Here is a 72,089-nt window from a genome sequence, read left to right on the forward strand (position 1 = left end):
ATTTTCCAATCCTCTCTGGCGACAGGCCTGGTGCCAGTGGACTAGCGGACTACTAAAATTATGGCGTTGTTTAAAAAAGGAGAAATGATACACCCAGTAATTACAGACCAGACAGAATAACATTGGCTGTGAGCTACGTACTGGGAAGAAAAAAGCTGAGGACTAGTATAAGTGTTCAGTAAAAAAATGCACTACTAATCAATGGCAACCCCGTTGACATACTCAGGGAAGTTTGTGCCTGGCTAATCTCATTGATTTACTTGGGGAGGTAGCAAGTTGAGCCAATGTGTGTGGCACATTTAATCTAGTCTACGTGGACTTTAGCATGACGTTTGGCAAGTTTCAACATGGCAGACTGGTCAGAAAAATAAGAGCCCCTGAAGATCCAAAGGGAAGTGGAAAGTTGGACCCAAAACTGGTTCAGTAGTAGGAAGCAAAGGGTAATTGTCAACCGATGTCTTTTGCAACTCGAAGGCTGTTTCCAGGCGTATTCCACGGGGCTCAGTTCTAGGTTCCTTGCTTTTCCTGGTATATATCAATAATTGAAAGCTAAATTTATTGCACATGGTTAAGGAGTTTGCAGATGATACAAACTTGCTTTTGTTGATAATGAAGGAGGAGGCTGTAGAGGTCTGGATGGATTGTCAGGTGCGAAGGAAGGTGGCAGATGGAATTCAGCCCTGAAAAATGTGAGGTTATGCATTTTGGGAGGGCAAACAAGGCATAGGAATACAAAATAAATGGTAGAAGTGTTGAAGAACGTAGGGACATCCGAGTGCACGTCCGAAAAAGGTAGCAGGACATTCTGTCACGAACTCTCTCCTCCATCCCCACCCCATTTCCGATCCCCCTTTTTCCAATAATTTATAAAGATTTTTCTTTTCCCACCTATTTTCATTATTTTTAAATGTATTTCCACCCATTGTTTTATCTCTACGTTCTAGCCTATTTCGATCCCTTCCCCCCACCCCACCCCCACTAGGGCTATCTGTACCTTGTTCGTCCTGCTTTCTACCCTTAATGTCACCTATTATCACATTCCTTAGATAATATCACCACCTTCAACACCTCTTTGTCCTTTTGTTTATGCTATCTTTTGGTTATCTCCACCTATCACTGGCCCTCTAGCAGCTCTACCCGTCCCAAGCCCCTTAAACCAGATTATATTTCACCTCTTTTCTATTTTTCCTTAGTTCTGTTGAATATCATACGGACTCAAAACTTTAACTGTGTTTCTCTCCGCAGATGCTGTCCGACCTGCTGAGTTTTTCCAGGTATTTTTGTTTTTGTTTTTGTTTTGGATTTCCAGCATCCGCAGTTTTTTTGCTTTTATGAACTGAGATATTGTTGGTTTCAGTTCTAACTATAAACAAAGCTGCAAAATTGCATAAAATTATTAAAATAAATGATCAGTAAATCGGTAAACCTGAGACGTTAACTTTGTTTCTTTCACCACAGATAGCCTGCGACTAGCTTATTATTTCCAGTATCGTCGGTTTTATTTTTAAACATTCAGCATCTAAAATATCTTGCTTTCATTATGCAAGTTTCAGCCTCTATCATGTAGATTTACATTTTTCTGGCAGAGGATTCACTTTTTAACTAAACGAGTCGATGCATCTGATGAAATAGTGGCATAAGTTTTTGACAGCAAGGTCTGACGTTTTTGAAATCACGTATCCAGCTTTCAAACATCGCAGATTTTCTAGCTTTCTCATATGAGGTGTGACCTCAAATGAATCCTTTATACCTCTGAGCGTTCCATTAAATGAAAACAATACGTCTATCAGATCACCCTTCAGTCAACACCCTTCAGTCAACAAAGTCATAGCCCACTCAAACAAAACTACTAAAAGTATACTAATGGTAATATGCTTTTAAATCTCTCCTGACTAAGCCCATACCTTGCGGGGATAAATTGTTTTTTTTTTATTTTAGCAGGCAAGGAGAACTCGTAGCGCCGTCCTCAAATCCCCCGCATCCGGAACAGGTTAGAATTGCCACGGGCTATCCTGTAACTGTCTTACTAGGATGCAGTGCCATCTGGTGGAGAAGATGGAAGTTACCAGGTGTTACCATTACTTCTGAAATATTACTTATTTCATAGTCCTGGGAATGTTACATCCTTGGCAACGGTGTACACTTTTACAAGAACTAGTATTTGAGCCGTGGCGTTGCACATGGTCAATCGGAATCTATGATCCCTGTTGTATACCTCTGTATCGTAAATGTTACTATTTTACTCAATCCATGTTTTGCTGATTTGCTTTCTATTTGTCTTTGCTTCTTTCCTCTTTCCATAAATCATCTTTTAGGTCCTTTCATTCTCAGGCACTTCCATGTCACCTCGTTGCGCCTGCTACTTTTTTTTTATTTCTTTCGTTATTTCCTTTCTGGTGTTAGGTGGGCTAAGAACTGCTGCTGACTGCTGCTTCGGTTGGTAATTAGATTGTAGACTAAAGAAGGGAGTTCTTGGCTGTGCGACTATCGCTTCCTGTGCTTCTGAAAAATTTCTGACATTTTATTTTTGACGTGTTAAAATAATACAGATGAGACGTCTGGAGGCTGCATGTTTGCTTTAAAATTCAACGGTTTTGAAGATTTTGCAAAAAGTAAGATGAGTAAAGAGCTTCTAGATCGGTCCAATGCGAATACAGCAGCTTGTATAACAGACTACTAAAATTTCATCTGGTATCTAATCAGCTCATTCTCGTGTTTTACTTCCCTCGCGCACACACTTACCAGTGCACATGCAGTCTGACTTACCTTTGACATTGTTCCCTAGGAACCAAGAAAAAAAACTCCTGTGATGTAGGATTACGATCGCTGGGGGAAGGCCGTTCATCGAATTCAACAGTTTGGACTGACCAGTGGATCTGGTTGGCTGCTTAGTTCATGTCGGTATCTGCCCAGAATATATTTAAATTGCAACTAAATACTAATCTCAACCTTATGCACCCACAACACCCCCACCCCACCCCCCCCCCCCCCCCCCCCCCAACCCCACCGCTGAGAATTTGAACTTTCCGTCAGACGGGATTCGTGAGTTTAAATGTGAGCTACTGAAACTTGATCGGGGGCACCATTGACCCTGAACTCAACAAATTGTATTAGTGAGCCTCGGTCAGATACTATTGGAGGCGTTGCGTGGTCTAATGTAGATTTCATTTTCCAACAAGGCAAGATGAGTTCATGCAACTTAATTTCATGCAAACGTAATGCAGATAAGTTTTGTCTGGTTTATGCGATTGCGCACTGTACATACTCAAAATATATGAATACATTACAGAGACGTTAGCCGGAAGCAAATGGACCTTAGGCCAGAGCTTGCGTTCCCTGGTTGTGCAGTTTACAAACAGGCTCCCCACTAGCGGTCGGCGCCTTAGCTAGGGTTCTGCCTTATGGCATGGTTTGCATCCTTCTCCAACTCTGTTCCACAAAGCAATATTAGTGATTTTATACACCAAATATTATCAACATGTTCTCGATGTTCTCAATACTGAAATTTCAGAAGTCGTCCTTGTGTTTGTTTCAGTAATTTGCAATTATTTGCAACTGTTATGTTTCCAGCAGTTCTTATTGCTGGACAAGTCATTTCCCAGAATTGAACCAGACTTAATAGATCACTATTTTATTTTAATTTTTGCAAAGTCGTGAAGTGTAGATCATTTACTGAACCAGTTCATTGGGCTGCTGTTGATTTTTTTAATAAAAGGATGAAACCGTTACTAAACAAGAATTATTAACTCTATCACACTATATACCAAATAGGTTGGAAAGATTTTCAATACAGACATCAAGGGAACAAATGATTCAAACTCACTCTTGCTGTCACCCCAGCAGTAACCTTTACAGACCCAATACTCCAGGGAACTGCAGTCATAATTATGCACCAAGGGTAGAGCTGATTCAGTTGTAAATACTTTTTATCGCGGCAGACTACTGAACGATTTGGTATCTGCCTTGAGATCCAAAACTCACTTGACATTCACCGCTACTTTACCTCAGAACAACTCACATAAGATTCTTAAACATATTTACCCACTATTCTGATGGAATTACCCAGCTAGAAAGAGAGATTTAAACTGTTGTCTTCACTTGTGGCATGACCAGAGCAGCTGAACTCAAAACTACTTTCTGTTTCTCCCTAAACCGCTGTGTGCCCGCTTCCCGTCGCTAAGCAACTGCATAGTTTTTTTCTATAATTTGTTTTAAAACCCCGGCACCAATCACCCCTTGATAACCCACCTCTTTGTAACAAGAGCCATAAAACCTCATTACAATGCAAGTATACAAACAAACCCATAGACTTGCAGGCAACATTCTTAAGTGAAACCAACCCAGGTTTCTCCTTTCTTAACACACGCATAGAAAATATAAATGCAACTTAAACTTAAAACCAAAACTTAAACTTATAGCTAAAGCATAGTCCGAACACGTATAAATACACATACAACTTGCGTAACCTATCTATAGTACCGAACACCACAATATTTCCTCTAAATTCAAATTAAAGCAATCAACTGCAAACACGTATATTTCGCCTTCTCTATCCGCTATAATGACAGACAAAGTCTGATCGAGTCCTCATGATGCAAGCCAGGAGCCCAAAACTAGGTGCTGCAATGCACATACACAGCAGTGCCCTTCAATTTGTGGGTGCACTTCAGCCCCAACGCTGCTGACCTTTGGTCACCCGGTGCTTGTGGGCCTGGCCAATGTGGCCATCAACAGGCTCAGGCAGCGGGCGGTCGAGGGGATCATACGAGCCGACTGTCTGCCGCTGTACCGCGGCAATGTTCGAGGCCTGGTGGCCCTGGGGAGGGAGGACGCACTAGAGGCCTTCGCGATCGGTGTGCACCGGGAGCTGGGGTGCATCGTCACCTCCGTAAATGGCATTTTGATTTAATTTTGTAAGCTTCCTTTCACATTTTTTTTCTTTTAGCTACAGTATCCCACCAAAGGTTGTCACCCCCTACTCATTTATCAATTTTTAATTTAATTTTGTTTCTCAAAAGAGTACACCTTCAGCAGTTCAGCAGCGCCACCAGGAGAGGTGCTGATGGCTGGAGCTGCACACGATGAATGAGGGCCCATTGATAGCCATGCGTCCTCGAAGACAGGTAAGTGGAGCCTGGGAATCGCTTCGGGATATCTCTTAGGCCAGGCAGAGCTGAAGCTTCGGAGCCCGCTGCAAAGCCGTCAGTGTTAACCTGCTGGTCTCCTCACGCGGCCGGAGAGACTACGGTTAGGGGAGGAAAGTAGTGGAGGCGTGGAGTAGACCTTAATTAGCCACCTTTGGGGCTCAGTTGGGCTCTCCGCAGTCAGTCCATCTGCCGCCTTTCCCGGCGCTGGCAAAATGACACGCCATCGCGAAAAGAGCGACCCTTCACCGATATCATCCCGTGCCATTTTACCAGCCTTCACGCACCCTGCACCTTCCCAAAAGCTCACTTCCGAGATATTCATAAGGGAGAAAAGTGCTTGAGAAGGCATTTCCCGTTCTTTGATGACAGTTGCGCATTCACAGGCTTTTCCACTTGATAAAACTATCAATTGTGAGCAAGTGGAAGTCAAGAACGTTACTGACTGTGCATACGCATGTAAAATAACCATAGAGAGAAAGCGAATTAAAATAATGAATGCAGATGCAAAAATAAAGATCATAATTGATTGGTTCAGGCAAAAATGTTAACAGCTACTTACAATAGCTTACGTGGTTAGTAGTTCTGAAAGAAAGTAGAGTAACATCAACGCTGCATTGGCAACTAATTCACCAGTAAAGTAGAAAACTCGCACACATTTTAAAAAATTAAAGTCAAATTGATCGCTTACCGTAAATAAATTTCTCGGCGACCTCAGTAAAGGACACAGGTTTGCAGTTCGGTTGACGAATTGAAGTGACGTGTGACACACAGGACTTGATTTTTAGTCCTCCCCGAGTCCAGGGGCGGAGGCAGTTGAGCAATAATACCAGTGCTGTCAGTGGGCGCGCTAGTTCCGAAGCTCTATTCCCGTCAGCATGAATTACATGGAGACATTATTTGCAGGAGGTTTGGGTGGGCGGCGTGGGGGAAGGGGAGGGGAGGGGTGCGGCGAGGCTATGATATTGTTATCTTCAGGTCGGTAACACGATATTGCTAACAGATTGTGGCTGCAAGGAACACGCCTTTGCATCTAAATGGAATGGAGGGTCCACCAAAATCAGGTAATCAGTTGACCTCGCTCAGGGTGCTGGGCAGAAGTATAAAGCAAAATAACAGGTGTCAATCAGCTGAAGGTAGCAGCCTAACAATTATGTTCAAAATATCGATATTTACAAGTGCTATGCTTGAAGTTGTATACGGAAGTAGAACCGAAAATGCAATGTGGACAGCACCCATTGCTCGCACTGAAATTCGAAATAGGGAGAGTTGTTCGTGGGACGGTGGTGGGTGGTGGTGGGGGGTGGGGGCGCCTGACTGCGAATCAATCAATAACAAATCAAGCAGCCAATGCAAATCTTGACCAGCCACGACTCGACTAGGACTACACATTGGGGACAGGAAGTATATGGGCTGTGCGCTGTATAAAACCATACCAACGACTTACTCGCTCCCAGGAGGATTCCTATTGTAGCCAATGTGTATGCGTTTATGGGAGCCGGCCTTTGCGGAGCCGCCAGGAGTGCATTTTTTAGGATGATCTCGAAATAACTATGGGCCTGAATTAAATCTCACAAAGTGATGAAGCAAAGCGAACTAGAATTTCGCATTCCCAGAAAGAATACTAACAAAAAGAATGCTGAAGAATCTCTGCTTTGGGAATAGAACCTCGCCTATATCATATGTTTGTTAACGTCAGAAGGCTTCAAATAGTGAAATGTCTCCCATCACAATGGCCCCTGTCACAAATTTTATTCAGTCAAGGAATGTGGACGTCAGTGGACAGGCCAGCATTTTTCCCGCCTCCTATTGCCCATGAGAAGATGGTGGTGAGCTGCCTTCTTGAACCGCAGCATTCCCTGTTGTGTACACACACTGACATTGTTGTTAGGGAGGGAGTTACGGGATTTTGACCCAGCGACAGTGATGGAACGGCGATATATTTCCAAGTCAGGGTGGCGAGTGTCTTGGAGGGGAACATTCATGTGTCTAATGCCCTTGCCGTTCTGGGAAGTAGCGGCCGCAGGTTTGGAAGGTGCTCCTTAGGGAGCGTTGGCGAGTTCCTTCAGTGGGTCTTGCAGCTGGCTCTCCACTGGTTGCTGCCACTGTGCGCTGGTGGTGGACGGAACAAATGTTTGTGGATGGGATGCCAATCAGTGGCTGCTTTGTCCTAAATGGTGTCAAGATTATTTAATGTTGTTGGAGCTGCATTCATCCAGGTAAGTGGGGAGTATTCCATCACACTCCTGACTTGTGCCTTGTAGATGGTGGACAGGATTTGGGGAGTCAGGGGATGAATTGCTCGTTGCAACTCACATACATGCTCACATCTCCATCTGGCCTCATCTCTTCTGGCAACAGCGTCCTCATCCTGTCCATTGTTGCACTCAGCACACAAGCACGTCTGCCATCCTTCTCATTTGGCTTGGTATGCGTCCTGCTCATACTCCCCTCATCTGTCTTTATGCAGGACAAGATCACGCACAATCACCAGGATAGGTCCTAGACCAGCGATGGAGTAATCAACATCATGGTCCTCACTCCCTTTGAGATGTAAGCATAGAAGCTGGCCACAGAGGGCGCCGACCATTCCTGTGATGATGGTCAGTTCAGTGGCAAGCACCCACATATGGATCCTGTACCATATGCTCCCTCAATCAACGCTGCTCTGAGTCTACTTCTTTGTGTTCTACGTGGCTGCCAAACACTAATAATATCCACCTTCTGTCCAATGCACATCTGACATGGTGCCTTCAGGCAACCTTGAGCCTGACACCAACGCAGAGGCCACCTTGTATTAGGGACCTGAGGGATGCACCACTGAAGACCCATCATGGCGCTCACCCACACACTTTGATAGCAGCAGCGACACACACCACACACCTCAGTTGGGCCTAGAAATAGAGTAGCCTCAGGTTCGTAATCTGGAGAGCATACCACACATTCTGTTCCACAGCAGGCAGAGGCAGGGACATCCTTGGTCGCCGGCACCTGGAGGACTGCTGGAGGCAAGGAACCTGCTGGGTCCAAGTCAGGTGATGAGTCTCCGGACTCAGACCTCAATCAATTTGCAGAACTGCAAAGCCGGAACATCAGGAAGGAAAGTCTGGTGCACTGTATTGATTGCCAAGGGACGATGAAGGAGTCTGTCTGCCTTCAATCCAAGATGATGGCATTGGCATCGAGGACAACACGGCAGGATATCATCTGCCATGAAGACTTAGGTCCAGGACATCCGTCCTGCACAGCTGCGGGAGCTGCACTCCAACGCTGATCCCATAATTGTCCTCCAACAATCTCAATGTGAGAGGGATGGGGGGCAGCTTGATCTCACTCCAGCTTCTCCTGCAGTCATCACAGACAGGTCATAGAATTGATCAGGATGCCCCTACCTCCACTGCGATGGCTGGGGATGTAGCAGCAGAGTTAGGAAGGTTAAGAAGATGCAGTTTCACTGCCTGGCACGGATGTACATAATGTGTACACTTGTACATAATGTTCACAATTGTAAATGAGCTCCCAAGAATGTTTCCTTGCCTATCTTCCCCTGTTATGATGAGCACTGTTCGTGTCAATCAGATGGTTCCTGCACAAGATAAAGACAGGTGCCTCAGGCAAGGGTCTCTTCGCTATGCAGTGTTTAACCTTCAGACCACAGTGATGCTCCAGTTTAGCACTTACAGGACACATTAGTGATGCCTGCACCACGATGGTGCTTGTCATTGCTGCCAGAATGTCATAAGCAGGCGACACAGAGTTCTGTCATTTCCTCTGTGTGCTGTCAGCAGCTTTGAGGTGGGGCTGGCCCCCCATCACTTCAGCATCTGTGACCAGTGATGGTGTGCTCCTGTGTGTTCAAGGCTCACAAATGAACAGGGTCATTTAAAGTTTCACAGCAGTGTCTCCATGATATGAATCGGCTCACAGAGCACAGGCAAGCTTCCCTCACCCAGACAGGAGTCAGACATTTACAGGGGCAATGTGAAGAACTATGGAATGTCCTTATTGCACATCCTCATCATCCTCCTGGAAACTAGTGACTGTTAGGACTAGTCGTATCGCCATGACAAGAGCCTGAGCACTGAGGGTATGTATGCTGCCATCAGCTACATAGGAGTCAAATGTTCATAGATGAAAGGTATCAGGATTTTCCTCACTGCATCTCGTCATCATTCTCCATGGATTTTGTGGCTCTGAAGGCCTCCCGAGCGTGTCTGCCTCGCCTGGCCAGTGCGATGGCCTCCTTGCCAGCATCCTTGCTTTTGAGGACCTCATCACCATCATCCCATTCTAAGTCGTTCTCATCGGAGGGGGTGTGCAGCTCTTCCTTCTCCTCCTCAGTCAATACCTCCCCCCATGGCAGTGCTAGGCAGTGTAGCACACAACAAGCTACAATGATGCACAACACCCTCTAGAGAGTGCATTGTAGTGCCCCACCACACCTATCAATGCACCAGAACCTCATTATTAAGATTCTCATCGTTAGTTCCACCAAGGTCTGGGTCACGCCATGAGCCTCATGATGCTTTTGCTCTGCCTGTAATCTGAGGTCACCACATGAGTATCATGAGCCATGCCCTCTGAAGGTAGCCCTTGCCACCGAGAACCCAACACTGCAGCCTTTCTGGATACTGGAAGCAGTCAGTGACCTGAAACCACTAAGGATGGAAGAGTCGTGGACGATCCCTGGGAATCATGTGCAGACCTGTAAGATGCATTTGTAGTGATTGCACACCAGCTGAACATTAAGCGAGTGGAAGCCCTTGCGATTGAGGTAGTTGACTGCTTTCATGGAGGTCTGAGCACCTCGTGAGTGCAGCCGCTGGCACCTTGCACCTGTGGGAAACCTGAGATCTGTCCAAATCCCAGTATTCATGATTTCTGGCTTTCCCAGCCCCAGCTGAAATGCACAAAGCTCTGAGCCTCTGCGAAGATGGTGTTCCTGACCTCCTGGATACGCTCTTGTGTGGAGGCTTGTGAGATCCTGCATAAGTACCTGTGGAACACCGGGAGGAGTCACTGGCATAATAATTGAGTGCCACGGTCAGTTTCACGGCCACTGGCAGTGCATGCCCTCCATGTCCATGTCGCCAAATCCTGCAGTAGGTGGCATATGTGACCAACCAATTCCCTAGACATGCAACATCTTCAGCAACAGTTCGCAGCCATTTGCATGAATGACAAGTGCAGGCCATAGTCCTTGGGTCAAGCAAGGCATCTACGATTGACGGCTTCCCGTGGATCTTCAGCTGTGTACACAGCAGGCCATGCTCCCCCGTCATCTTTGGGGAGATGTTCCATCTTTTGCCTAGCCAGGCGCCTCCACCACATTCTCCTCCTTATTCTGCGCTGCTCAATGCAAGCCACCAGTCATGCTGCTATATCACATGGCTCCATGATCCTATATTCACCTCCTGCAGAATCAAAGAGAAAGACGCCTGGGCTAACACATTTGTCCAAAGGACTTCTCATGGTTAAGTTTGAAGACCCCTCCATGCATTCAGGAGAGTGTTGGCTACCACTTGAATGGTCAGTGTATAATGCAACTGGTGGCAGTCCGAAACTGCACCCACCTCCACCCCACTTCACTTGACTGATTGGCGGTAGCTTCAGCCACGGGACTGCATTCTCTGCTGTGGGCTCAAGTGCAGGGGTTCTCCCTTTCAACAGCGCAACACTGCGCTGTTACCTTGAATGATGAGGGATACTGGTCCAAACCTTTAGAAATGCACAGTGATTCCGCCATGGTCACCTTTCGCAAGGGGATTCTACACCTTGCCCAGTTGGCCAATTGTTCTGCTGCCCCCTAAAGTACATATTAAGTTGTGGCCAAGGCCCGAGGTCAGAAACATTCTGCAGCATTGGTGGCATCTTCAAGCTTTTGTGTTGGCACCTGAGAGTGTTTTGCCACTCACCATGCTTTCATAAGGTCTTGAATCGTGGCGGCCCACGGTTTACATTATGGCCACACTGCTGCTGATCTCTTCCTCAACTGTTTTGATCCATTTCTGCTTTGCTGAAGCAGCAACCATCACCCTCCTGACCATATGAGAGCTCACCCCTCTACCACTCCTAATTCCTCTCCGCTGGACTGGCAGGAAAGAGTGGGAGACCTGGAAGCCAGCTTTTCCAAGTCCGCTCACTATTGCTGTGAGTGTGGTATCCTGAAAAAGAAACGAGAGCTGATGAGTTTCTATGGAATAATTAGGAGATTAAGAAAAAAACTTTTTTACCCAAATAGTGCAGAGGATATGAAACGTACCACCACAGATATTGACCGAAGCAAGTAGTAAAGATGTATTTAAGGGGAATCTAGACAACAACCTGACGAGGCAGAGAATAAAGGGCCACGATGATAGATTTAGATAAGGAGAAGTTCAGAGGATGTTCGACTGGGGCCCCAACAGGACCCTAATCAAGATCATGAATTATAATATGAGCGATTTTGACCAAGATGTGGAACTTCAGATTGTTTGAGTTCTCAACTTCTCTGTAACCTTTGCCATGATCAACGAAACCACCATTTTCCACTGATTCTGCTTCATTATGTACCTGGCTACTTGACAGGAAACAAAAGTGACTCCGAGCTTTATTTATTTCTGCAATTAACTTTCAAATAGTTTTTCTTTCACCATTCTGTCCAGAACATATATCCTAGCAATTGAATAAGCGCAGAAGTTACAAAACACAACTAAATTAAAAAAGCCTATTTTAGAAACCCGCAGTTACAAGACGTCAAACGTCCTTGCGAAGCATCTTCTTGAAAATGACTGCAAGCTATTATTGGAAGTTGCGAACGTACAGTTATTGTAGCGAGGGGTTAGTTGAATCAGTTGCTCAGAATGTCAGCGCGCATGGTTCTTCAGTGCCTGACTCTCCAAGGGGTCATTTACGCAGGTACCTTTCTATTGATTGCCCCATGCACCTTAAATTTATTAAATGTTTCCGATGTAACGTGCACATTAATTTAGTGAACTGTAATTATGCTTTGTAGATTATATCTTTTTCTGTTTACTTCCCCATGTCGCGCCTCGTGCAACTAGCCTGTAACTGACTATATTTTCCGACAGTTGCTGACCACGTTTCATTCAGAGTGTCCCAGAAGTCCAAACAAGAGATTGTATCCAAAGGAGGAAACATCACTTTCTCCTGCACGTTCTCCAACTTCCAGGGCGATTCCTGTGTCACAGTGAATTGGTGGAAACGGGGTGAGACTGAATTCCTGCGAGAAAGCGACAACGACAGAAAACGATTTAGCCTGAATAACAAATGGTTCAGTACCTTCCAGTTGCTGAACGCAAATTTCCAAGATTCTGGAGTCTATCACTGCGCAGTGATGTGTCAAGGACTTGTAAGAGAAATGGTACCGGTCACAGCTAATCGTTTACGGTAAGTCTGAAAGAGGAGAGTGGAATAATCGTTAACATATTGAACATAAACGGGGACATCCCGTGATTGTTTTATTGCACTGATTTGCCACTTTAAACACGACAATTAATACACTTCATGACAAGTTGTATATAGTCGTGTTCTCTGAATAGAAGTGCTACTTAGAAATTCAATGTCACGCTTAGAATATTGTAATATGATTCAATTAGACTTGAGTTCCAAAAGCAAGTTATTCCCCTGTTGTCTGATAGAGGATGTTCGGAATGAATTCCAAACATGCGACTGAATGAAATCACCTATTTAGTGCACATCTTCCAGCGCATACAGGGCTCTTAGCCAATTTTTGAAGCACAGAATGTTGTCATTTCAAAGACCGCCAATAACTATACTTACAGGGGGAGGGTATTGCTGAACCCCCTGCGGTTTATGAATATAATTTATTTCACCAGTTGTCTTGCTTCCGCAATGCTATTTGTCCCATGTGGATCAAGTCCTTGCTTTTAACAGCAGAATATTCGTCACTGTATACCACATATGGAGCGCGCCAACTCCCCCCCCCCCCCCCCCCCCCCACCCCCCCCCGCCCCCGGCAAGGTTTACTTAGTTTTTAACAACACGAATATTAAGTATTGAATATTAAATAGTCGGGGCTTGTCTGCTGAGTAATTGGAGTCTTGGATTTGATAACTCAGGTAAAAATGAACAGATGCAAGTGTCTGTGAGATATCTGGATGAGACATGTGCAGATGATCGGCAGAACATTACAAGGACAGGAGATTGCGCTTTCGAATAGCGCTATTATCATTAAATGAACCGAATCTAAAGCAGGCTCAGGTTTAACTTCTCCCAGTGGTGCTTGGTGAATCCAATTGTTTTATTTTCTATTTGACAGTGCCCCCAACCCCACTGAAGATTGTCTCCAAACCACCTGAATTGAATTCAGATGCTTCTTTGACTCTTATGTGTGAAACGGCTGCATTTTACCCGGAGAATTTCACCCTAACGTGGTATAAAAATGGCGTAGAAATTACATTAGGCACACACAACATCAAAGTTCAGAACACCGAGGAACTGTACGAAGTCTCAAGCTTTTTGTCTCTGGTGGAACCTGTTCCAAGCGAAACCAATTTTAGCTGCTCGGTAACTCATGCTTCTCTCCAGGCTCCAACTTTTGTCACTCATATTATTTCAAAATCTAACCAAGGTACGAGGTAGACGAACCAAGAAGGTGAAACAGGTACTGTTCAATCCGTGAAGTATTATAACGTAAGCTTTGTACATGCTAGTACTCCTGAAGTTACTTCACCGCATTATCATTGTAATTATTAAAGAAATCATTAAATTTACTAATTTTGACTTTAAATAATATAAACGAACACAAGTCATGTCATATGGCAAGTAAATATTCTCCGTCAACAGTACTTATTTCTAATTTATTTCATTTGATGCATAACAATTATAATCAGGAGTTCATATTTTCTATTCCACTATATTGTCGCACTTGTTTATAATTCAAGTATTTCAGTTTTTTGTTTCTGTGCTAAAATAGGTTTATTCATTGCCAGTGCTCGTTCGCCTTCACATTGCTTACACTCGAAATCCATCCAGTGTAGATTCCGATCTTCAACATTTTCCCCTAACGCCGTATCTTCCCTTCATACACCATCCCCATCCCCACGCCACTTCTATTGCAGATTTCTGAAATTATCCCCCTCCCTAACTTTTGCACCACCCCCTCCAACCCTACAATCTAGTTTTCTCATACTCTTTAGGAAAGAATATCTGCCGTCCTCATCTGGCCTGGTCTACATGTGACTTCAGGTCCGTAGGAATGTTGTTGACTCTTTGGCCTGGCAAGCCACTCAGTTGTATCAAACCTCTAAAAAGTCAATAAAGAGGGAACAAACTGGTCGGACCACCCGGCATTGACCTAGGTACCGGAAACTACCACGAGAATTCCAGCCCTGTAGTCCCTGCAAAGTCCTCTTACTTAACATCTGCAGGCTTGTAGCAAAAATTGGGAGAGATGCCTCATTGACTTGTCTGGCAACAGCCTAACATAGTGATACTCACAGATTACCTTACAGATCACGTCCGAGACACACGATCATAGTGATGTCCCACCGGCAGGACTGACGCAGCAGAAGAGGCGACACAATGGTGTATCGTCAAGAGGGAATTACCTTGGGAGTCCTAAATATGGACTTCGGAACCCATGATGTTTCATGGCATCAGGTCAAGTGTGGGCAAGAAAAAATCCTTCTGATTACCACGTACGTCCCGCCTCCACATTTCATCCACTCCTACTCAACTGATGAACCAGTGCTCCTCCTTGTGGAACACCACTTCGAGGACGCATTGAGTGTGGTAAGGGTGCCAAATGTACTCTAGATGGGAGACTTCAATGTCCACCGCCAAGAGTGGATCGGTAGCACTAATGCTGACCGGGCTTGCTGACTTCTAAAGGACATAGCTGCTAGACTGGGTTTGCGCCAGGTGCTGAGGAATCCAACAAGAGGGGAAAACGCATTTCACCTCATCCTCACCAACCTGCCTGCCGCAGACGCATCTGTCCATGACAGTATCGGTAGGAATGGCCACCGCACAGTCGTTGTAGAGATGACGTCCCATCTTCCCATTGAGGATATGCTCCATCATGTTGTGTGGCACAATCAATGTGCCACAGGGGATGGATTTCGATCAGGTGTAGCAACTCAAGAGCGGGCATTCATGAAGCGCTGTGTACATCAGCAGCAGCCGAATTGTACTCAACCACAATCTGTAACCTCATGGCCCAGCTCATCCCCCACTCTATCATTGCCACAAATGCAGGGGATCAACTCTGGTTCAATGAACAGAGCAAGCGGATACGCCAGGACTAGCACCAGGCACACCCAAAAATTAGGTGTCCACCTGATTAAGCTACAACACAGGGCTATTTGCGGCCAAACAGTATAAGCTGCAAGTGATAGACAGGGCTCAGCTGTTCCACAACTACAGATCAGGCATAAGCTCTACAGTCCTGCCACATCCAGCTGTGGAGGGTGATGGACAATTTAACAACTCGTTGAAGGACGAGACTCCACAAATGTACTGATCCTCAATGATGGATGAGCCAGTGCAGAAGATAAGGATGATCCATCACGACCTCCACAGGAGGACCCCATCATCTCAAATGCTAGTTTTCTGCCAGTTTGACTCACTGCACGTGATATCAAGTAATGGCAGAAGGCGCTCGATCCAGCAAAGCCTATGGGCCCTGAAAATATTCCGGCAATTATACTGTAGGCTTGTGCTCCAGAACTTGCTGCACCACTTGCCAAGCTGTTCCAATTCAGCCACAACAGTGGCATCTACTCACCAATGTGAGAAATTGTCCAACTTTGTCCTGTACACAAAAAGCTGGAAAGATTCAACCCGCCAATTACCGCCGCATCAGTCTACTGTCAGCCATCAGTAAAGAAATGGAAGGGGTCATCAACACTATTATCAAGCGGTGCTTGCTCAGCAATAACCTGCTTCTGGACGCTGAAATGGGTTCCATCATGGTCAATCAGAATCTGACCTCCTACAGGCTTGGTTCAAACATGGACAAAAGAGCTGAACTCTCGAGGTGATGGGAGAGTGACTGCCCATGATATCAAGGCAGCATTTGACAGAGTGCAACATCAAGGAGCTCTTGCAAAACTGGAGTCAATGGAAATCAGGGGGAAAACTCTTTGCTGGTTGGAGTCATACCTAGCACAAAGGAAGATGGTTGTGGTTGTTGGAGGTCAATTATCTCAGTTCCAGTGCATCACTGCAGGAGTTCCTCAGGGTAGTGTCCTGGTCCCAACCATCTTCAGTTACTTCCTCAGTGACCAGCCTTCCAAAATAAGGTCAGAAGTGAAGATGTTTGCTGATGATTGCACAGCGTTCAGCCCTATTCCAGACACTCAAATACTGAAGCATACATGTCCAAATGCAACAAGACATGGAAAATATCCAGGCTTAGACTGACAAGTGGCAAGTAACATTTGTGCCACACAAGTGTCAGGCAATGGCCATCTCCAACAAGAGAGAATTCAACCATCGCCCCTTGATGTTCAATGGCATTAGCATCACTGAATCCCCTTCTACCAACCTTCTAGGTGTTATTATTGACCAGAAACTGAAGTGGACAAGCCATATAAATACTATGGCTGCAAGAATTGGTCAGAGGCTAGGAATCCTGCAGTGCGTAACTCACCTCCTGACTCCCCAAAGCATGTCCCATCATCTACAAGGCACAAATTCGGGCGTGTGATGGAATACTCTCCACTTGCCTCGATGAGTGCAGATCCAGCAACACTCAAGGAGTTTGACATCGTCCAGGGCAAAGCAGTCCACATGAATGGCACCCCTTCCACAAACAGGCACTCCCTCCATCACCCATGCACAGTAGCAGCAGTGTGTGCCATCTTCAAGATGCACCGCAGAAACTCACCAAGACTCCCACCCACGATCCCTGCCATCTAGATGAACGAGGATAACAGATGCATGGAAACGCCAATACCTGCAACTTCCCCTCCAAGCCAGTTACCATCTTGACTTGGAATTATATGACCGTTCCTTCACTGACGCTGGGTCAAAGTCCTGGAATCCTGGAATTTTCTCCCTAACAGCGCTGTGGGTGTATGGACACCACAGGAACTGCAACAGTTCAAGAAGGCAGCTCACCATCACCTTCTCAAGGGAAATTAGGGATGGGCTGTAAATGCTGAGCTAGCCAGCGACGCCCACATTCTATAAATAACGAAAAAAGGCAGCCTGGCTACAGTAAAGCCTGCTCAATGCATCATGCTGTTAATTCTTTCCCCTAGCGTAAAAGAAATAGTCCATCGCCCGTTAATTTCTTTCACTATTCAATGACATTCTTACTTTAGTAAACGCAGAACATAAAATTGAAAGGTTACCTTTATCCAATTACTGCAATCCAGAATTTTGCTGTGTCAATGAACAAATTCTTGTGAAAATGTCGCCAAATTCCTGTTATTAAGTAAGGAAGGTAAAGAACAAAAACACACTTAATGATCATGGAAATTTGATCGCTTTCTCATTCTAATTCTCCTGAAACTGTGCTCTGAGATCCTCAAATTCCGCACCGCTGAACAATCCAAAATGTTCAATCTATTCTTGGATGTTACTTCAAATATTGTATCACATAACCCCTGTTTAAACTTTGTTGTTGCTATCTTATAACACTGAGTTACTGAAATCACCATTCTAGCTGAAGCAATAAACTATAATGGGGCCTATTGTTGGCCCACGTCCGTCCTCATTAATGTTCGTATTAATCTTGCAGTTAGTCTTGTTAATTCACCTTACTTCTTGGTTGCCGGGTGTGCCATAATTGGATTGGGCGCTTTGGTGTTAGTGATTGCTATTCGATTGCGGTACCGAGTGCAGAATAATGAAGGCAAGGTCCACTGTAAGAAGTTGATTTTAGTACAAAACCTCAGAGCGATTGTCCGCTTCGAGTAACATGGGCGAAGGAGAGCTCGATCAGGACTTCAAGTTGAAAACAATATTTTAGCTGTTTTCAGAAACGGCCGATTGTTTGTAATGCATGTAACAAAATACAAATGCTCACAGGCTCATAATAAAAGTTGAGATAATTTGCTAGATTTTGCAGCGGAAATTTTGCCTCTGCAGCGTGATAAATGAAATGCACCCTGGCACGCAATCATTTGCCCAATCATTCTTTTGTGGAGGAGCAACTAGTTTCAATGAAAGTGTGTGAACCTCCGACTGGGCAATCGATGTGCACTTGAGTGACAGATCTTGGCCGTAGGGCCTCTTGAGCCTGCTTCCTGTCTTTCTTCCACAACTGAAGTTTTCAGCCCCATCCCCTTATTGTTGAATCCGTCAGTGTCCAAAACGATTCCCTTTATTTCCGAAACAAAAATCAAAAATAGTGCACCAGTCCTGATCGCGACAATGGCTGACATTTCAAGAGCTATTGGTACAATGCAGACTGAGGAACATTTTCGGCTTTGTTTTGACTCTAAAAAATGGCTTCGCAATCACGGGAACTGAGTAAATATATCAATTTTTCAACATCATTAAATCTCATTCCTTTCTAGATAAAGAAGAATGTGCAACTGGATCAAACCGCTGCGAAGAAGTGCTATGTTTATTCACTGAGTCTGACATACATGTGAAACGTCAAGAAAGATTGATATAATGGAAAGGTTATATCATGATCACGTCAAAGCAGTTGAACTCCAATTACTAAAATAGTTTGTTCGATCATAATGTTTCCTTCAAATCGTGATTAGAAGTGTGCTTGGCAGTCGGCGCATTGCTGGTAAAAGACAAGTTATCTGGCAGAAAAGAAAACGACCTATTTCGTTCAAAGTGCGGCTGGTAAGAACCGCCTATAGATTCAATTATTATTTGGACTTGAGAAATCTTAACAAAAACCGGAAGCTTGTCTTACCATTTCTGTAGAGTGCACAGAGACAGGTTTAACTATTAGTTTTAGCAGGAACATAGGACTTAGGAGCAGAAGTAGGGCATTCAGCCGCGCAAACCTGCTCCGCCATTAAACAAGATCAAGGCTGATCTGGTTTTGATGCCAACTCCGCTTTTCTGTCTGCCCTAATAACCCAGGATCCCCTTGTATATCAAAAATCTGTCTTCCTCTGCCTTGAATAAATTCAATGATCCAGCCTCCACTTCTCTCTGGAAAGGAGAATTCCACATACCAACGACCTTCTGAGAGAAAAGAGCTCTCCTCATCACTGCCTTAAAAGGGAGCCCTCTAATCGTTAAACATTGTCCCCTAACTCTAGACTCCCCCACAAGTGGAAACATCATCCGCACATCTACCCTGTCAAGTCAACTCAGGATCTTACATCTCTCCGTAAGATCGCCTCTCAGCTTTCTAAGCTACAATGTGCCCAACCTGTTCAAAATTTCTCCATAAGCCCTTCATCCCAGGAATGAGTGGAATGAACATTCTCTGAACGATCTCTAACGCAATTACATATTTTTGTTCAGATATGAGACCAAAACTGCACACAGTATTCCGGATTTGGTCTCATCAATGTGCTCTACAGCTGCAGTAAAAGTTGCGTACATTTATGTTCCATTCACCTTTCAATAAAAGCCAACATTCGATTTGCCTTCCGAATCACTTGCGGTATCTGCATGCCAACTTTTTGTGAATCATTTGCCAAGACACCCAGATCCCTCTGTACCACCGAGTTTTGCAACCCCTCCATTTAAATAGCATGCTGCTATGATATAGTGAAGACAGTGTGCTAATAGAGGCGTTTATGCAAATCAAAATAAGTTATTGTTTGTGCAATTGTTTTCCAGATCAACTTGCCCAATGTTTGGTCAGTGGTATGTATCCTAGCGAAGACAATGAAGTGGCTGCATAACCAAATAATTTCTTTCTCACCTATTCAGGGAGCAACAGCAGAGGTAATAGATTATGCTGCATTAGATTTCAGCAGAACCAGAAAAGCTCCAAGACGTGACTTTACAGATGAGAGAACCATCTACGCTCAGGTAGGACTGAGTCACAGAAAGAAAACATAGATCAAGAGTTTAACAATAGCTATAATGCGAGAACGAGGGGCATATATTTCACCTGACTTAGGTTATGCGTTATATTAAACCTATTTTGCGACCTTCTGACGATTGTTTGAGCAGTAGCCCATAGGACTTGTAAAACTGCCAAAGCCACTTTATTTCTAAACATTGATATTACAGACTGAACAAGAAATAGCCCGAAACGAGCTCACGTACGCGACTCTTGAAATTGCTAGTTCAGAGAAAAAGGGGAAGTACAGCAAAAACGAAATGAACACAGAGTATGTACAGCTGCAGAGAGAGAAAAAGTGAAAAAACAGAGACTTCCTTTAAAGAACCAAGAATCAATTAGCAGTCCTTTGCTATATCACTCCAGGCGTGTATGTACCGCGCGATACCATCCTTCCGAGATGGAAGATAATTCCAATAATAGTTCAGATAATGCAATCGATCGCTATTAATTAATATTTAATTGATTGATGAAGTTGATCTTAATTACCTGGAAATAAAATAGCTATTCTGGCATATTCTATGGTTATATCTGTTGGATTTATTTGATTGCAAATTTCTACTCTTTAAATTGCAATGATACGCGAATCACTTCGCTATACCTAAATAGCAGCATTTATAAGGTCAGGAAAATATATACAATTTGTGCCCATTTTGGCGATTAATGCTGTAAAACCTGTCTCGAGATTTATGTCTGGCGTTACTGCCTGATGACTTCCAGTCAATGAACGCTGCTGGTGAGAAACGGGTGCAGCTCAATTTGATGAATGCGCCCATCAAAGTATTGAAAGTAGCTTCCAGTTGTCCCATGTCACCCAAGGCCACATCTACCCAGGTGGCCGCGTAAAACCATACAAATTTACATCACGAAAGAAATCCATGAAGCCCATTGTGGCCGGGTCGACATTTTGATAGAGCGTGATAATGACTCCCACTTTTGCACTCTTCCCCATATCTCTGCCATTTTTATTTTCCTTTTCAAGTATATATCCAATTCCGTTTTGCAAGTTCCCAATGATTCTTCTTCCAAGAGGCAACATCCTATGGTGTCACGTTTTAAAATAACTGGATATATCCACAGCTACAACATTACCTTCACCTTTTCTCTCCGTCGTTTCTTCAAATAAGCGTACAAGGAAATCAAGCATAATCTGTCTTTTTCTGAATGCTGCATTTTTGACTTAATTGGCCCAGTTTTCTACAAGAACGTATATCTTGAATGATAAAGGCCTGCAAAATGCATGTAAATGTACATCAATTTACTTATCTAATATCTAAAAACAATTTGTTGCTTCAAAATTGAGACTAAGTAATCTAAGTTATTTTGATAAATAATTAACCGAAACAGTGTAGTGACGTACAAGTATTCAAAGGCGAATAGTTTAGTGATCCGTTAGTTCTGAAAAAGCGTGAAATTTTGCTTGGGTGTTTTAACATTGTGGCTTTAGCTACACTAACCTGTTGCTAACTGTTGACAGAGGCGAATTGCTTGCTCAGATTAATTAAATGTGGTTCAACTGCTCTGCTCGAGGCAGCAACACATCTAGTTTTACATTTAACTCTGTTGACTACAAAATGCTGAAAGCCGACATTGTGTTGCACAGCAGCATCACGGCGTAATTGAAACTAAACTTCATGTTCATATTCAACATATATTCTATTCCACATTTTTCAGCCAGAAGTGCAGAGAGTATGATCCATATCGGCCCCCATCTGAGGTCCCCAGCATCGTAAGTGTCAGTCTTCAGCCAACTCCATTCACCCAAAAAGCAGCTGAAAACATTGGATACTGCAAAGGCATTAAGGCCCTGAAAATATTCCGACAATTGTACTGAAGTCTTGTGCTCCAGAACTTGTCATGCCCTTCCCAAGGTGTTCCAGTACAGCTACAGCACTGGCATCTACCCGGCTATGTGGGAAATTGCCCAGGTATGCCCTGTACACAGCAAGTAGGACAAACCCAACCCGGCCAATTACTGTCCCGTCAGTCTACTCTTGAACATCATTAAAGTGATGGAAGGGGCCATGAGCTGTGTTATGAAATGGCACTTCATAGCATGCTCCCTGATACTCAGTTTGGGATCCACCAAGATCACTGAGTTCCGGACAGAATTACAGCCTTTGGCCCAAAGATGGGCAAAAGAGGTGAACTCCAGAGATGAGGTGAGCGTGACTGTACTTGACACCAACGCAGCATTTGGCCGCATTGGCATCAAGGAGCCCTGAAAAAGTAAAGGAGCAGTTGTTGTGCCTTCTGTGGATCCATGGAAAGCTGCACTGGGAGGGGTTTGAGGTGTAAGGGGTGATGGAGAAGTGGACCAGGGTGATCCGGAGAGAACGGTCCCTACGGAATGCCCACAGGGGGTCTGAATGGAAGATGTGTTTGGTGGTGGCATCATGTTGGAGTTGGCGGAAACTGTGGAGGATGATCCTTTGAATGTGGAAGCTGGTGGGGTGATAAGTGAGGACAAGGGGGGACCCTATTCTGGTTCTGGGAGGGAGCGGAAGGTGTGAGGGCAGATATGTGGGAGATGGGCCGGACTCAGTTGAGGGCCCTGTCAACCACTGTGGGTGCAAAACCTCGGATAAGGAAGAAGGAAGACATGTCAGAGGAACTGTTTCAGAAAGTGGCATCATCAGAATAGATGCAACGGAGGCGAAGGAACTGGGGGAATTGAATGGAGTGCTTACAGGAAGCAGTGTGTGAGGAGCTGTAGTCGAGGTAGCTGTGGGAGTTGGTAGGCTTGCAATGAATATTAGTGGACAGTCTATTACCAGATATTGAGACAGAGAGGTCAAGGAAGGGAAGGAAAGTGTCAGTGATGGACCATGTGAAAATTATGGAAGGGTGGAAATTGGAAGCAAAATTAATACGTTTTTCCATGTCCAGATGACAGCATGAAGCAGGACCGAAGCAGTCACCAATGCACCAGAGAAAGAATTGTGGGAGAGGGCCTGAGTAGGAATGGAACAAGGGATGTTCCACGTGCCCCAGAGACAGGCATAACTGGCGCTCATGAGGGTACCCATAGCCACACCTTTTATTTGGAGGAAATGAGACGAGTTTAAGGAGACATTGTTCAGTGAAAGAACAGTTTCAGCCAGACGGAAGAGAATGGTGGTGGATGGGGATTGTCTGGGCTTCTGTTCGAGGAAGAAGCAGAGAGCCCTCAGACCATCCCGGTAGGGGATGGAGTTGTAGAGGGATTGGACGTCCATGGTGAAGAGAAGGCAGTTAGACCCAGAGAACTCGAAACTGTTGATATGATGTAGGGCAACAGAGGAATCATGGATGTACGTGGAAAGTGACTAGACAAGGGGAGAGAGATTGGAGTCAAGATAGCAAGAAATGAGCTTGTGGGGCAGGAACAGGCTGACACGATCGGTCTGCCAGGAAAGCCCTGTTTGTGGATTTTGGGTAGGAGGTAGAAGAGGGCCGTCCATGGTTGGGAGACAATGAGGTTCGAAGCGGTGGAGGGAAGATCTCCAGACGAGATGAGGTCAGTGACAGTTCTGGAAACAATGGCTTCATATTCAGTGGTCGGGTCATGGCCCAGGTGGAGGTAGAAGGAAGTGTCTGCGAGTTGACATTCAGCCTCTGTGAGGTAGGGGTCAGTGCACCAGATAAGAACAGAACCACCCTTGTCAGCTGGTTTGATGACGAATTGAAGGTTGGACCTGAGAGGACAAAATGCAGCAAGTTCAGAAAGAGACAGGTTGGAGTGGGTGAGAGGAGCAGAGAAATTTGGCTAACTGATGTCACGCTGACAGTTCTCAATGCAATGATCAAGAGCAGTTAAGAGTCCCAAGGTAGGGGTCCAGGTGGAGGGAGAATATAGGAGGCGGGTAAAAGGATCAATTGAATGGGGAGAAGTCTCCTGCCCAAAGAAGAAAGCTTGGAGATGAAGGCGGGGGAAGAAGAGTTCAGCATCGTGCCAAGCCCGATATTCATTGAGGTGAGGGCGTAAGGGTATGAAACTGAGGCATTTGCTGAGCACTGAACATTAAGCATAAGAGAGGGGAAGGTCAGAGGGTATAGTGAATACACGGCCAGGGCTGGGATTGGAAGATGGAATAGGTTAGAGGGACGGGCAGGCGTGGAGGGTCCTGGAAGGGCATTGGTGTTGATTGTTTGTTGGAGCTTGCGTTCTTTTGCACCAGAAAGAAAGAGACAAGGTTTCCTGTAAAGGCGTCGGATGAGATGAATAATTAAATGAAACTGGAGGCAAGGAGAGCTTAGAGATAGGTGAGTCGGTGCTGCTGGAGGGAAAGGTCGAGTGTGTTCATATGATGGCCCATGGCACTCAGTGTGGATCTCAGGATACAATAAGAACAGCAGTCTGAGGAATGATGTATGTCCCGGAGTTACCTGTAATCCTGGGTGGGTTCAAAACATGAGAGATGGAACTTCAGTTGGAATCCACATGGGGTAAGTCAGAGACTGAGTCAGTCATGAAGGAAGGAAATATGGCTGTGAAAACGAAGTTCTGTAAACACCTTGTCAAACACCAGGAGAGAAATGGAAAGCAATGTGGGTGAACAGGGCATAAGAGACAAGTGGAAATCCTGTCGGAGAGAAAAGCAGTACTTCTTCAAGGTTGTCATTCCTGGAAGAGAAGTGACAGTCAATTAAACACTAAGATAAAAAGCAAAATACAGCGGATGCTGAAAATCTGAAACAAAAACAAAAATATCTGGAAAAACTCCATAGGTCTGACAACATCTGCGGAGAGGAATACAGTTGATGTTTTGAGCTCATATGACTCTTCATCAGAAATAAGGAAAAATAGAAATGAGGTGAAATATAAGCTGTTTAAGGGGGTTGGGACAGGTAGAGCTGGATAGAGGGCCAGTGATAGGTGGAGGCAAAGAAGAGATTGCCAAAGATGTCATAGACAAAAGAACAAAAGGGTGTTGACGGTGGTAAAGTTAGATTTTTTAATACATTTTTTAAAATATTTTTCTTTTCCTACCTATTTCTATAATTTTTAAATTTATTCCAATCCATTGTTTTATCTCTACACTTTCGATCCCTTTCCCTCACCGCACCTCCACGAGGGTCATCTGTCACTTGTTCGTCCTTAAGTCTACCCTTAATGTCACCATTCGCACATTCCTTAGCTAGTATCACCACCGTCAACACCCCTTTGTCCTTTTATCTATGACATATTTAGCAATCTTTTCTTTGCCTCCACCTTTCACTGGCCCCCTATCCAGCTCTACCTGTCCCAACCCCCTCAAACAGCTTATAATTCACCTCATTTCTATTTTCCTCAGTTCTGTTAGTGTTTAACTGATTACCACTTCACTTCCAGGAATGCTTACCTTGAAGAAGTATTGCTCTTCTCTACGAAAGGATTTCTGCTTGTCTCTTTTGCCCTGTTCACCTTCATTGCTTTCCAATTCTCTCCTGATGTTTGCCAAAGTGTTTACTAAAATTCACTTTCACACCCATATTTCCTTCCTCGGTGACTGTCTCCATCTCCACATTACCCCTCGTGGATTCCAATTGAAATTCCATCCCTCATGTTTCGAACCCATCCACGATTACAGGTATCTCCGGGAGATACAATGATCCTCGGACTGCTATCCTTGTCGCATCCTGAGATCCACACTCAGTGCCATGCACCACCACATGAACACACTTGACCTCTCCTTCCAGCAGCACCGACTCAACCTATTTCTAAGCTGCCCTTGCCTCCAGTTTCATTTTATTTTTCGTCTCAGCCGACATCTCAACAAGAAACGTTGTCTCTGTCTTTCAGGTGCAAAGGAATGCAAGCTCCAACAACCGATCAACACCAACGCACATCCAGGGCCCTCCAACCGTGCCTGTCCCTCTGACTCCCTCCTGTCTACCAATCCCAGCCCTGGCCATGTATTCACCATGCCGCCTGACCTTCCCCTCTCTGATGCTGAACGTTCAATGCTCAGCAAAGGACTCAGTTTCATACCATTACGCCCTCACCTCAATGAATATCGGGCTCAGCATGATGCTGAACTCTTCTTCCACCGTCTTCATCTCCGGGCTCACTTCTTTGGGCAGGAGTCCTCTCCCTGTTCAATGGATGCTTTTAACCACCTCCAGTATTCTCCCTCCACCTGGACCCCTACCTCGGGATTCTAACCTGCTCTTGATCTTTTCATTGAGAACTGCTGTCATGACATCGATCCTTTCAATTTCTCTGCTCCACCCACCCAGCGCAATCTGCCTCTTTCTGAACTTGCTGCAATCCATTCTCTCAGGCCTAACCATGACTTTGTCATCAAACCTGCTGACAAGGGTGGTGTTGTTGTTATCTGATGCACTTACCTCTAACTCACAGAGGCTGAGCGTCAACTCGCAGACACTTCCTCCTTCCTCCTCCTGGACCATGACCGCACCACTGAATATCAAGCCATTGTTTCCAGGACTGTCACTGACTTCATCTCCTCTGGAGTTCTTCCCTCCACAGCTTCCAACCTCATAGTATTCCAACGTCGGACGGCCCGCTTCTACCTCCTACCCAAAATCCACAAACAGGGCTGTCCTGGCACACCGATCATGTCAGCCTGTTCCTGCCCAGCAGAACTCACTTGTTGCTGTCTTGACTCCTTTCTCTCCATCCTTGTCCAGGCCTTTCCCACCTACATCCAAGGTTTCTCTGACGCCCTACATCATATCAACAATTTCCAATTCCCTGGCCACAACCACTTCCTCTTCACCATGGGCGTCCAATCCATCCACACGTCCATCCACCACCTGGATGGTCTAAGGGCTCCCTGCTTCTTCCTTAAACAGAGGCCTGAACATGGAATAATGTATTAATTTTGCTTCCCATTACACCCCTCCTTCATTTTCACATGTTTCATCACTGACACTTCCCTTCCCTTCCTTGACCACTCTCAGTATCTGTTGATAGACTATCTACCAATATTCATTACAAGCCTATCGACTCCCACAGCTACCTCGACTACAGCTCCTCACACCTTGCTTCCTGCTTTCTATCCCATTCTCTCAGCTCCTTCTCCTCCATCACACATGCCCTGATGATGTCACTTTCCAAAACAGTTCCTTAACAAGTCTTCTTTCTTCCTTAACTGCGGTTTTCCACCCACTGTGGTTGGCAGGACCCACAACCGTGTCTAGCCCATCTCCTGCACATCTGCCCTCATGCCTTCCTCTCCCTCCTGAAAGCATGATAGCCCCACCCCCCTTATCCTCAGTTAGCACCGCTAGCACCCCACCAGCCTCCACATTCAAAGGATCATCCTCCAACATTTCCGCCAAGTCCAGCATGCTGCCACCACCAAACACATCTCTCCTTCACCGCGACCCCCTTCCCCGTCAGCATTCTGGACGGACCATTCCCTCCTGGATGCTGTGGTCCACTTCTCCATCACCCCCTACACCTCAACCCCCTCCCAGTGCACCTTCCCATGCAACCACAGAGGGTGCAAAGCCTGCCCCTTTACTACCACCCTCCTCACCGTCCCAGGGCCCAAACACTCCTTGCATTCACTTGCACTTCCCTAAATTTAGTCTACAACATGCACTGCTCCTAATGCATTCTCCTCTACATTGGAGATACCAAATGCAGACTGGGCTATTGCTTTGCACAATACCTTCGGTCTGTCTGCAAGCATCACGCAGACCTCCCTGTCACTTGCCATTTCAACACACCATCGTGCTCTCAGCCCCATATGTCCGACCTTGGCAGGCTGCAATGTTCCAGTAAAGCTCAATGCAAACTGGAGGAACAGCAACTCCTCTTCCAATCAGTCACTTTACAGCCTTCTGGACTTAACATTGAGTTCAACAACTTCAGATCATGAACTCTGCCCTCCATCCCCACCCCGTTTCCGATCCCCCTTTTTTTCTAATATTTTTAATACATTTTTAAAATATATTTTTCTTTTCCTACCTATTTCTATTATTTTTAAATTTATTTCAATGCATTGTTTTATCTCCAACTTTTAGCCTATTTCGAACCCTTCCGCCACTCCACCCCCACGAAGGCCATCTGTCACTTGTTCGACCTGCGTTCTACCCTTAATGTCACCATTAGCACATTCCTTAGCTAATATCACCACCGTCATCACCCCTTTGTCCTTTTGTCTACCACATCTTTTACAATCTCTTCTTTGCCTCTATCTATTACTGGCCCTCTATCCAGCTCTACCTGTCCCAAACCCCGCAAACAGCTTATATTTCACCTCATTTCTATGTTTCCTTCTTTCTGAGGAAGAGTCATACGGACTCGAAACGTTAACTTGTATTCCTCTGCGCAGATACTGTCAGATCTGCTAAATTCTTCCAGCTATTTTTGTTTTTTTTTCTTCAGATTACCAACATCCGCAGTATTTTGCTTTTATTATAAAGGAGAAAGGGTGCCGGTGAGCCAGGTGAACGATTGGGTGCTGAGCGTTCAGCTTGGCGCACAACGATGACGTCAGATGCACATGGTCCTAGGTGGTGGGTTTGTTCCGACCTCCTTTTCGCGGCACACAATAATGGCGTCAGCGGTGCCGGCTTCCTGTTGGTACGAATCGTTTTAATTGAGGTAAGTCAGGGAGAATGTGCGACGTGGAACGAAATCTTGCTGCAGAAAAACTGACCCTTTTGCTGCCACCCAGTTAATTAAAAATCCAACGCTTGTTAATTAACATGTCTCCCCATTGGACAAGGCAATACAGAGATGCTTATTTTTCAAATGTTACCCGTAAGTTTTCTAAGGCAGCAAGCAGAAGCGATAAGTATACCTAGCTTGATACACCGTTCATCTGATACCTGCAGACTTACAAGTTCAGTCACCTACACTCATGCAAACCTGCAGCGACTTCCACTTCTGCAAATGGAAGTATAATTATGCCTTCTTTCACAAACATCTAGCAAGCAGACTTTTGTTACAAATACACACTGATAAATACCTGAGCAAGTCCTTTCTCTACGCTCTTCAGACTATTTTACCAGTTGAATATTTTACCGTAAATTATCAACTGCAACAGATTCTATTTTTAATCTTAGAAAAGCACAGCATTTTCCAATGATCTCTGTAACTTGCCTGTAGCTCACTTGACAAGTGGTCCCCCAAAGTGCATTACTGAGTCATGCAGCGGTTACTTTATTCCAATCTCTGGCTCTGTTGAAATTCTACCTAGGTACTCGGGCTAGACAGCCAATCTCAATTCTCGTGGCCTTCGATTCATGCAGGAGATCAGATGGAGAGGTAATTGATCCTACAATCTGATCATCAATTAGGGGATTTGAGAGAGGAAAATGTAATCAATGTAGCCAAAATTCTGCCTTTCTTGGGGACTAATTCAATCGCTGAGATTGTCGAAGTCATTTATTAGTTCGTCTGTCTATGCTTCCACGAATGACGTCAATACAAGTCAATTGTTATGTTTTGGGTGATTTCATTCTTTTTAACTGTCTTTATTCCTTGCTTAAATTTTCTCTCCTCTCTAATTCGATTACGTGTTCGCAGTTGGGTCTCTAACCCTCTAAGGCTTCTCCTGTTCAGTTTGCAGATGGATTCGATCTGACAGCTCTATGGTTGATGGGGTATCGATATGATTCTAAGAGGTTAAAACGTGCCCGCCTGTGCTGCCTAAAATAGAGTACGAATAGGCGAATGCGCCGTCACATACGCAATTCCAGAAAACATTCTCATTGTCGGCTCTTGACCTTCCAAATGGTTGAGCTATTGGAAGAGTTTTGTCCAATACAGAATATCTGCGGCGCACAGCTGTCTCCCGAGCCTGACTGTTACGAGGAGTTCGCCAAGCAACAGCAGCATGACTCTGGCTGGCCGAATCAAAACCACGATAAGATACTTAATTAAAGATTCGATTAGATACGAATTGTGACCGATTACCCTTTATTGGTTATGCAGCCAAGGTCAACATAAAGTAGCATAGCACGACATAACGCTACGATCCCAAAAAGATCAGATATCCGCCGTTAAGGTACTGGGCATAATAGCGTGCGTTGTCTGCTTCATCTTGCTCACCTCTCCTAGCCAGAGGGCCTTAGATACCTGCCAGCATTGTCTCCACCTATGCAGGCCAATGTGTCCCTCCCTTTTACTCTGTATCTGACTGTTAAAATCGCTCTTCTTATATGACGCGAAGTGATAGTCTTCAGACTAGAACCCAATGTTTTCCCCAGAACAGTTCAAATTCAGGTTTCCTGACTACCAGGAAGTTTATGTTTCCAGCCTTAATTGACAATGGGCAATCATGCCCCTTATCAATATCTTGCAGAGGTATCCCCTTTGATCTGGACCAATAATCATCCATTTGTCAGTTTAGTTCATTGATCTTTTACAGACAATAGTGCTAGTTGATGTGGCTCACAAGTTTCAGTTGGTCTCTTATGAGAAACATTTCTTAAACCTACCGTTCTGTGTGTATAGAAATGACTGTGCAAACATGGGGTTTACATTTTAGAATTATTAAGATAACTGAACTGTCAAATGCACAGCCCTAACCTTACAACATTAAACGGGCAAATGAATCAGTAAAGAAGTATTAGTAAATTAATCCATGATAATCGTGTACTACAGCTACTGGTAGCTACTGCTAAATAGGTAGCAAGATAATGAACATTTTAATTGAATACAATCTTTAATTTTTATTTATACCTTCGACTGAGCATCCAACATGACGATAGCTTGCAAATAAATTTAAACATTTGGAATATTTAGTTGATAGTAGATGCAAATTACACAATGTATGGAACACAAACGCCCACAACATGACTTTTAAACAGTGCTCAAAATGTCACGCATCTTTGTTTATCTGAAATAAACATCTGAAGCTGCATAATTTGGGAATTGTAAGACATGTGAGACCTGCATGGTAAAATTAAATTCATAATTGCAGGCGTGGTGTAGTCTACTGTAGGACGCGCCTTGTCATTGGAATGTGTTATCGCAGGACGCTGCGTGTTCTCCCGACAGCACCAAAGTAATGGTCCTTCCCTTTGAACTCGAAGAGTGCTGTCCAAAAATATGCAACAATTCCTTTTGCATCCTTCTCTTTCCGATGGTGCTTTAAATCTAACGTCAAGTCAACGAGCTGCCTTGGCCTCTATCATTGGTGATGCCAGCAAGCGGGTAAGCAACTAAGCATATTGAAGTATTCACACACAGCAAACGATGAAGTTAAAACCACTTTCATTTTTCATTTACATTTTCAGATATTAAAATTAGTTATTATGATTGGGTTTAGATAGACGCAAATATATCACTAAAAGCAGACGGTAAAATGACTTAAAATATATTGTATTTTTAACATAATGGAGAACTTTCAGATTTCACAAATATAAGATTGGCTTTTCAGGGTGAGCCAAGGTATTTCGCAGTAATGATGAAGTTAGTACGCTGTTTTAAAATATAACAAGTTACTTCTCAATCACCGAGGCGTATTTTTTCCAAAGACTTTTATAAACAGGCTAACAGCCCAAAAGAGGAGGGTGGTCCCGTCAAATTTTAATTGTATAGGAAATTGCAGTCCGTGGTGACCTCCATAACCCACGTTAAACGGAACCAGATGTTCGTTGACATCAACTTTTTGTTTTCCGCTTTGTTCTGCGCATGTTTGGACTCTCAAAGTAGTTGTCGGTGTCAGGGGAAAATGACGGCGATATCTGACAGTTTCGCTGTTATTACAACCACAAAATTCCGGCCAGTTGTAAAGCTTTAGCTATAACATTGGACTGAACTTAATCTGGGTGATAACAGGGCCTGACGTTGATGAAAATAGAGGGCATCCTATGTGGATTTTCTGGTCATGTGAGGCAGGAAAAGGCGCCTACAGCTAGCATTATGCCATTTGAAATTTGATCCTGTGTGGTCTATCGACGCTTATGTGCCTTTTTCTTTCCTTCTAGGTTTTCCATTTTTATTGGAACTAAGTAGTTCGACTGCTGTGTAAGTCGGCGGGTTATCAATTGCTTCTTGCAAGGTCTATAAATGCAATGATTTGTAAAATTAGTTCTTAACTTCATTAATCTATAGATTACATCATAAAACAGAATCGTCATCATAATATTTGGATCGTCTTTAGGTTAGCATATTTACATTATTGAGTCACCTAATTACCTTGGGTAATTTCATTTAATTAATGGGGGTGGGCATAACCACCTATTCATTTAATTAATATCCAATCCCCTGAAATATGCCTTCAAATAAATCATCCCAAATTCACCGTGGCTATTAATTTAGTTTAAAATTCATTAGAAAATTTCCCAGATGCACTATATGTAATGGTAATTGCATCTACTGTTTCACAAATCACCTATTTGATATAATGCTGGGTTCGTAGAATTGTTCATACTTGTCTTTGTGCTAGTTCCTAGAACAGAGTACCCATTTAGTCTCATACGCCTGTCTCTTCCCCTACACCGAATTACTTATTTTCTTTTTGAGATAGGTATTGCCCCTTTTTGTAAATATTATATAGATTTTGCTTCCAGTTTTCCGGTATGGAATTCCACGTTCCAACAACCCTCTCGCTGAGAAACATTCTCCTTTGATGATAATATTAGATTTACATCCTCAAGTTACCTACTCATTGTCAGTGGAAATCGATTTCCCCCAGTTATTTTCCAAGCTCCTTCAAAATGTGAATACTTCACTCGAATCTTCATTAGTTTACATTAAAGTGTCTCCAGTTGATCCTCAAAACTGAAAGCTCCGACCACAGTTATCAATCTAGCGGCATAAGTATTAGTGAGGCCGATAAACCTAAACTTAATTCCAAGCGATGAGCAACATTTCCAGGCAGAAATTAATCAAATAAAGAAAATTACTTATTTACTGAGCATCTTTCACGGTCTCAGCCCGTCCAAATGAACAGTCAATGATTTCCTACAAAACAGGGTCACCATCGTAATAGAGGAAATATTGCAAATGCCCATCCAGGTGAAGAAGTTTCGGATGAAGGTCAACAAAAAAGATCGAATTTAACACCGAGGACCAGGCTGAAGCTCTGAAATGCTAACGCTACATGTGCCTCCAGGACGTGGACAGAATTAACTTTGAGTATCCAAAGCGTGTAACATGAATCTAAAACTACCATTATGTGTGTCCCTAACGAGATTCACATGAAGCATAAAAAAAGCAAACCGGTAAATGTTGCAATTCATTTCGTTGTCATTGGCCCCAGCAATTGCTCTATGGCAACAGCTTCGAATTTTCTTGTATGGCTCCAAACTGGTTTCCATTTTACTTAGGAGCTCGCCGGGCGGAATGGCCAGAAAATCCTAGCTGTTGCAGGGCTGCGCCAAACTGAAACTAAACTTCCAATCTCAGGAGAAAGGGTATGAAGGCTTAAAAATAAAACACCAAACGTTGAATTTCGTTTGAAGTTTATTTTCCAGATCTTTGCCTAATGAAATGATTTGTCTTTGGGGACATTGGTTAGGAAAACAATGACATTGATTCATTACGCGGGTCCAATCCCGTGTAATTTTGGGTTTTGACAGCTGCAGTAGCTGCAGCCCAATATAGTCATGAAGGTTAGGAGGGACAGGGAAGAGCTGTTTTTGCCTGCTTTCTGTAGGAATAACTTTCGATATCTAAATGCTGAAAAGCAACGTGAATATGGTGTTAGCGCCATGATCCGCCCTCTTCTCCAACGAGACGGCCGTAAAAGTCTCGCATTAAAATAAGCAGAACACTAAAAGTTAAGTTGGACCCAAATTGCCCAATCATTCTCCGGCCTTCAAAGCCTGCTTGTTGCTATTCTCAGAGCCCTGCTTCAAGGAGCCTCCCTCAAATTTTGTCCCATTACAACCCGGCACAATGCGTTCTCATGGAGCCGGCCTATACTGGGGATGCTCCTAGACTGTATACTGGTCCTGTCAAAAAAATACTCTATCCCTGGCCTGGACTATCTTGGTATATGTAATGCCTGCGCAAATGATTTTGGTCTGAATTCGGCGCCAACCTCGTCTTGTGAGTGTTTTTTTACTGACAAGTATTGATGTCCCAGTTTGATATGGGTAAACTAGGGAAGCATGCAAGCTTACATTAATATTAATCATGCAAAAATGTTACCCTAATCTAACATAGATTTGAAATTTTCTCAACTCAACGCAAAATTACCACATTGCATTTGAAACATTAGTCGAAGGAATTACATTAACTTAGAGATTCACCGCAATTGTTGGCTTCATCTTGTTTCAGTCTGCTTACTAAGACACAAAATTCAAATCGCCTTTGTTAATAATACAGGATATGGCTCAGCAAGTACAGCGAATGTCAATTTACAGTGAAGACTGACTAGGAAAGCACCATCAAACTCCGCAACCTGTGATTACGCCGTAGGTTGTTGGATGGTAAACAGTAATACAAAATTGTTCACTGCAAGAAAAAAACGCCTGAACGATGGAGAAAATAATTTTGGATAAATTCTTCTCCGACTATATTTAATTTCATGGATCCGAGAGAGGAGATTTTCGAATCGGCGTGCGTTAGGAGGTGGCGTACCGAAAACACGATCCATCTTTAAGCTCATACCAATCTAAAATAAATGCTGTAATCAAAGCCACAGGCCTATTTCAAAAACCAACAACCAGCAGAACTCAATTCCAGCGGCAACAGAAAATTGCGTTCAAGCTGGGATCAATCTTTTCTCGCCGCTGACTGGCTGCTTCCTGTTCGTTGTGATTTGTATTTTAATTAAATGATAGTGTGATCTTACCTTTATAGTTGTTGAATATGAACAACATTCTAATGATGGTCATCAACACCAAAAATACCAATGCGAACCCTGCGCACCCAAAGATCGGTAAATAAGATGAGAACGTAGTACTGTCACGACCTGAAATATTAATTTAACTTTCACATACTGAGCTGTACATTGTGGAGGGTGTCATCTGCGGCCACAGCCATAAAGAAAATCTTACATTGAAGAATTGTTTGATCAGTTTAGCATGGGTAATAAAATGTTAGTTGATGGAAATGCATTTACCGCTGTTTAAAACTAAACCAAGACTGATAGGGGTGCAGAAGTGACACATCGCATCTTTTGATCTGCAGAAACCGATAAGGTAATCATGAGAAGTGCAAAAACGGGCTGCTGACTCTCTCTACGGCCCATTTTGTGCTATCACTCTGGGCGAACAGCAGCGCTTTTCAATTCTAGGCTCACTAATACTTAGTCTCGGTGTCCCTTTTTCACACTGGGGGACAGGAGCGGTTTTTATTGATGCGATGAAAAAAATATTTTTGCTTTAAGGAGTTAATAAATTGAAGTATTAATTCCCCCCAGCACCATGTGGAGTTATGTCCTTGTGAAGTTTTACTCTGTTTGTTTTGTCTAAGCATATTCTTTTTCACTGCAGAATATGATAGTAAAATTTCTCCCAAGACCCCTTTGTATCACCAACACTCTACTAATTCTAAACAATGTGGTTGCCATTATCTCAAGAAAATGGTCGAAATGCGGCAAGTGTATGATAGCTAGCAGAGTATTACTTAATACCAATTTCCGAACCTATGAGAAACCACGAGCACAGGTGATGTTCAGAGATATATTTGCCATAGAGCTGTCAGGAATTCGTTCCCATTTGCCACTTCCGAGTGAAGAACTTCAATACATGCCTCAGACTTGCTCTGGACTAAAGAAATCCACTTAACGTTACAATCTTGATGCACTAACTCAGTGATTATCTACTTGAAACTTGACAGACTGTGAGCCAGTTTGACTAAATTGACCAGTGGGGAAAATTAATTTTGTTTTTTAAAAGAAGTGTTTTCTGGGTTTCGATGTTTACTGAGCTGCAGAGATGTATTTGCATTAGGCGCACTTCCAACCTCGGCCGTGGAAAACAACAAGTGGAAAGCCAAATCTGGCCGTAAGGCTCAAGCGCGCCAACCTACGCCGGTAGTTTCACGCCCGGCCGAAGTTCGAAGTTCCCTCCATTTTAAAAGTTGTTATTATTCCGGAGTAGCTGGTAAGTCAGAAACTGGAAGCCTAATTACACTGGAAAAAATGTTAAGTTGCAACATTCGTAATATTGATCTGATTTTACAAGCATACTTTGTACCTTATTTCTATTGTCTGTTAGTGTATTGGAATTTCCAACATGTTCGGTTTCAATAACGGAAGAAAAAGTTCTTACCATGTCAATTGTTTTGTGTTCTATGAAAAGTAACGTCATACCTGAGTTACAATTGGGAACCATGTAGCTTGCCATGGCTGGAATCTGGAGAGTCACATGAGAAACCAGACAGACATAGACAGTTCCCCCCTGGATAGGTTGTGCCTCTTCAATATAGCTCGAAGCTTCATACATTCCTGCTCTGCTGAGTTGTTTGGTGGTATGTATTCCAGTCTCAATGCTTCCATTATTTTTGTACCAAGTGATAGTCAGCCCCGCCGGGTAAAATGAAGCCATTTCGCAAACGAGAGTCAACGAGCCGGGTACATTACTTCCAGATGCGTGAGAAACAATCTTCACTGGAGTTGGGGGTGCTGGTGAAAGGCCGAAGAAGAAAGTTAATACCCCGTCTATTCTAGAACATGGAGTAGAATTCACTTTTATGACGGACATTTCCCAATCGCGAGGTTTGATTTCAAGTCGGCTATAACCATAAAAGAGCTATCAATCTGTGAGTCAATGCTGAAGTGAAAACATTACCGTATAATTATCGTAGGTTATAGAATCATAGAGTACGATTACAAAAAATGTCAGTCGGCTCGTCGTGCCTGTTTCGGCTCTTTGGAAGAACAGCGAAAAACGTTTCACAGCTCGATTCTTCCCCCGAGCTCGACAAGTGTTCCCCTTCAAGATCTCATCTAATTCCTTTTGAAGTTTCTATTGAACCTGCTTCTAACACCCTTTCAGGCAGTGCATTCCAGGTCAAACAATTCGGTACAATTAAATTGTTCCATGTGTAAATTCACAAAACCCGACTTTCCTGTATTACCTAGTTAGGTCGAAGAATTCAAAAGCACGGATGAAACATTGGTGATGACTTTGTAGTGAATAGAAGTGTGTTTGTGAAAAGTTTATATGCTTTCTATTTGCGACCCAGCGAAACTTCCAGGGTGCCCTCAGACTGTGTCGCTACTTAAAATGAGCAGAGGAATTGTAATTCCACACCCTTCTTGTTGCTTACTGTAATCCGAGAAATAAAAAGGGTCGGCATAGTATCATCGAGGGTGGTTTATAATAAACAAACAAAATGGCAATCAGGGACTTAACAAAGGCTAAACTTTCACGGGTTACTTCAACGTGTGAAATACATCAGGGCATTGAGAACTGCGGTGAATGGAGTTTGCACAACTCGTGAATAAATTCATCAAATTCTTTACCGATGACATGTGCGTTTTTGAGGGGATTTCAGATAATTCAAATTCTTGAGTTAATCAGTCAGGAACTGACCAAAGCCACTGAATGAAGAACAGAAGTGAAAATAAAGCATCTGTGAGTCTTGGAGCTTACAATACTCTCTTTAGCTCAATGGCAGCACCCTTAACTCCGAGAAAGTCATAAGTTCCATGCTCGACTCCCGGGATTTGCGCACATAATCAAGTCTAGCTCTTCAGCATAATATGGAGAGAGCGTTGCACTCTAACAAGTGTCGCGTTTCGGATGAGATAAACCCCTCCGGCATTGTTCAGAGAAAAGCATTGAAATAACGCCATGGCCATTAATTATCCCCCAAACACGGTCACTAATTGCTTGGCAGGTGTCTCATTTCTGTTTGTAGAACGTTGCTGTGTGCAAATCGGCTGCACATTAAAACATAACTACATTTCAAAAGTACTTATCGTTTACAAAACTCTTAGAGACACTTGAAGCTCTATATATTCGTTTTAGCGCAGGAAGAGAGGGGTTCGTGTTCTGATTGACATTAGATTCAATAGGAACACTGTTAGCATGGTATTTATTTTTTGATGATCAGGAAACCGCATTTTAACTGCTCAAAATATTATTTACACTGAAACCCCTTCATGTTATTTCACAATCTGCATCCGCCCTTGAATGACATGAAAACATTTCCTGTGCAAGTTAGAATGCATGACAGAACAGAAATAATTATTAATGAAGCAAGTAAGGTGTTGAAAAATAAAGAGCATCTGTATTTCAGACCTAAAGTTTTCCCATTGGACCATTTGATTGCTAATGTGAATGTTAAAGGAAAGCCCAAGAGAGCACGGAAGGGATTTTATTCCTTATTATTTATTTGAATAACTGTGAGACTGTGAGACAGCCTAGCCTCTTTACAATTCTTTTACCACTGACGACGAGCCTTGATCCACTTCCATTTGCGACCCTGTTTCCCTGAATTGTTACTCCGCAGTAATACACTCCAGAGTCCTCGACACCGATACTCAGGAGTTGGAAGGAGGCTCTTCCTTTCTCAGTTACAAATCGTCTCCTGCTGTCTGATCCTGGCTGCATCAATTCTTTTTCGCCAAGTTTCCACCAATAAATGTTCATATCTGAATCCTCTTGAAAAGTAGAAAATGTGCAGCTGAATGAAATATTTGCACCAGTGATCGAATAGGTATTTTCAGGGGTCTGGGTCACTTCAAGCAGAGCATCGGCAACAACTATTAAAGAAAATGAACATTGGTTTTAGTTATAAAACACAGGGAGACGGATAGAGACAAAGCGAGAGACAAACATAAAGGCAAAGAGCGAACTATGGAATGTACCAATGAAGATAATCCATATGAGCTGCATGCTCTGAAGCACAGCCCTCGTAGTCATTTCAGCGATTGTTCCTGGACGTTTGAAGATAACACGAAAGTCTCATTCTGAGGCGAAATAACACAGTGCATAACCTGATGAGAAGTATGAGGCGATGACGTATGTGACGAGATGCCTACGAATGTGGTGCCAACGGGCGTGCTTAAAGAATGGAGGCCTATGCTTCATGCAGATAAAACCCTCATCACACCACCCAATGTTAACTCAAGGCAGCATCAGGCTTATGTGTCTTTTGAAAGGTATCATTAAAGTTTCATAATGCTGTCTACTTGATCAAATAATTTGTCGAATTGTTTGAGCTTTCCAATGCAACCTGATGTGTTTTATGGGCGTCTGTAATTGTGACAGGTGGGGCCGCAGTGTTCAAACTCAATGCCACATACACCCTGCATTGTAATTTCAGTTACATTCAGAAGCTGCAGTGCACAGGAGCGTTCAGCGTTAGGGTTGCAAGGCGTAAGATGAAAAAAGATAAATCACGAGACAGTTAGTATTAATAGTAATTCGAGCTTTAGGAAAAAAAACCCTGCGAGTATAAGAAAAAGCGAAGAATGGGCATGGCTTGGAAGACTGCAGAAGGAACAAGTCTTAAATCCAACTGTCTGCAGAAGTTAGGTAGAGCGTCCTGGTTAATATATTCACAGCAGAAGGTGAAAAGGGGGAACCATTCGGGACAGCGCTAACAGTAATGCGATAGTATAGGAAATTAATGGTGTAAGGGGCAAAGAGACGGAGAATGAGAATAAAAATAATTGTTAGTAAGAAGCCATTTCTGTTGTTCTGGCTATCTGTATCCAAGAGGTCGGAATCGCTCAAGCTCTATGGTCATTGTCAGTTATTGACGTCCTTGGACTTGACAGACAGTTAAGAGCTGTTAATGGGTAAATAAAATTTCGGCAGGAAAGTTAGCTTGGACGTTTTGAATACGATTAATTATTGTGATATTTGTCACCCATGAAAATCGTTGCCACCAATATATTTTTCTAAAATCATTTCGTGAAAACTTAACTTAGTAATATTACAACTTGAACACTGGATAATCAGCTGCCTTTTAATAACATTTGTGTCGATACAATTCGAAGTGTTAAGGCCTAGACATTTAATATCGTTGTGTTCTGAAATAACATGTTGTTGTCAAAAGTGACCCATGCTATATTATTCATCATGTTATTATTAAGGTAATTGAATACACGCAGTGCTCACATACCTTACCGTTCGCAAATTATGGAGTTTCGGGTGTTTATTTCAAAGAAACGAAAATATAGACTGGAGTGAAATTTCAGGCTGATCGTCTAAAAGCCGTACTGTTAGCTGGGTTGTACCAGCCACTGTGAAACACGCATTATGATGCAAATTCAGAGCAGTATCCGGCTTCAGCACGCAAGCCACTTTAGAACTTATATAGGGACGATCTTATGGGGTGATAAATCACAACAGTTCGATCCTCACCAACGAGCAGGATGAGATCAGCAACGTCAAGACAGCTCAATCGCCTCCAAGTGCTCCTGTTAAGTCTCACACCATGTTGACTTGGAGAAACGTTCCCTTCATCATCTTCGAGTCAATATCCTAGTGTTGTGTATGTGTTGTGTATACCTAACCATTCAATAAAGACTCTAGTATATCTAGAAAATGCGCATCACTAATTTGTATGGCCTTGCAATGCCAGCTAGATGCCAGCGGCAAAATACAAAAAGAATTTCGTAACACAGAGTCTGATCCACAATGGAAGAAGGTTTCAGGTACCTAAATGGAAACAACACTGAAATAATTGAAGAGGCAAATGGATGCTGTAACAGAGAAACTGTAGATTTCTAGCTGGAAGAACTGGGATCATCGTGTTTTTTTCGCAGGTAAAGCTACTTGTTCATAAGGTTTAGAATTACCTGCGCCTGAACTTCGCACTTGCCCTAAAATTGAAGCCATCCATAAAAATTAGAGAAAAGATTTATTATATTGAGAAGATATTTTTGTTAAAAAAAAACATTTGTGCTTCAGCTCCCGATCTTTTGGTTATGTCAGGTCAGCAAGTTAGAGCCGCGTTTATATTGCGTGATCATCGATTGGAAACAATAAGATCCAAGAGTGAACTGGGTTCGGCGTCAATGCCTTGTCGGGCAAAGAGCCCTCCGGCAAATAAATCATTCGAATATTCAAGAAGTGTGACAAGGAGAACCCCCTCCCCTTTAAATATCCGCATTGCGTGCAATAAGATTGATACTGCTCGAAATTTGCATCGACTGCGTATCAAAACCAAGTAACGTGAGGGTTCATTTACACCCTGTTGTTAGTATTGAGGATGAGCACTTCTTTCATTTGTGATGAACAATAGCGCTGTCAATCTGAATCCATCTGCAGACCCAACAATAGAACCTCTGCGTGGTTGGAGTCCCAACTGAGATCACGGACTGCGACTAAGGAGGGAAAAAGTGAAACGGATAGAAAGGAAGAGTAGAAAGGGTAAAATAACCCAAATCATAGTAATCGTTTCATGTCGACATATCTTGTAATGTTAACAGAGGTACTGTTCAATGATTTATTTCATTTTAGGCATAACACAATCAGCCATTAGAGGCGGGAGTTTTAGGTACAAAGTTGACATTTTGCTCTCCCTCGTCCATCAGTGCATAATCAGATCTACCACATAACCAATTGATCTTCTCTATGCACGAATTTCAAGCTAAGTTCACGACATCTGAGGAGGACTGACAATCCTCACTGCGTAAATATTATTTCAATGGACAATAGGGCTTAGAAAATAATGACTTCCCTATGCCGCGTTGTTTATCGCTGCAATTCGGGGGCCATTTGTTTCATGAGCCGCCAGCGAGTTAGAGAAATATTTGAAAGACCCGTGCTTCCTCTGAGGTTGAAACGACAATCTGGTATAGCTGGTCACAATATCAAGAGACACCCTTCTTCTATCTTAGGTAAAAACCTCAAATGGTAAAATAAGTTAATAGGTCACAGAGAAAGAAATTGGTCAAGTAATTATTAGGGTGCACGTGTATCAAAAGTGCGTGTTCCTGAATATTTCTGAAATAAGGCTGAAACTGCCTTTTCTTTGCTAAGCTTGTAACCGTTGCAGATGTACTTGACTGTAGATGATTGAACATGTACATCTGCGTGTATCTAACTGTCTGTGGTGGCAAGCTTAATTTTCATTCAGCTTCGTTTCTGCCTTAGTAGACAGGAGAAAGATAATTTCCCGCGGCTAGAAGCATCTCTGTATCTTGGCTATAAATGCCATCGCCTTAACGCTAGGCCGGATGCAGACATTGTTTCCATTATTTGCGAAGTATACATTCTGTAAATGTCACGCTATCTTTATATACTAAAATCTCCACCGGAGGTACTACAGTTCGGGCCACGCCGATTACTCCGGATGACGCTGTCAGTGAGATACACAGCTGTTTATTTGGAGCCGGAGATCTAATTTTTGTGTCTGCAATGTATTGTATATAACTGAGAGCCCACCTTGTTGTCTCTCACACATGTAGCCATGGTGCAAAATTCATGAAGCGCCGTGCTCATGGAATTGTGAACAATGGGATCGTGATTGGTAACAAGGAGTTGGCTGTGCGTTAAGGTGCAGGTAGCGAAATGATTAATTTTACCCCTGCTGAGCCTTCCAAGGCGGTTCTCATTGATATGTTGACCTTTTAAAGAATGCAAGTATTTTAATACTGCAAATTAAATGCCTTTTCATAGGGTAGGCTCAGACACTCTGATTTTGGCTTGAGTGCTTGTGTCCCCGTCTGCGCGTATGTACTCAAGCGTACGTGTTCGGCAGTATTCAGGCTTCTGTTTGTGAGCTCTAACTTTTCCATTGTCTTGAATGCAATAAAATGCAATATGTTCTTGAACGGAAAGTACAATTTTCCAACATATCCAAGTGGTATGCAAAGAATCACGATGTGGATGAAGCTGCATAGCAACATATCCCATAACAAATCCTTTACAAACTATGGTGCTGGGATAACATTAATTGCCAGCTCTGCTCTGAAAATTGCTACAATTAAAAGGCAATTAAATAAAATTTCCATTACTTTAACTAAATCATTTTGACATTTTAGAAATCTGTTCACAACTTACAAATTGGGTGCCATGTGATAAATTCTGACAGCATTACAGTACGTTAAATTCAACCACGTGCATAGGCAGGCTTAGCGGACTGAAACTTGTGTGTAGATGAATAAACGACCTGGAGTAGTATTTAGGCAAATGTTGCAACTACCTCTCTCTCGTCGTTCCTCAAAGCGAAGAGGACGTTTGATACGGAGTACAGACCGTATCAGGAATCTGCGCTTGCTGTCCTTTAAAGTAAGGAGGCTATCGCGCTGCAGCTATTGCACGCTCCTGGCTGACCAGGAGACTCACCCGCTCCTGCCATAGGCAGGGTTTTCAGATTGATAATCATCCTGTTTGACCACGTTATGAACGCAGCTACTGGGGCCATCAAATCGGGGAGTGGGACACAACCCGGGAGTTTATGGCTCAGAGGTAGAGACACCAGCAATGTCCCACAAGATCTAGTATAGCATTGGAAAGTGAAAAAAAAAATTGAAACAATTCAGCCACCTTAAGGTGGCGCAATGGCAGATTCAATTTCAAATGAGTTTGGAAAGTTTACAATGGAAAATATCAAAGATAATCTCCGCTTCAAGTAAACATTGTCTGTCTCTGCAATTGCACTGAACAGTGTGACGCAATGACTGTTGCTACGTAGCACCAGAAACATTTTTAGAGTGCTGTAATTAACACCTAAATTTAAAACATGCACTGCTGCAGCGGAGATAAGCTATCGAGCCGTGTCTAGTTTTAGAAACCCGCACGCCGGTGTCAATGTTTCGCAATATCTGTAAATATTGCAAAACCACAAGGCGGAATGCTTAGCTAATCGCTTGCACACATTAACTTTTTCACTGCTCACGAACTTGTCATGTGTCATTATCTAGTCATCAAAATAACGGTGCAACACATGCTGTTATTACACGAGAAAACCGAATGCGACAATAATTTGAAACATAATCGTAGTTAACCAGTAGTTGATCATTTAGTTACAGTTAATGGGCCCTCTATCACTCTAGACAAAATTTTCCACACATTTGTAGAAAAACAAATTCATCAAGACCAACGAACACCTATTTTTGAACGGTAGATTGTGCTTGTTTTCTCTTAGAGAATTCTTTGAAGAAATAACAGATGAAAAATACAAAGTGAAGTTTGTGGATGTGATTTGCATGGGTTTTCGGAAGGCATTTGAAAATAAATCATGAAAGAGATTTCACCCTAAGGAAGTAAGTTGTAGCTGGTCACAAGGACAGCAATGTGCCTGCAGGTAGAAAACAAAGCGCAATTGCAAAAGCAAGCTCACAGAAATGGAAATGTTTGATGACTGATGTTACACAGCCGCCTGATTTGGTGCTGTTCTTCTTTACGAGGCGTATAAGTTACCGGTTCACCAGAATTTTTGGAATAAAAGCCAAATTTGAAGCAATTATCCAATGGGAAGGGGTGTATGGTGAATGTGAAATCCCACAGAGGAACAGATAGGCATTGCAGTTCGGCCGGTTAAGCAACAAATGTAGGAATTTGAAAAAGGTTTGCACTTTTGCTTGGAGATAAACGCCAAGATCCTTAAATAGTTGGATTTCAAATTGTGTAGTAGAGCATTGGCCTTGCGGTGTAGATGCATAAGCCTTTGAAGATGTTATCACAAAATGCCACATGGAGTGTATTTTTGCGTCGAGGCCTAAATAGAATAACAGGTGGAGTTAATGTTGTACTTTACTTTATTAGACTGTAATTGATTTGTTAAGCCATGAACGTCCTTTTAAAGAAGCATACGGAAAAGTATGTAAGTAGATGTAAGAAATCCATTTGTATACATGATAATAAGATAGTTACAGCATGACGATAAGCATGTCAAGCATATCTTGTAACTTACGGTAGTATGTAATAGTTATATTTCAGATAATAGAAAGTTAACTTGAAAATTATTTTCATTACATGAATATATTTCCGAATAATTATCTTCAAATAATTAAAGAGCCAAAGTGGCTATTTTATATACTATGATACTAGAATGTGTCACGTCCCAGTGATTGGATAATAAAGTTGTACACGCGCATGGGGATAACTTGCCCCTTCATTGCTTAAGTGGTAAACTGTGGCATCGGATCCCGGCTCTTTCCAACCCGCCATATTTCATCTTCAGTGAAATTGATATAGATGCGGGGCACATTAGTTTACAACAACAGCCGATTTCTGCGTCCAAAACTGTTTTTCCGTAAACCTTTGTGTTTTCGACTGTAGCTCGGCATACTTTGTGCTTCTTTTATCATTTCTACATTGTCTCCCTGTCTCCAATCCAAACAATTCTAGAGCCGCACATGTTATCTTGTCCGGGCCATCCCTTGTTTTATCTGAAAAAACAACATTTGAATATGTCGTTGATTGGTCGTTTTTACCAGTATGCAGTTTCTATTCAAGGCAGAGGCATCAGAATATTATACAAACAGGTTTAGAGACAACACACAGTAAAAGTCACAGTTACGACAAATACTCGGCCACTTCAATAGCGTTGACACTTCACAAGAAATCGATATGTCTCTCACAACAAAAACAGAATTACCTGGAAAAACTCAGCAAGACTGGCAGCATCGGCGGAGAAGAAAAGAGTTGATGTTTCGAGTCCTCATGACCCTTCAACAGAACTCGAAACAAGAGGGATGGAATTTCAGTTGAAATCCACGTGGGGTAAGTCGGAGACGGAGACAGTCACTGAGAAAGGAGATATGCTGTGAAAGCGGGTTTTAGTAAACACCTTGTCAAACACCAGGAGAGAAATGGAAAGCAATGAAGGTGAACAAGGCAAAAGAGAGATACGGAAATCTTGTCGCAGAGACGAACAAAACTTCTTCAACGTAGGCATTAGAGTTCTGTTGAAGGGTCCTGAGGACTCGAAACGTCAACTCTTTTCTTCTCCGCCGATGCGGCCAGACCTGCTGAGTTTTTCCAGGTAATTCTGTTTTTGTTTTGGATTTCCACCATCCGCAGTTTTTTGTTTTATTTCGATATTTCTCTCACCTACTTCTCAGACCCACCTGAGCGTACGCTGTCACCTCCTCTTCACCTTTTTGTCTTGGAGTTTTAGTGGACTTTTTCAAGGCTACTGCAGCATATGTCAGGACCTTGTCCTCAGCTCTCTGCATGAGACAGAAAGAAAATATTTTGTTATCCTGTTAGTTAATTGGTGTCACCAGTTTACAAATTTTTGATACGTTTAGTCAAGTGACAGTTTCAGCATGTTGGGCCTGTAATCTCAGCTCTCAAAGACTGGCTGTATTTAATATTATTACATAGCTGTGTGTTAATGAAGCAACTAATTTCAATTTTCATCTTTCTTTACCCACCTTCAGCAGCATCCCAACAAATGTCAAATAATTTTCAAAACACGATTTTAATGACAAATCAAATAGAGGCAACTGTTTTTGCGAAATAGGTTGTGACAAAGTACCTCGATTATAACAAGATTTTTATAAATTAGAATCCTGTTCCTGGATCAACAATATGAACTTACCAGCTCTTCGCTGGGGTTCATTATTGTTACACTTTCTTCTTTGCCTGGAAAATAATGCAATTTAATTACTTTCAATGATTACGATATTTAGTCACTTTCTATATTTGCACTTTCAAAAGTACTTTTAGAGGCTAGGTAAAGTTTGACGCAAACACACACATGCACACACACACACATTTATATATATATATATTATATATATATATATAAATATATGCCAGGTCAGTGCTACAGCTGGGATGAAAAAAACAAACTCTATGGATTTTATTTAAATAACTAAGGGGGGCAATCGAAAGAGACCAAGTGTTTAGTTGACTGAACGCAATAATTCAATGTACAGCAGCAATGAGAAAGCTAATAAAGAGGGGTAAAATTGATTATGAAAGTAATTTGGCAAGAAATATTAAAAAAAACAAACAGGAAGAGCCTCTACGAATATAGAAAAAGAGAGTAGCTAAGGTGAACATGGGGCCCTTGGAGGATGCGACTGGAGAATTGATAACTGGGAACAGGGAAATGGCAGATAATTTAAACTTATATTTTTCATCGGCCTTCGTGATGATTTCAAAGATAAGCAAGGAGCTAAGGGGAGGAATGATCATGTAGCAGTCTCTATCACGAAGGACAAAGTATTTGAGAAACCATCGCGGATAAAGGCATAAAAGTCGCCAGGACCTGATGGCCTGCATCCAAGGGTTTTAAAGGAAGTGGCTGCAGATATAGTGGAGGCATTGGTCGAAATATTCCAGAACTCTCTGGATTCCGGAAAGGTCCCAGGGGGTTGGAAAACCGCTAATGTGACGACCCTGTCCAAGAAGGGAGGGAGACAAAAAGCAAGAAACTATAGGCAAGTCAGCCTAACATCTGTCATTGGGAAAATGCTAGAGTCCATTATTAAGGAAGAAATAGCAGGACATTTAGAAAAGCTTAACACAATCAAATAGAGTCAACATGGCTTTGTTAAAGGGAAATCATGTTTGACAAACTTGCTAGAGTTCTTTGAGGATATAACAAGCAGAGCTGATAAATGGGAACCGGTAGATGTAGTGTCTTTGGATTCCCAGGAGATATTCAATAAGGTGCCATGTTAAAGGTTATTGCACAAGGTAAGAGATCACTGTATTTGGGGCAATGCATTAGCATGGATTGAGGATTGGTTAACTCACAGAAGACAGAGAGTCAAATTAATGGGTCGTTTTCAGGTTGGAAATACGTAACTACTGGAGCGCCACAACGATCAGCCCTAGAGCCTAAATTATTTACTATCGGTATTGATGATTTGGAGGAGGGGCAGAGTGTAATATATCCAAATTTGCTGAAGATGCAAAAATAGAGGAGAGGACATGTTGTGATGAGGACATAAGAAATCTTCGTGGGGATATAGACAGGTAGAGTGAGTGGGCAAAAACTTGGCAGGTGAAGTTTAATGTGAGAAAGTATGTGATCATGCACTTTTGCAGGAAAAATCAAAAGGCAGGCAATTATTTAAATGGAAAGAGACTCCAAAGAAGTGCAGCACAAAGGGATCTGTGTGTGAGCATGAAACTCAAATAGTTAGCATGCAGGTGCAGCTGGTAATTAAGAAAGCAAATGGAATTTTGGCCTGTATTGCTAGGTGGTTGGAGTTTAAAAATAGGGAAGTCTTGTTACAACTGTACAACTGGTGAGGCCGCAACTGGAGTACTGTGTACAGTTTTGATCCCCGTATTTAAGAGAGCATACACTTGCATTAGAAGCAGTTCAAAAGAGATTCACTAGGCTGATTCCTAGCCTGAAGGGGTTGACTGATCGAGAACGGCTGAAAAGGAGCGATCTTATTGAAACGTACACGATTCTGAGGGGCTTTACAGGGTAGATGTTCAGAAGATGTTTCTACTAGTGGGGGAATCTCGAACTAGGGGACATAATTAAAGAATAAAGGGACACTCATTTAAAACTGTGATGCGAAGGAATTTCTTCTCTCAGAGGATAGTGAATGTCTATAATTCTCTACTGAGAGAGTTGTGGAGGCTAGGTCACTGCAAGCATTTAAAGAGGAGGTGGATAGGTTTTTGGAATATCAGGGAGTTGAGGGCTATGAGGAGCTGGCATGAAAGAGGAGTTGAAGCCTGGCGCAAAACAGCCATGATCTTATTGAATGGTGGAGCAGGTTTGAGGGGCCTAATGGCCTAATCCTGCTCAGATTTCTTATATCATTCTGTTCTTATAAGACATTAAACTACATAGACAAGACAATGTAATGCAAGTCATACGAGGGAACGATCAACCTGCAAAGTGCTCTAGTCAGCCGGACCACTGAACACTGTAACCAATTTTGATCATTAATGATCGCCCAAAGAGTTACCGGCTAGTGGGTTATGTGGGCACTCGGAATGAATTTGACCCATGAGCCTGCAAAGGAAATGGCTGCACCCTGCCTTTTGTAATGGAAATTCACGAGAACACTAAGCGTGCAGAAAAGCCGAACCATCATATTGTTCAATTTATTGTCAGGAAGCGGGTGTCCACTTGTACTTGTCCTTAGCTAGAAACAACTAGACGACTTGCGTGACCACTTCACAGGCTATTTAAGAACTGAGCTTACTGATGCAGAACTGGAGTCAAATGTAGTTCAGGCCGCATTGAACCGCTGAGATTCCGCCTGGAAAGGACTTTAATCAGTTACTTGGCATTTTGTGACAGCCCTCAAATTAATTGTACTGACTTTGTCTTTTTTTGAAATGAATCAAAAACCTTCCCCATCTACTCAGGATTATCAATCCAGGCCTTTGTATTACTCGTGCAGTAACATACGCACTACAGTGCCGTACCCATATATTACCACATGTAACTTTGGAGGCTGAACAGTTAACAGAGGTAATATCATAATGTCAGAAGTGGGAATGTTCGCTGATGCTTGCACATTGTACTGCAACATTCGTGACTCCTCAGATACTGAAGCAGTTCATGTCCAAATGCAGAGACACCTGGACAATATCCAAGTCTTGGGCTGACAAGTGGCAAGTAACAGTGCAGCCAAACAATGACCATCTCCAACAAGAGAGAATTTAACCATCGCCCCTTGATGTTCAATCGCATTTCCATCACTGAATCCCCCACTATCAACATCCTGGGGTTTATCATGGACCAGAAACTGAACTGGAATAGCCATATAAATGCTGTGACTATAGGAGCACGTCAGAGGCTAAGAATCCTGCGACGAGGAACTCACCCCCTGACTCCCCAAGTCCTGTCCGCTATCTACAAGGCACAAGTCAGGAGTGTGATGGGATACTCCCCACTTGCCTGGATAAGTGCATTACCCACAACACTCAAGAAGCTTGACACCATCCAGGACAAAGCAACCGGCTAAATTGGAAACACATCCTCAAACATTCAATCACTCCTCCACCGATGCACTGTAGCAGCAGTGTGTACCGTCTACAAACCCACTGCAGGGCTTCACTAAGGCTCGTTAGACAGCACCATCCAAACCCACGACCACTATGATCTAGAAGGACAGGGGCAACAGGCACATGCGAACACCACCACCTGGAAGTTCCCCTCCAAGTCACTCACCATCCTGACTTGGAATTATATCGCCGTACCTTCACTGTCGCTGGGTCAAAATCCTGGAACTCCGTCCCTAACAGCACTGAGGGTGTACCTACACCACGTGGACTGCAGCGGTTCAAAAAGGCAGCTCAACACCACATTCTCAAGAGCAACCAGGGATGAAGAATAAATGCTCGTTCAGCCAGCGAAGCCCACACCCCGTGAATGAATCAAAACAATGATAATTCTTTCCCACACGGAGAACAATGTCAGGAATAAACTTCCATTTGCACCAAGTCAGTAAAGCTTCCTCAGAGCACTTAACAAATGTTTGGATTTTGCATTAAACATTCCACATTTCTGGGATGGAGCAAGTAGCTTTCCTATCCTCACTTCTTATGGTAACCTAAATTTTCTGGAGATTGTTCAAAACCCGAATCCACGAAGTCATTAGTAAGAAGAATAGCGAGAGGACACTGGCAACATTTGTGATGTACCCGAATGTGGACATTTCCCTTGGTAATACAAAAAACAATCAGGTTCTTTCCAGTCTAATTCTTTGAGAGATCTTACATTATAAGATTATGAATTCAATCCCGTTTTGCAGCACACGATTTCAGTTTCTGTTGCATCAAATAAGTAGCAATTGCGCTATACTTATGCAGTGCCTCCTAGCATGATTTTTCTGTAACCCCTGAAGATTGGCATTGAAATCAAACGATTAAAGTAATACTCACCTCTCTTCTTCAAACGGAATCTCGTCCCAATGATGATCATGAATACCAGAATAGCCAGTCCACCCACCGCACATCCAGAAATCCATTGTTTGCCGTCAGGATCTGCAAGATTAAAATAATTGGTGCTGGGTTCTAATCTATTTCGGTCACTAATTAAAACGAGATATCGAAATAATCTGTTGGTTAAACTACTCGGCATATTTTCTGCAACTAGGCCGTATCTCCGGAGGAGAGCGATATTTCAAAATATTCTTAATTTATCTGTCTAGATCTTATGGCAAAACGAACTTCTTCTCATAAAGGATAACACAAGACCAGAATGATGTGCGAGGGAGAGCACTAGTTTTGGGTGTTCTAAGCATTGATATGCGAGTTAAAATTCTGCTGAGTACATTTCTATGTAGCGAAAGATTTGTTCTTGCACTTGACTTTTCCTTTGCTCTTACAGTATTGTTTGGTAAAATCGTAGCGATTTAGTGACACGTGACTCACCATTGTTAAGAAAAAATATGGAATGTATTAATTCGATTAATATGTTAACGCAATTGTGTGCAGCATATTAACTGAAGCAAGACCCTCCCTGAAAATGGCGGGAAACCAAACGCACGATTATTTGCTAAGTACATAAAGTGAATATTAACAAACAGAGGTGTTGCAACCAGTTATTCTGCATGTCTGGGCTGCAATCCAAATGAAACATTTGAAACACGTTCCCTCTGGATCACTGAAAGTTGGCATTGCGGCCTGCCAACAAGACTAACTTCTGACCTATTTATAGTGATGCCAAACAAACATACTGTCACTCTTGGTTCTGCAGCTCATGTGAGGAAAACTGATAACAGAAAATATAAAATCCATTGGAGAAGTGTTTTATAATAAGAACGATAGGTAAAATAATTGGCTGGAAGAGATAACCCGCTTGTTCATTTTTCTTTCTCCAATTTGGAAACTGCCGAGCCTCCACAGACAATTTGACGGCGAGAATATTATTTCGGTTTGACAACAGGTTTGGGTCAATAATATTTTACTTAGAAAGATTATATTTTCCGGTAGTTTATTTTAAAACTATTTGTATGATTATGAATGTCAATAAACACTAAGAAATGTCCTTATCTGAATTTTATAAATTGCTAACCTCACTTCTTGGCCTGTTGGCCTCGTACCTGGGCAGGAATTGGTAACAGTGTGACTGGCAATAGCGGGGTTCCGGAGAGAGATGTGAGTTACCAAACAGATGTACACAGCTTCGTTCTGCATAGGCTGGGGCTCTTCCAAAGAGCTGGAGACTTCATACAGTCCTTCAGAGTTCTGCCGTTTAATCAGATTTATCTCAGTTGAGATATTGATGCCATTTTTATACCAAACGAGTGTGAATTCGCCCGGGTAAAACGCAGCCGTTTGACACACAAGAGTCAGAGACGTAGATGAATTGATTGCGGGAGGCCTAGGAAAAATCTTTAATGGAGCTGGGGCAGCTACGAACAGAAAATTAGGAAAATCGGGTTAGTGGAGAGATATTGAGCATAAGAAGTAGGAAAGAAATGGCAGCCTTGCTGGCTCCTGTTTGTTAGTAACAATAGTTCTACCTACTTGTCTCCCCAAGAGATAAAAAAAATCTGTCCAACACTAAAAATAAAAGGAGGGTTTTAGTGGAAATAGAATAGCTCGCACAGGCGGAGTGTGACAATTTTAGAAATTTACAAGGTTTAAAGTTCATTTCATTAGAACTGAATGTGCTTGAGAAGGTAGATAAGGATATGCTGTTTCCCCGCTGGGGAATCAATAATATGAGGTTCGGGAGGGAAAGGCCCTGGAATAAGAAGTCTCATGTAAAAACTACGTTTTGAGATAAGCCTGTCACATTCTACTGAAATAAAGTCATATATCTGAGGCGGTATCTCCTCTTCCCTCTCCGCACACACTCCCTGACTTTGCTGAGTATTTCCAGCATTTCGTGGCTATACTTCAGATTTCCAGAATCAGCATTACATCGCCTTTGTAATAAGCTTTGTGTCTTATACAACACAGCAAATGAAATGTCAGATTCCACCGCATAATTAATATTTGTGTAGAGTTTCACTGTAAACGCATAAAGTTACTTGATAATATCAGAGACAACATAATAAAATCATGACAACACAGAGCCCTTGAAGTTCCCACTCAATTCGGTCACTTACCGCAGACAATTAACCGGGATCCTGTTCCATTTCCACTATATTTTCCCTGACGGATCATTGCACAGTGATAGGTTCCTGAGTCCTCGAAAGTCGCGTTTTGCAGCTCAAGGAAGCCACCTCCTTTAGCATTCATACCAAAGCGTGTTCTCTTATCGGCTCCTTTTTGCAGATATTCATCCCCACCCTGTTTCCACCAACGTACTTCGACCTCTACATTGTCATGAGAAAGTGGGATTATGCAGTAGAAGGTGATGTCTGATCCCCTTAATGTAGTTACCTCTGTGGGACTTTGAGACACGCTGATCGAGGTTCCTGGGGCACCTGTTATAAAATATATTTAAGGTCTGTATTAATTAATTGCATTTCCATGCGAAACCAGGCATTTTAGTATATATTTTTTGCGTGGAAATGCAAAAGAGTTTGCAGAAGGATGAAGTATATTGAATTCAACTGATGTGGTAACTATGAAAGATATGCTTTGTATAATAGAACAGCTGGGTAAAGAATATTCCGATACCTGTTGAAGTGATCCTCAGGCGGGACAGTAACATGAACAGAAACATCACATTCGACAACATTCCGAGATAAAGGTTCAACTGATATCTAAATGAACTGACGGCGGGGTTTCCACTGTGTGAACGTTTTGCTGAATACTTAATCTGTAAACCATCAGCTGACGCTTCACATCCTATGCCTGTTGGTTTAAAAATGGGTCTCGTTTGCGACCGTTCTGCTCTTCGGTAGCTTCCGGAATCTCCTTTAACAAGCCCAACAAAAAATAAGAGTTAAAACAATTGAATTTCTAACCGAACATTTTACAACACCAGCTTCTTATTTTATCGTGCCTTTGACGCAATAAAATGTTCTAAGCTGCTTATTATGAGCGTTATAAAGTAAAAAATGACACCGAACCACATAAGAAGATACCCTGGGCGATAAAACTTGTTTTGTTTTATCCGTTGATGGGAAGGCGAGTTTCACTGGAAAGGCCAGCATTTATTGCCCATCACTGTTTGCCCTTTATTGAGGGCTGTTAAGATTCAACCACACTGTGGTTCCAGTGTCACATGTCGGCCAGACGAGGTAAGAGCGGCAGATTTTCTTCCTTAAAGGACGTCAGTGAACCAAACAGGTTTTACAACAATCGGTGATAGTTTCATGGTTACCATGACTGACGCGAGCGTTATATACTAGATTTATTAATTGAATTCAAATTCCATCAGCTGCTGTAGTGGGATTTGAACCCATGTCGCCAGGGCATTAGCTGGGGCTCTGCATTACTAGTCCCATGACGTCACCACTACACCTCATCAAACAGGTAGATTTTAAGGAGCATCTTAAAAGAGGAGAGAGTAGTGGAAAGGCGGAGAGGTTTAGGGAGGGAATTGCAGATGTTTGCCAGCTGAACGCACGGTTGCCTGTGGTGGAGTGATCAAAATTGGGGATGTTCATGAGGTCGGAATTAGAAGAGCACGGAGAAGTCCGACAGTTTTGTGGCTGAAGGAGATTACTGAGGTAGAGAGGGGGCAGGTTATGAAAACAAAGTTGAGGATTTTAAAGGGCATTGTTTTGTTTGGCAGCAAACGTAAATCAGCGAACACACAGGTGATGGATGAGGGGACTTGAGAGTTAAAAAATGGGCAGCAGACCGTTAGATGACCTCATGTTCACACAGGGTACAGCGAAGGAGACTGGCCAGAAGTGAATAGAAATAGTCAACCCGAGAGGGCGGTGCTGTAAATGCGAACGCGGACTGTTTGGGCTCTGATGCAGATATATGCTCAGCATACCCTCTCGGAGTCGGACATAGCACCAAGGTTGCAAACACTCTGATTCACTCCAGACAGTTGCCAAGGAGAGGCATGGGACCAACAGTTAGGACATGAGCTGTGATGCAGAGACCAAAGACAATGTCTTCCTTCTCCCAATATACAATTGGAATAAATTTCCACTCATCACTGGAATTCAGAAAGTAGTCTGAAAACTTAGAGACAGAGCAAGAATCGAGAGAGGTTTTGTAAGTTACAGCTGAGTGTCATCAAGGAAATTGAAGCTGTATGTTTCGATGTTGTTGCTAAGGGGCAACGTGTACAAGTGAAATAGGGCAGGGGACGCCAGTGGTAAAATCGTGGGAGCCGGAAGAGAAGCCATTGCCACCTATCATAAATTACCAGTTGCCACCAGTCGCTGAGACAATATGTAATTATCCTAAATAAGCTGTCATAGCTGGTACAATAGTATAGTAGTTATGTTATTTGAAGAGTAATGCAGACCTCAGAAACGAGCAGCAGTAAGAGCAGGCTTGCAATTCTCTGCGCAAACTGGGTGAAAGAAGGTTTCAGATGCGGTGATTTCTGCTCTTGTCTTTTGCAATTGCTTTCTGCTGACAGAGTGATATCGCTGGAAAGCATTGGCATAGTAAATTCATAGAGGGGTGAAAGTTCCTATTGGGTTCAAAATCTAATGAAAACACTGCAAAATCAACTGCGCTGCTTTTCAACAAATTCATGGGATTTTTTTTTATTCATAGGATGCAGGCCTCGTTGGCTAGGTCAGCATTTATTGCCCATCTATTACTGCCCTTGTTCAGAGGGCATTTGACAGCCAATCACGTTTCTGTGGGCCAGGCCAGGTAAGGACAACAGATTTCCTTCCCTAAAGGACATTCGTGGCCCAGATGGGTTTTTAACAACAAATCGACAATGGTGTGATCACATTCACTTATGCTGTAGCGGGATTCCGACCTGAGAATTACACTGGGCCTCTAGCCTAGCGACGACGCCATCGTATCCCCCCAATTTTTAAGCATCGCTGGCAAGGTTGGCATTTACTGCTCATCTCTAAATCTCTTTGAGAAGGTAATGTGTTGTGTTCTTGAACCGTTACATTCCTTGTGGTGAAGGTGCTCCCATAGTGGTGTGAGGGGTCCTCGGGATTTTGAACTAGCGACGATGAGGCTTTATATCTGACCCTCCTTCAGTACTGGGAAAATTAGAATCGTAATAATGGAGTGATAAACTGAGTTAAAATTTCAAATCAATGACCTGCTGAGTAGTTCCGGCATTTTCTGTTTTAATTTCAGATTTCCGCATCCGGAGCATTTTACGTTTGTAGAAGTGTAATAGGTTTTAAGCAATTGAAAGAAAAGTGGGGGAAAAACAAAAGGGAAGGGATAGAGTGGAAGACTATGGATTGTATGTTAACGTTTCTAATTTGCACAGTGTTTCGTTAAAGTTTCTAACTGACAGGATAAACTCTGAAATTTATACCCTCCGTATTGAAGAGAATGATAGAATGCTAACTTGGTCATGCAACGCAAAGGATAAGGAAAAAGTGACAGATTTTGAACTAGGAAGGCCGAATAGTGGAGTGCCTTTGAATTTGGTCACATGTCTTCCATTTATCTAAATAACTTGAGCACATCCATCTTCACCTAACCACTTTCTCTGAGTCTTGAAGCCATCCTTATGACCAATCTTTTTAGCAATGTGTTTCTCCCTCTTAGTTTCTTTGCATTTCTCCCTTCAGAATCCTGGCAAAATACCCCAATTATTTCCCACCATCTGCTTAGGATAATCTTAATATTCGTAAAACATTCCTTTGGTCTAGCACCATGCCCTTCGGTTTTGGATGTACGGCTTACTCGTGGAGGAAACGGTATTGAGTGGATTCTAAGAAATTTTACTTATTTTGAATGGAATCGATTCTTCTATCTCAGGGTGCCTTGAGATTGTCCACGCCACCGATTATGAACTGCAAACATTACCTATAAATCCCACTTTTCTGTGAGGCATTCGTGAAAACTTTCGCTGTTCGCTATATCTGACTGAATAGAATCTTCAGCATGCATTATGTCTGTCGCCGCACAGGGCAAGAAAAGCTGCCAATCCCGCTCTTTCCGGAACCCATTTTACTGACAGTCACCTGAGAAACAAGCAGCAGTACCAAATCAGCAGCCGCAATTTTGCTTTCTCGGGAAGTCAGCTCTAACAACCAGGGCTGATTCAGCGATCGTGCGCTCCAGCGCGGAAATGAGCTGATAGGGAGAGCTAGTTCAACCTTATTTTCAGTCCATTCACTTGAACATGTTTGTGGTTTCAACCTAAATGGATACCCAGTTTCTACTTACTGCACTAGCTAACAGATATTTAACAAATGAAAGGCTGGTTATTCAGATTTTGACTTCATATCAATTGGATAATGCAGGTGGATTTGAGATGCTGCTATTCAGGGATATTTTGTCTTGGGTCGCAAGCTTCTTTTTTTCAAACAGGCATTAGGAATGGCTGTGTAGCCCCGAATAACAACTGACTGCATTAGACCAGGGATACAGTAAGACACAGAATCTCTTTACAACCAAATTGATTTATTGCCGCTAAAGACCATAAGACCATAAGGCGCAGGAACAGAAGTAGGTCATTCGGCCCATCGAGTCTGCTCCACCATTCAATGAGATCATGGCTGATCTGATAATCATCAACTCCAATTTCCTGCATTTTCCCCATAACCTTTGATCCCTTGCTAATTTAAAACCTGTCTATCTCAGCCTCTTGGTAAAGGATTCCGCAGATTAACTATCCTCTGAGGGATGACCCCTCACTCTGAGATTATGCCCTCTGGTCCTAGACTCTCTGACAAGGGAAAGCAACCTCTCAGCATCTATCCCGTCAAGCCCCCTAAGAATCTAAAAAAGTCATTTTTAAATGAAAATTTCTAAAAGCATATTTTGTATTAATTAGATGTTCCTCTGTGGAACAGTGGAATTCCTTATGGAAAACAATAATACATTTTCGAAATCAGTAGGAATTTCTGAGTCTTGAGAAAGTCCCCTGGGATTCTCGAACTCGGCGTGGTCTATTGGTAATAAATGCAAAGCCACAAAATTAATTGTCTTCAACTTTTACTTCCATGTTAAGTCATTTAAGTTTCTCAGCGATATAGTAATTGCAGCATGAATTAAGATCATGTCTTGACCTTTCATAGAATCATATATTGGTTACCGCACAGCCAAAGATCCTATCTGTGCCGAGCATCTGCAAGAGTAAATAATCCAGTCCCATTCGCCGTACTACTCCCCAAAGCCATGCAATATTTTTTACCTTTTCACATAATTATCCAATTCCCTTTTGAATGACTCAATTGAATCTGCCTCCAATGCTTTCAAATTCTGCGTCATTCTTAATTTTTGAATTTGCTCCGTATGCAATATAACGGCAAATGCAGGGGCCTTACTACCAACCTCTGGGAAACCCCTTCATAAACCTTCCTCCGCTACGATAAACAACCATCCACCACTACCTTCTATTTTCTGTCACTGGGTTAATTCCGTATTCCATGCTGCCATTATCGCTTTTGTTCCATGAGCTCTAACTTTGTTCACAAGCCCGTTGTGCAGCACTTTATCAAGTTCCCTTTGGAATTCCATGCATACCACACCGTATGACCCTTATCAACTGCTACTGTTACTTCAAAATTTTCAAGCAAATCTCAAGAACATTCAAATTAAGTGCAGGAGTAGGTCACTCAGCCCCTCGAGCCTGCTCCACCATTCAATAAGGCCGTAGTTGGTCTGCTTTTAACCTCAACTCCACATTCCTTCTTACCCACGACAACCTTTCTCCCTCTTGCTTATCAAGAATTTATCTACCTCTGCCTTAAAGATATTCAAGGACTCTGCATCAGCCATCTTTTGAGGAAGTGAATTCCAATGTCTTGCAAACATCTGAGAGAATGGTTTTCCTCATCTCTGTCCAAAATGGGCGACACCTTATTTTGAAACAGTGAGCCCGGGTTCTCCAAGAGGAAGCATCCCATCCACGTGCACCCTGTCAATACCCCTCAAAATCTTATATGTTTCAATCAAGTCGCCTCTTACTCTTCTAAACTGCAGCGGATACAAGCCTAGCCTGCCCAGCCTTTCCTCATAAGACAACCCACCCATTCGAAGTAGTAATCTAGTACACCTTCTCTGAACTGCTTCAAATGCATTTACATCTTTCCTTAAATAAGCAGACGAACTTTGTACACAGTAATCCAGATGTGATCTCAGCAATGCCATGTATAATTGAAGCATAACTTCATTCCTCTTGCATTCAATTCACCTTGCAATAAACGATAACATTCTATTAGCTCTGCTAATTACCTGCTGCACCTGCATGCTAACTCCTTGTGATTCATGTACCAGGATATCCAGATAATTCTGCATCTCAGAGCTCTGCAATCTCGCACCATTTACATAATATGCCTCTTCTTTATTCGTCCTTTCAAAATAGACAACCTCACATTTTCACACATTATACGACATTTGTCAGCTATTTGCCCACTCGCCTGATCTATCCATATCCTTTTGTAGCCTTCTTGTGTCCTCTTCACAACTTACGCCCCTACATATCTTTGTGTCATCAGCAAACTTAGCAACCATATTATTGGCCCCTTCATCCAAATCGTTTATGTAAATTGTAAAGGGTTAAGGCACAATCACTGGTCCCTGTGGAACGCCATTCGTTACATCCTGCCAACCAGAACATGAACCATTTATGCTACCCTCTGTTTCTTGTTAGCTAGCCAAGCTTCTATCCAGGCCAATGTTATCCCCTACATCATGAGCTTTTATTTTCCACAATGACCTTTTATGGGGCACCTTCCCAAATCCCTTCTGAAAATCTAAGTACAGTACATCCACCGGTTCCCCTTTATCCACAGCATTTGTTACTTCTTCAAAGAGCTCCAAAATAAATAGGTTACATTTGCTATTTTCCAACTTAATGGAACCTTCCTCGAATCTAGTGATTTATGTTTAGAAAATTAAAATCAAATCATCAGCTATCCCAAGAGCCACTTATTTTAAGAGTCAAGGTAGAAATCCAAAAAGACCCGAGGACTTGTCAAACTGCAGTCCCAACAATTTGCTAAGCACCACTTCCCTGGTGATTGTAATTTTCTTGAGCTCTTCTCTGTTCCAATTCCTGATTTATAGCCATTACTGGGATGAAATAAGTGAAATAAGATTAAATGAAATAAATGAAACTTAGTTAAAAATGCTTTGCATTTCACAAGTCCGTGCAGACATTTCTTAATTAATCTGCGTTTCCTAAGTGACTGTTAATTCTGTTCCAAATTATCATTTCTAAAAGCTTCCCCAAAACCAAGTTTAAATTGACTGGCCAGTGGTTGCAGGACGGAAAATTGCACCGTTTTTTGAATAAAGTTATTTTCAATATTTTCAATTCTCCAGCCCTCTTGCACTACCGCTGTACACCTGAGGAGACTTGGAAAATTATGGCCAGTACTTCCACAATTTCCAGCTTACTTCCTTCAGTGTGCTTGGATGCACCCCATCCAGGGCCCGTGACTTATTAACCTTTAGCATAGCTAGTCTATCTACTACCTCCTCTTTATTCACTTTCTAGCTTATCAAATGTCTCAACTTCTTTACCTTTCACTGTGGCTTGGGTAGCAGCTTCTCTCTTGGTAAAGACAGAAGCAAAGTATTCATTTAATGCCTCAGTCATGCTCCTGCCTCCATTTTTAGTTCCATTATCGGCTCCAATCCTTCACTTACCACCCTTTTTCTGTTTATATGCCTATAGAAACTCTTGATTAACTTTTATGCTAGTTACCAGTCTTTTCTCATATTCTACCTGCCTCTATTACTCTTTGTCACTTCCCCTCTGAAACATCTGCATTAAATCTGGTTTATAATTGTTTTATCCACCTGACATTTGTCATCTGCTCACTTTTCCTGCTTCATCTTACTCTCCATTTTGTTCATCATCCAAGAAGCCCTGGATCTGTTTGCCCCACCATTCTCCAAATGCAAATGTACCTGAACTGTCTCCTCTTTAAAGATTTGTTGTTCGACGACAGCTTTGTCTGCCGATATTTGATTCAAATTTATCTGGGTCAGAACCCTTCTCGCCCCATAGAATTGGGCCTCCCACAATGAACAAGATTACTTACTTCCCTTTTCCAAAGATAACGTAAACATTAGAATCAGATAACCTAACCGGATAACGTAAACCTTAGAACCAGGCCCAGCAATGCCTCCTTCCTCGTAAAAATTCTCCCTGAACACATTCTAGCAACGGTTTTACATCTCTGTTCTTTACACTGTTACTATCCCATTGTATATTAGGATAACGTCCCCCATTATAACCACGGAATAATTATTGCATCTCTCTAATTTCTTCGCAATTGTGTTTCTCTATAGCTTTTCCTCTAGTTAGCGGCCTACAGAACACACCAAACAATGTAATGCTACCTCCATTGCTTCCTAGCTCTAACCAAATACATTATGTCATTGACACCTCTGAGACATCCTCTCTCTCTCTCTCTCTCTCGCTCTCTAGTACTACAAAGTTCTCCCTACACTGATATTCTTCTACCTTTCTTTCCTTCCCCATATTTTCAGAACAGCTTGTATACTGGAATACTTAATGCCTAGTAACCCAGAATCCTTCTTTGGACCACGCCTCCAATATTGCCACATCACATTGCTATCTGTGCCTGCATCACACCAGCCTTAATTTCCACACTCCACGCGTTCACATACACGCACGGTAAGCTTTACTTAGCCCTTATTTCCGGCCCTCCCACCCTGGCCACACCTAATATATTAATATTTCCTACTCTATTTTTATCTGTCTCTTTCAATTCTCTGTGCATTTTTGCTTCCCTCTCTAATATTACATGGTGGTGCACACCCCTTGCTAAGTCAGTTTAAATAGCCTCCTACAATAGTATCAAATGGCCGCAGAAGGACATTGTTCCCAATTATGTTCAGGCGCAATTCGTCCAACCTGCACATGTCCCATCTCCCCCAAAAGTGGTCCCAATTTCACAGCAGTTTAACGCTATTTCTTCTGCATCATCTTTCCAGTCACACATTGACCTGACCTACCCTATTTCTTTGCTCACTTGGATCCAGAGATTACCACCTTTGATGTCCTAGTTGCCAGTTTCGTTCCTAGCTCGGGGAGGCAACAAATTATCCGGAATTCACGGCTGCGACAACACAAACGTCTATCTGTTCCTTTAACGATACAATCCCCTATCAATATTGCTTTTCCATTCTTCCACCTGCTCTCCCACTACCGCCCCCCCGCCCCCCCCACCCCACCCCCCAACACCCCGTATAACGAAGGCAGCCAAGGTGAGGTGCCGCAGACTTGACTCTGGCTGCACTTCCTCAAAAGAAACATCCCCCTAACCAGTACAGTTGCACTCAGAATTAAATACTAGTTGCAGAGTCAAATGCACTCAGGGGACTTCTGTATTGCCTGCCTGTTCGTTCTTCAGAGCCTAACGTTCACCTTTTTCCTCTGTCCTCCCATACCCTTAAGCCGCGAGTTGACCATAACTATAAATGTGCTACGCATTGATTCTGGAAAGGTTTCTGCCGTTGGGCTGGGGTTCAATGGGGCGCTGAGACTAGCAACATTTTGATGAAAAATTTATTTTAAACAGGTTCCTAATGTATTCCTTGCACTATTAGTTGCGCCCACAATTTTACTGACCTACATCAGCACTTAGGTTGCAAGCTAAAAAAAAGATCGCGGCTGCAGGTGCAGTCTTCATACTGTCCGCCACGACACCGCTATCATAACCAGGTTCTTATTGTTTTAAAAGTAAACAGCTTTTACGTGATTCAAGTATAGAATTACACGAAGATAGCTGCAGCCCCTTCTTCCAGGTCAATGAATTACTGTAGCGAAATCGGCTATAACGATGAAGCCGCTTGACCGCATGAAATCAGATTCTAATCGGCGAAAACCAGTTGCTGCATATAACAGAAAACCCATTTTCCCTGATTAAGAATTGCAATTGTCATCTGGAGCAGGCGATTCATACAGATTTGGCAAATTACAAACCAGCCTGCTTGGGAGAGTTGTAGTGGTGAGAAGGTAAAATATTTGATATTGTGTTACAATAAAGACCACGAACATACTTTAAAAGGCAATTGTAATCTGCCCTTAACTGGGTTTTCCAGTCTTATCACTCATTATTGCATTAAACTACTCATCATTTACAGTACTGAAACAGACCATTCGACTCACAAGCTTCTTCTCAACCTACGCCAACCAATTCTTTCAACATATCATCAAACTTTGTCCTTGTATGTATTCAATGATCTGGTAACATAAACCGAAATTATTTGTTTATAGCAATGATTGCTTTAGCATTAAGGCAACATCAAAAGCAAATTCCCCTTCACAATCTCTCTTCACCTCAATCCCCTAGCAGGGCGATTTGAGGGTTCTCTGCTTCTTCTGTGAACAGAGGTACAACCGATCACCATTCAGCACTGCCTTCCTCCACCTAGCCAATTTTGTTCTTTTATTGAACAACTTCTCTTTTATCTCATATCACTGCCTCCAAGTAAAAGGTGTCGCTATGCTTATCTCCAACAGTCCTAGTTATGCCTGTCTTCCTGTGGGGTATATGAAACATTCCTTGTTCTTATTCTGGCCCCTCCCTCGTCTTTTTATTCCCGCCCATTGACGAGGTGCCGTTTCCTGCTCTCACCCTGGATTGTAAAATGTCATCAACTTTGCTCCCAATTTCCACCCGTCTTCACGTTGTCCATCTCAGAGTCTTCCCTTCCTCCATGTCTCTCCCTATTTCTGGGGTAAGACTACCAACAAATGATAATTAGAAACCCATTGATTCCAACAGTTACTTTGACTGCATTTTCTCACACCCTGCTCTCTATAAGGTTTCCATCCCATTCTTCTGATTTCTTCATCTCTGTAACATCTGTTTTGATGCAACTATCTATGCCAGCACCTCTGACATGCCCTCCTTTTCCCTCAAACTAGCATTCCCCACAACGGTGATCCACAGGGCCATCAACTATGTCCGGCCCATTTCCCACATTTCTGTTCTCACCTCTTCCTCTCCTTCCCAGAAGCATGATAGTATTCCCCTTATGCTCGCCTTCCCCCCTTCCAGCCTCTGTTTTCAAAGGGTCATCCATCGCCTTTTGCACCATCTCCAGCATGATACCACCACCAAACACAGCTTCCCTTCCCCTTTCAGAATTCTGAAGGAACTACACCCTCAAAGACATCCTGCTCCACTCCTCATCACCCCATCCTCTTTCCTCGGCACCTTTCCATGTAAGAACAGGAGATGTCACACCTACTCTTCTATCTCCCCTCTCTTCACCATCCAAGATCCCAAAAACTTCTTCCAGGTGAAGCAGAGGTTTACATGTACTTATTTCAATTTGATTTACGTGAACTTATTTTCATATTTCCTGCTCACACCATGAGTTTCTCTACACTGGCGAGAACAAATGCAGACTGGGTGACCACTTTGCCGAATTCCTCCACTGCATGTACAAGAATCACCCTGGTCTTCCAGTGGCTTGCCATTTTAATTTTCACCTTGCTCTGACACTGACATCTCTGTCCTTGGCCTATCTTTTTCATATTCGTACATGGGATGTGGGCATCGCTAGCTAGGCCAGCATTTATTGCCCATCCTTAATTGCCCTTGAGAAGGTGGTGGTGAGCTGCCAACTTGAACCAATGCAGCCCATGTGGTGTAGTTACATTCATGGTACTGTTAGGGAGCGAGTTCCAGGATTTTGACCCCAGTGATAGTGATGAAACGGCGATATAATTCCAAATCAGGATGGTACGTGGCTTAGAAGTGAACTTTCAGGTTATGGTGCATCCATGCATCTGGTGCCCTTGTCCTTCTAGATGCCAGTTGTCGTGGGTTTGGATGGTGCTGTTTTAGGAGCCTTGGTAAGCTCCTGCAGCGCATCTTGTAGATGGTACACACTGCTGCCACTGCGCGTCAGTGTTAGGGCAGGTGGATATTTGTGGAGGTGAGCCAGCAAAGTGGCTGCTTTGTCCAGGATGATGTCAAGCTTCTTGAGCGTTGTTGGAGCTGCACTCATTCAGGCAAGTGGAGAGCATTCCATCACAATCCTGACGTATGCCTTGTAGATGGACAGCTTTTGGGAGTCAGGAGGTGAGTTACTCGCCACAGGATTCTTAGCCTTCGACCTGCTCTTGTAGCCATAGTATTTATATAGCTAGTCCTGTTCAGTTTCTGGTCAATGGTGACCCCCAGTATGTTGATAGTGGGGGATTCAGGGATGGTTATGCCAGTGAATGTCAAGGGGCAATGATTAGATTCCCTCTTGTTGGAGATGGTCATTCCCTGGCACTTGTGTGGTGTGAATGTTATGTGCTATCTGCCAGCCCAAGCTGGGATATTGCCCAAGTCTTGCTGCATTTGCACATGGACTGCTTCTTTGCAATCCATGTCCAAATGCAGTGCCCCAGTGTCTGCAGTGTACCAGTGAAGCTTAACACAAAATCAAAGAACAGCACATTATCCTTCGATTTGGCATATTACTGATCTTTGGACTGTGCTGGACAATTTCAGACTTAATCTCTGCCACCTCGCCTATTGTGTCTACTTTTATTTTCAAGTTTCATTTTAACCTCGTTCATCTCTTTTTTGCTTTGAGATGGCAACTGTTCATTTTTCTGTGAGTTGCACGTCCTCTGGGCCGTTCTTCTGTTTCTGTGCTTGTTCCATTATTGGGCCCTTTGGCTATTCCCACCAACTCTTTTATTATTTGATGTCTGCCCTATCACAGACATTCCCGTTTATTTTATTCACACGCCCTCATCTCCCCACCCACGCCCCCCACCCTCACCTTAAAGGCATGTCTAATTGTTTCCTCGTTTTGACGAAAGGTTACAACCTGAACCTTTAACTCTGCTTTTCCTCTCCACAGAGAGTGCAAGGCCTGCTGAGTATTATCAGCAGTTTCTGTTTCTATTATAGCAAAGATAATTATTTTCAAATCTACATGGATGGGCAAAGCCGAGCAGTCCTCCAATTGACACTCTTAAGTTTGATACTTTACTAATAATCCACAGCTACTATGAATTTAGGATAACATAGAGTCATAGAGTTATACAGCACAGAAACAGGCCATTCGGCCCATCGTGTCCGTGCCGGCCATCAAGATGTGCTGGTGGTGTTTATACTTGTGTCTATTTATATCTACTACCCACGTTAACATTTGAACCATCTTGTACATGACTCCAGAGAGCGTGTTCGCTAAGCAGCGGAGGTTTCTGACCTATCCTTTATTCTTTCATCGAAAGTAGAATACTGCGAATGTTGTGAATCCGAAATCCGAACAGAAGATCTTAGAAAACACTCAACAGGTCAGGCAGATTCTGAAATGTGGGCTACAGAGCTGATGAATGGTCATCGATCCAAAACCTTAAGCTTTATTTTTCTCCCCGCAGATGCTGCCTGACCTGCTTATAGTTTCCCACCACTTTTGATATCGTTATCCCTTCAACGCTGCAACCGGAAATACCTCTCCACCTCCTAATGTTTTTCAGTTACTGTTAATATGCTGAGCTACTTTTTCAACAATCTGGAAACAGGTATTCGGTTTGGCAGTGCCTCTCATATGATATCCCGAAAAATGATACGTGCCTCTGCCCACTGGCCTCGAGATGGTTGAAGTTGGACTTTTTAATATTGCATTCTTTGCAAACTAGATCTTTGATGGCTTCCAACGTTTAGTTCTAATGTGTAAGACACTGTGACAGGAACAAATTGAATTAGTGACATCCCTAACAAAATTGTAGGTTCTTGACAAATGTCCGAATCAGACAAAATTCTGTCACTGAGGCATAAATGTACAAACTTATGCTTTGCTTCTCGAACCCTGAGAATGGGGGACATGGTAGCGCAGTAGTAATGGACCAGCTATTCAGAGGCATCGGCTGATGCTTTGGGAACATAGGCTCAAATTTCACCCAGGGCAGCTTGTGGAATTTAAATTTAACATAATAATAGTGACCAAACAACTATAATCGATTGTTGTAAAAATCAACCGACTTTACTAACTCCCTTTGGGAAGAAAATCTGCCGTCTTACCCAGTCTGCCCTACATGTGTCTCAGCAACGAGGTTCTTAACTGCCCTCTGAAATGGCCAGGAAAGCCATTCAGTTCAACGGCAATTAGGGATGAGAAGCAAATGTTTGTCTTGCCAATGACGCCCACATCCCATAAAATAATTTTTAAATGTTATGTTTTAGAAACTTCTCCAGAACATACAGCTTTCTGAACTGATGTTAACAATGTTACATGACTGCACCACATGAAAAATTACACTGTTAGGGGTGCACCCAATGTCACCGAATTGAAACTGTCCGTTGTCAAATAAATAAAACGTGCAGAGTTTCAGCAAGTCCTGAACTGACCCGAAGAATTTAGTTTCACAGGTGTCGCATTAGAACTTATTTGCAACTGAATTATTAACTTTCTTTTAAGTATGGATACAATGTTGGGGCGATTAAGCAACATGAGACTCATTCTGCACAGCTGTATTTCTATTTTAGTCAACAACATGCAGAACTATAATTTGGGAGCCAATGCGATCAGTGTGGCCATGCATGAATAAATTACATCTACTGCAGGGATTTAACCGAATGTAACTGTACTGAAATTCTGTATGGACCAATAAATAAAACACCAAGAAATACATTCAACAAATATTTCTGCGGCTTGCTTTGCGTTTAATGTGTGATACAAAAATGGAGACAATGAAGATATATAAGCATCTTAAAAGGGATAGATTAGGTAATGAGGGCTGAATCATTGGTGAGATAGAAATGTTACGAAGGTAAAATGAATTCTGTTAAATCTAAATATCGTGTTACAATTACTCTGAAACATGGTGTTTAGTGATCGCCGTCATTCAACATGCAACGAGGATGCAGCTGACTGTGCTAATGTAAAACTTTGAACAATTAGTGCTTTGAACTGAGGAACTGAGCTTTGTTGTTTACTTAGCTCCAAAAAGCTATAGGCATGTATCAATATTTAGCAAAACATCTCGGACATCTAAAATAGACTGGTTAACATCTTGTTTGGTATCTGAAACCTTTTCCGAACCCAGCATGGCTAGAGCGCCCAGATGTTCAAATTTTACACTGCTGCGTTATGTTTGAATATCTAATTATCAAAACACCTACACTATGTTCACTTAAATTTAATCTCGAAGCCAATGAATTGTTATTAAGCGAGAAAATAGAATGTGAAATAGATTGCAACATAATGATAGGTAAACAGTTGTACATTTACTTACATCACGTCGGCCTTTTAACCTTCGGCATTAAACTACTAACCCCTGACAGAAACTTGAGTTAGACAAGCCTAGGCAGCAGAGATTTAGAAAAAGATAGATGGTGTTTGTCTTACAGAATTCACTGAAGAAATAACAGAGGGAATAAATCATGAAATATACTGGACGCAATTTATGTGGATTTTCCAAACACATTTATTCGAGTACCACATACAATATGGGTACATGGCAGGAAGAGCAATGCGCTCCAGCGGATACGGGGATGGTTAGAATAGGTGAACGAAAAGTTAAGGATAATAAGACGTTCCTCGGGATAGCAGCATTTGCCGAATCATGTTTTACAGGTTCCGTCCTTGGCTGGTTTTACTTACTATGAAAATCAATTATATATTTTCCGGAAATTGAGGCAGGATCTTTACAATTTGGATATGAAACATAATGAGGAGTTGCAAAGCAATCCTCGTGAAATGCTCCAGGCAGCGTTGGCAGTTCCAAGAGGGGTAGGATTTTTAGTGGTGCAGAGAAACATAAATTTATCATGCAATAAAATTTCAAAGGGGTAGTCTCGGTTTAGTATTTGGCGGCATCGCATAGAGTAACACGGAGTTAAAATTCAGCGGATGCAGGAACTTGCGTGCAACTTTGGAAGATTGCAAGATTTATTCTAAATTAAAGGGGCCACCTGAATGGCAAAAAATGGAACTTTATTATTTGAGAACCCATTCGAGTTGATAGGATTGATCAGTGACTTGGTAGAAGATTTCAAACCTGTAATGCGTTATGATAAACGAATAGTGACAGAATAATTCTACTGTCCAGGAGAACAACGTTAACATAATCGCAAAAAATGAAGGCGGCTGGGGAACAAAATATCTTTCCACAGAAAAAAAAGATTTGGATGTTCTTTGCCACAAAACATTGCTGAATCGCAGCCAGGCTTACTTTGGAAGCGAACTATTTGCTTGGGAAAAAAAGACCAGAACTAAGTGCTCCATGTCGAGGGTAGAGTACAGACTACCAGAGCCGCCTGGCCTGAACCTCTACCTCTAGGATCCTAATGCTTGGTAACGCACAGAATCATCAAACCAGAATAGTTACAACAACACGGATTCACTTCTCCTTGTATTATCTTTAAATTCGGAGTTAAAGGCTTTGTCATTAGAATTGTTGGTCTGCCTTTCTTCCAATAACTAGCCGCACAAAATTCTAAGCCTGTAATTGAAGTGAAATACTCATCATTGACATGATCATTTCTAGCTATCCTTCATCAGATGAGGCAGCCACGCTAAAATAGGACTTAATCCCCAATAAAAAAGATTTTCAACTCTGCCACGATTTTTTTCCCCACAGCTTCAGTACTGTGTCCCGATTCATTACTTTCGCTGGTCGCAGAAGTCCTTAGAATTGCACTCGCTCTGAAGACAAACCCAAACAAGCACAATTAAGGCCGTTCCTTTCCCAAAGACTTCCAATTGTCCAGAAGTATCGTTACGAATGGAAATAGATAGTCATACGAAACTTAAGACAATTGCTCCTCCTGCTCTATCATGTGCAGGCCTTTGTACAGGGGCTTTTACGGACGAGCCCATAGATTGCAACGTCCAAATCAAAAGAATGGTCTGTTCTCGAAGTTAGAATACTGTAACGCAACAGGCAAATCAAAGGCCAGGCTTTGCAGTTTTATCTGCAAAAACTAAGAATGCTTGATTGATAAAACCGGTATTTTTTATTACCTTTATGAATGATAATAACTGAACAGTTATCGTATCTATTCATTACATACTACAGATTCGTCAAGCTACACAAGGAGGGGTTCTTTATTACAGGTAATCAAATAGAATTTCCACAAACGTTTAAGCAATAACAGACAATTACACTCTACATTCAACGATATAACACTGTCATGCGTTATTCTTTTCCAGCTATTATTTTTAATTTTCCACATTTTTCTTTTGGAGCTTGACAGTTCTGGAGTCGCCAGGATCCTTTTTTTGGTCTGAAAATTGATGTTCGGAAAGATTGTTAATTTGTGGTTTTCGCAGTTTTTTCTTTGTTTCTGCTCATTCTTCAGGAAACAAATCGCAGAGAGCCTGAGGTACAAGTGACAGCCAAGTTTACATCACTCGTTGTCACCGGAATATTAGTGCTCCTGTGGTGATCTTTGTCTGATACGCTTTTCAGCACCGCATGGGGGTGGTGGTGGGGGGTGTGGGGGTTGGGGGGGGTGGTTGGGGGAGGGGGAGAGAGAGGATGGTGGGCAGGGCTTCTTCGGTTTAAGTATACATTTTTTTGAGTTTACATGGCTCTGCTCAGCATATTAACGATTCCAACCTGTGCTTTCTACATGGACCCAAAAAGAAATTCTGTTATGGGCCCATTTCATTACCCTACATCATTTTACATACTATTGGGGAAACATTAAATAGAGTGGCTAGATGTAAAGCACAGAAACTATAATGAATATTTTAATTGCATGCCAACCTGAAGGCCGGTAATTACTAGCCATTATAACTAATACTTAAACATGTCAATGTTCTCGCTCCGCAACAGTTGATCTTTTACATTTCCAGCCGTTCTAGAACACAGATTCGCTAGGCTTTTTATTTCCAAATATAAGCAAAACTAAAAGAATGATTACCTAGTTAGCTTTAAATAAAACTGGCAGTTTTCTTTTCTGCTCTCTATCTCTTTGGACCAGTAACACACTCGATGAGGGGAGAAATTGGACTTCGGCGATAGCGCGATGAGGACAAGACCGAATCAGGAACCATTTTTCCACACGCCTGATTTTGTTTTCAGAAAACACCGAGCTCCCGGTGTCAAGTGTTTTTCGTGGGGCAAATGCTCCTAACAATAAATTGTAACGATCAATTGTGCATTACGGCGATTTTTTTCCGCATTTCAATGCGATGCATGAATGAACTTACCGGCTCTTCACGGCGCTATGGCCCCTTTGACATTTTTATTGCTTGTGAATTACTGAAATTTAGTCATGAGGAGTGTTTAAAGCATTTACTTAGCTAGAATGTCAACTGTTTCAAAGACATTTCTAGAGTAGGTACAAAATAGAACATGTTTTTCCATTTCAGATTTCGTCGACAGCGTTTGAAATCCCAGATCCTGTAGAGACCACAATGATCTGAAAAAAATTCAAGGCTTCATGCAAACTAATTACGGTCTCACAACAGATCAGTTGGAAACTGTGTGTTAGGACTCACTTCACACTACATTTGGAGTGTGAAGTGTGAAGGGCACATTTCATTCATTGCAACTTTATTGGAAAGTGGAAATTTGAGTTGCAGATATACAGTTAATCAGATCCATTTGTGATATGATTTTACGATAATGACTGTGTTTTGAAGTGAAGAATTTATTACTGTTTGGAGAAATCAGTGGCCCGTTGGAAACAGAAAATATTGACTTCAATAGAATCTTCCTTCCCTGGAAACTCTCGCGCCAGCTCCGTCCGCTAGCTGACGTTTTGCATTAAAATCAAACGCTTACATTAGACCTTACCATTCTTAATATGTATTTTGCAGTGCGGCCCAGCGATGATCAGGAGCAGTACAAACGCCAATCCACCCACCATGTATCTGAAACACGAGTAGTAAACGGACATACCGACATTATCTGCAAAATTAATATGGGCATAGGTATAGGTTATACATCATGGTGGGCATTTTGTAAAACGGGGCCGAAGAGCAGTTTATTGGTTAAACTAATAGTGTTTACAGTAGCCCCACCATATAGTACGGAAATATGTTGTTTTTTGCATAAAGGAGATCGACTGATTGCTTTCCCTGGCTGGAAGTCTAGAACTGCGGATCAAAGTCACAAGGGTTCGGCCATTTCTTCATTCAAGGGTTCTGAATCTTAGGCATTCTCTACCCCAGAGGGTTATAAATGAAGAGTCCCTGAGTATACTCAAGACTCCAATCGGTAGACATGGGGATGGAACTGGAAAATAAAGTTGCTGCAGAAAGTCAGGAATGATCTAATTGAATGGCCATAAAGGTTCGGCTAGCCTTATGGCAAACCCCTGATCCTATTTCGTATGTTTTTTTTTATATTTATATATGCAATCGTAGAATTCGTA

General features: G+C 42.6%; 1 gene segment (V, D, J or C); it reads right to left on the bottom strand.

Annotated features, from left to right (window-relative positions):
* Positions 1–38,289: 38,289 nt before the first annotated feature.
* On the bottom strand, positions 38,290–38,851 carry LOC121280032. The segment is given in 2 exon segments: positions 38,290–38,663; positions 38,769–38,851. Coding segments are annotated over 2 exon segments (429 nt in total).
* Between the last annotated feature and the right edge of the window lie 33,238 nt (positions 38,852–72,089).

This window comes from Carcharodon carcharias, chromosome 7 (assembly GCF_017639515.1).
Source record: "Carcharodon carcharias isolate sCarCar2 chromosome 7, sCarCar2.pri, whole genome shotgun sequence".
Classification (NCBI taxonomy): Eukaryota; Metazoa; Chordata; class Chondrichthyes; order Lamniformes; family Lamnidae; genus Carcharodon; species Carcharodon carcharias.